This window comes from Phascolarctos cinereus, unplaced genomic scaffold (genome assembly GCF_003287225.1).
Source record: "Phascolarctos cinereus isolate Bilbo 61053 unplaced genomic scaffold, phaCin_HiC Scaffold_5;HRSCAF=322, whole genome shotgun sequence".
In the NCBI taxonomy this organism is placed as follows: Eukaryota; Metazoa; Chordata; class Mammalia; order Diprotodontia; family Phascolarctidae; genus Phascolarctos; species Phascolarctos cinereus.
This window is the reverse complement of record NW_027555958.1, coordinates 67,503,715-67,575,803: the sequence shown is the minus strand read 5'-3', so window position 1 is coordinate 67,575,803 and position 72,089 is coordinate 67,503,715. Positions and strand designations below refer to the sequence as shown.

Below are 72,089 nucleotides of genomic sequence, written 5' to 3'. Positions count from 1 at the left end.
TATCTTGATATCGATTCATCCAAAACTCTTTGCTTATCCATAGATCTGACAAGTGAGTTATTCTCTACTTTCCTAATTTGCTTATGGTATCACCCTTTATGTGCAAATCATGTACCCATTTTGACCTTATCTTGCTATACAGTGTGAGACGTGGTTCTATACCTAGTTTCTGACATACTGTTTTCTGTTAACTGCTGACTTATAAAATGCAATGTTGCTACTTGCAATATACTCAATTAAGATAATCTTTCAGGATCTCAAAACATTTCTGATTAAAATTGTACCATTTCTGAAGTTTAAAGGTACTTATAAATTCATTCTTATTTAAAATAATAATATCTATATATCTAAAGGGTTACAGATCTCTTTATATACTTGTGTCACAGAAATTGTTTCTTTCCTCATTATGAAAATAAGGAAATTAAGATTGAGAGAAGTGAAGTGACATATGATAGTAGTGTAATTGCCCCCAACTTCTTTTACTTTCACTCAAATTGTTTCTCCCCAGAGAGTCAATTAAAAGTCTCCTCAGAGTTTTAGAAGACAACCCTGAGATGTTGGAGTTTCATGATTCCCCACACAAATGTGCTTACCATTGATTATTACATAACCTGAATTATGTTTTAGAAAACACATTTACTAACCAGGTGTAGCAAGGGTAGATATTACCAAAATAATGTTCCCTCCTCAAACTAGGGGCTCATTCTCCACTCACACATTCAAAGCTTTTGGGCAGAGTGGTATGAAACTTAAAGCACAAAGTTAGTGAGGCACACATGTACAGAACACATGTAGCAAGAGTATAATTCATACTTCTTTGATATTGGGTATTTTTTTCTCCTTTTGTTTAGTCTTCATGAAATTTCTGGTAATGTAGCCCTCTGATGAGGCCCAAGAATATGATCCATATCCAGCGCTTTTCTTTACTACAAGAAGTAATGGTCCTTGGAGATACTGTCATGATTATCTAATTCCACATGTATTTGCAAGATCTTCCAGTCATTGACTAGAACATTCTGGCCTCAAGCAAGTACTGTTATTGTCTCTGGTAACTGAAGGAGGTGGGGAGAGAAAGGAAGAGAGAATGTTTCTCCTCCCTCTGGCAATTAATTCCCTTCAATTAATTCCTTCACACCTAGCTTAGACCACTGAGTGACTGGTTGCAAGTAAATCTGTTATTTGTATATGTAGCCCAAAGGTGTGTCTGATTGTTTCAGCCAATCACAAGATATTCCCTGTGTGGCACCATCATTGTTTATCCAATGATTAAAACTCTTTATTTCTCTCAGATCAATTAAGGACTTCTTCTACATAGTTTATACATTGATTCAGTTGAGCTGCAGGCATTCTCTGATTATTTGTGGTGGGAATGGAATCCCACACTTGCAACAGGATTATAGATTTAGAGGTATAAAGAATATTGTACAGTTATGTATTCTAATCCCCTCTTCTTGATGCTGAAACTGAGGCGTATAGAAAGTATGTGAGTTTCCTAAGGTCACAGATATAGCTGTGCTTGGATTTGGACTCATGTCTTCACCTTTTTCCCCACTATGGCATGCTGCTCTTTTCCTTAGTCATGCAGTGAATGAATAAGTGAATTCATGTCAGTCAGGATTAAAACTCAGATTCTAATGTAATTGTGTCACTCTATGAGGCATGCCATGGTGTCTATCAATTTCAAACTGGGTAATTCTGAATGAAAGAAAAAAAGCTAACAATTATAAATAATAAGTTAATACATTTTAAACTGTACTTCTCTACAAAGTCACAGGTTGCGATAGTTGAGAATTTTCCTCCTATTTCTTTCTATGATAAGGGAGTAAGTCAATACAAGGCTAGAGTTCTCTTAGAGGGCAATGGGAACTGTATGGCTCAATGAGTTTCACAAGGAAAGACAGACTATACAACCTCCAGGGACCCATTTTTCAAGAAATGAGATTGCTTCCTTCTCACCCACCTGCCAAACCAATAAATTGAAGGTGGTGACTTTGAGCTCAGTTCTTCTCTGTATCAAGATGATTTCTCATTAAGGTGTCATTTTTTATTAAAGGGTAACAACTGTGTGTAGAAGTATGTAACAAAGAACATTTCACTGCAATTCTGATGAAATGACTTGGCTCTACACTAGGTTTTAGTTGAGATCTCCTGAGTCATCGATGAAGGTAGCAATGATGTATTTAAAAGAATAGAGAAGTCAGAGTTCTAATCTTAGCTTTGATGCCAGGGATATTGGCTCTAATGCTTGACCATAGGCAAGTCACTAAATCTTTGTGGGCCTCATTTTCCTTATCTATGTAATGAAGATAATAATATTTGCTCTGCTGACACCATACAGGGCAACTTTGAGACAAGTGATTTGTAATGCCCCAGCCTTAGATAAATCTAAGTTGTTAACACACAGGTAAAGATTATGACTGTGTAGCAATTCAGAGCTATAAGCATATAAATATTTGCTTTTGCTGCTAACTTGTTTCCTATTTAGTAGTTCATTGCCTCAGTTTCTTTAACTCTCAAAAGAGAAACATTCTTTATGTCCTCAGTTGCCTATCTCCCAAACTACTTTTTGATTACCTACTTTGAATATATTTGTACTCATTAACATTATGCTGTACCTCCTGTATTCTCAATCAGAACGTAAGCTAATTACAAGTAGGAATCCTTTCATTGTTTTTTTTTTTAGCTGCTCAGCAATTTTTTGTTTTGCAGGAAAAAATGAGAATCTCCTAGCTGGAGACAATGTCACCACCACAGGGCTGCCTTGGGGTCAGGCTTGGCAGCCCCCCCTGCCTGAATGGTCTCTCATATCTTGGGGATATGACTGATCTGGATGCTTGCCCCCATCCAAGGATCATTCTGCAAACTGGGGGTCCCTGACTTGGAAGTCAATGGGGTGGCAAGGCTGTTTTTGTTGCCAGATCACCCATTCAAGCACTACAGAGTTGATGCTGGTGTTCTGATTTGCCGTGGTCTCAGAGAAGCTGCTGGCTAAATTCACCTTGCTAGAGGCTCTGCTCTGACCCACTTCCTTTAAGGCTGGTTTGGTTGGAGGGAGTTTGGAGTTGCTGGCTGGACCTCTGTAAGTGTCTCTATTCAGCAAGCAGTCCAGGTAATCTATGCCTTCAATGAGACAGTCCAAGAAGGTGGGATTTGTAGGGTGGTCCATGCAGAGCATGCAGTGAGGGCAGCCCCTGCAGGCTGGTTTGGTGGGCAAGCTGGGGTTGTCAGTGGAAAGGTCATCATTCTTGGGGCTGCAGCATCCATTCATGTGGAGTTTCCTGGAGTTCATCTTGTTGGGTGAGCCACCATGTTCCTTCCGGGTTGGGCAGACAGAGCAATATGGATGACCAGGACAGCTGAAGGCTTTGGGTGGGCTGTACTTGGAGCTATTAGGAAGACTTGAGGTAGGATTGTAGTAGGAACCACCCAGGAAGGGGATGTTGAATGAATTACTTCAGCGATTGGAGCTGTATCCAGACATGATATCAGTGCACAGTCAACAAACTGTGAGAATTTTCTTTCCAGAGGAAGGCTGTCCCCAGGCCACTCAAGTGGCCACTGGTTCTGGATGAACCTCAGTGGTTATCTTTTTATGTCTTTCTTGAATCTTCGACTTGAAGATCAAATTTTTTGTTGAGCTCTAGTCTTTTTATGAGGAAGGTTTGGAAGTCCCCTGTTTCATTGAATATCCATCTTCTCCCTTGAAAAATCATGCTCATTTTTGCTGGGTAGTTGATCTTTGGCTGCAATCCAAGCTCCTTCATCTTACATAATATCATGTTCCACCCCCTGCGGTCTTCTAATGTAGAAGCTGCAAGGTCCTGTGTAATCCTGACTGTGGTTCCACGATATTTAAATTCTTTCTTTCTGGCTGCTTACAGCACCTTCTCTTTCATCTGGTAATTTTGGAACTTTGCTACTATCTTCCTTGGCATTGTAAAATTGGGGTCTCTTTCAGATGGTGAGCAGTGTATTCTTTCTATGGTTATTTTCCCTTCTGGTTCTAGGACTTCTGGGCAGTTTTCCTTTATGATTTCCTGAAAGATACTGTCAAGGCTCTTTTTTTTCATCATGATTTTCAGATATTCCAATGATTTGTAAATTGTCTCTCCTGAATCAATTTTCCAGGTCGGTTGTTTTACCAATGAGGTATTTTATGTTTTCATCCATTTTTTTTTCATTTTTTTTGCTTCTGTTTGACTGATTCTTGCTCTCTCATAGAGTTACTAGTTTCCATTTGTCCAATTCCAGTTTTTAACAGATTGTTTTCTTCTGTTACTTTTTGTACTTCCTTCCTCAACTGGCCAATTGTATTTTTAAGGGATATGTTTTCTTCAGTGTACTTTTTTTTCCCAGTTTCCCAATTGTGTTTTTTAGGGACTTATTTTCTTCAGTGTACTTTTTTTTCCAAATTGGCCATTGTATTTTTAAGGACTCTTCTACCTCTCTCATTAGACTTTTAAAATCCTTCTTCAGCTCTTCTAAGAAGGCTTTTTGGAAATGAGGGAGACAACACTTCAGGAGGCCCCAGGCAGATAAACACCCTGCAGCACCCATCTAAAAGGAGCAGAAGAAAGCTAAAGGAAAAGAAAAGCAGGCAACCTAGAATTGCCTGAAAGTTCCAGCCTTGCTGATTCCAGCCCAACACAAGGTAAGCTGCCAGAAACCTACAGCCTCCAATTGCCAGCATAAGACGCCCCAGCACACAAAGCCAGTGACCAAGACCTAGGCTCCCAACACAAGAAGCTTGGGTCAGTACCCTCTTTCCCAGCAGGAGAGCTCAATCTCTTTAAAGGCCAGGGAATAAAGAAACACCATGAGTAAAAAGAAACGTACCATAGGTTCATATTATGAGAAGAGTGAAGACCAAGACAGAAATTCTGTAGAGGACATTGTCAACAAACCCACATGTGCAACAACAAAAGGGAATATGAACTGGTCTGAAGCCCAAAACGCCTTCTTAGAAGAGCTCAAGAAGGATTTTAATAGTCAAATGAGAGAGGTAGAAGAGTCCTTCAAAAATACAATTGGCCAATTGGAAAAAAAATACACTGAAGAAAACAAGTCCCTAAAAAACACAATTGGCCAATTGAAGAAGGAAGTACAAAAACTAACAGAAGAAAACAATCTGTTAAAAACTAGAACTGGACAAATGGAAACTAATGTCTCTATGAGAGAGCAAGAATCAGTCAAACAGAAACAAAAAAATGAAAAAAAGATGAAAATAAAATACCTCATCAGTAAAACAACCGACCTGGAAAATCACTCAGGAGAGACAATTTAAAAATTATTGGACTACCTGAAAATCATGATGAAAAAAAGAGCCTGGACAGTATCTTTCAGGAAATCATAAAGGAAAACTGCCTGAAGTCCTAGAACCAGAAGGGAAAATAACCATAGAAAGAATACACTGATCACCACCTGAAAGAGATCCCAAATTGACAACACCAAGGAATATAATAGCAAAATTCCAAAATTACCAGATGAAAGAGAAGGTGCTGCAAGCAGCCAGAAAGAAAGAATTTAAATATCATGGAACCACAGTCAGGATTACACAGGACCTTGCAGCTTCTACATTAAAAGACCGCAGGGTGGAACATGATAATCCATAAGGCAAAGGAGCTTGGAATGCAGCCAAGGATCAATTACCCAGCAAAAATGAGCATCATTTTTCAAGGGAGGAGATGGATATTCAACGAAATAGGAGACTTCCAAACTTTCCTGATAAAAAGACCAGAGCTCAACAAAAAATTTGATCTTCAAGTACAGGACTCAAGAAGGACTTAAAAAGGTAAATGGGACAGAAAGATACAATATGTTGTTAATAAGGCTGTTTAAACCTCTCCAAGGGAATATGACACTTGCAACCCTTGAGAACTGTATTGTTATTACACCTTGTTAAAGGAGTATACATAAAGAGGGTGGATATTAGTTGACTTTGATGTAATGATAAAAAAAAATCTAATCAAGTGGGTTAAATGGATCCAAATAAGTGGATCAATCTGATCTTAGAAAATGTACTGAGAAGGAGGAGGCAGACAAGGGTAAATTACATTACAGGAAAAGACACAAAATCCTATTACAGCAGAGGGAAAGAAGGGAGGGGAGCATTGTTTGAACCTTACTCTCATCAGATTTGGCTCAAGAAGGGCATAATAATCAGTTAGGTATAGAAATCTAACTTGCCCTATAGGCAGTAGGAGGGAAAAGGGGAAAGAAAAGGGAGGGGGAAGAAAAGGGGGGGAAGAAGGAGGGAGAACAGTAAGAATAAAGGGGAAGAAAAGGGAAAGGGATAATAAAAGTGGTAAAAAACAAAACACTAATGAAGGGGGGAAAGGAAAAAGGAGAAAGAAAAGCATAAATGGGGGGAAAGGATGGAGAAAAAGACACAGATAGTAATCATAACTGTGAATGTGAATGGGATGAACTCTCCCATAAAATGGAAACGGATTGCAGAATGGATTAAAAACCATAATCCTACAATATGTTGTTTACAGGAAACACATTTGAAAAAGAGTGACACATACAGGGTAAAGGTAAAAGGCTGGAGCAGAATATATTATGCTCAGCTGAAGTAAAAAAAGCAGGGTAGCAATCCTGATCTCAGACAAAGCAAAAGCAAAAATAGATCTAATCAAAAGAGATAAGGAAGGAAACTACATCCTGCTAAAAGGCACCATAGACAATGAAGTAATATCATTACTAAACATATATGCACCAAATGGTATAGCATCCAAATTCTTACAGGAGAAGTTCAGGGAGTTACAGGAAGAAATAGACAGCAAAACTATACTAGTGGGGACCTGAACCTCCCTCTCTGCACTAGATAAGTCTAACCACAAAATAAACAAGAAAGAAGTTAAGGAGGTGAATAGAACATTAGAAAAGTTAGGTATGATAGACCTCTGGAGAAAACTGAATGGGGATAGAAAGGAATATACTTTTTTTCAGCAGTACATGGCACATACACAAAAATTGACCATGTACTAGGGCATAAAAACCTCACAATCCAATGCAGAAAGGCAGAAATATTAAATGCATCCTTTTCAGATCATGATGCAATAAAAATTATATGTAATAAAGGGCCATGGAAAGATAGACTAAAAAATAATTGGAAACTAAATAATCTAATCCGAATAAATGATTGGGTCAAACAACAAATCATAGAAACAATCAATAATTTCATTCAAGAGAATGACAATAATGAGACAACATACCAAAACCTATGGGATGCAGCAAAGCAGTTCTTAGGGGAAGTTTTATATCTCTAAATGCTTACATAAATAAAATAGAAAAAGAGGAGATTAATGAATTGGGCATACAACTAAAAAAACTAGAAAAAGAACAAATTAAAAATCCTCAACTAAACACCAAATTAGAAATATTGAAAACCAAAGGAAAAATTAATAAAATTGAAATTAAGAAAACTATTGAACTAATAAATAAAACTAAGAGCTGGTTTTATGAAAAAACAATAAAATAGATAAGCGTTTGGTTAATTTAATTAAAAAAAAGAAAGAAGAAAACCAAATTACTAGTATCAAGAATGAAAAGGGTGAAGCTACCACCAAGGAAGAGGAAATTAAAACAATAATTAGGAATTATTTTGCCCAACTATATGCCAACAAATTTGACAATCTTAGTGAAATGGATACATATTTACAAAAATATAAATTGCCCAGATTAACCGAAGAGGAAGTAAAATACTTAAATAACCCCATCTCAGAAAAAGAAATTGAACAAGCCATTGATGAACTCCCTAGGAAAAAATCTCCAGGGCCAGATGGATTTACATGCGAATTCTATCAAACATTTAAAGAACAATTAATTCCAATACTATATAGACTATTTGGGAAAATAGGTGAAGAAGGAGTCTTACCAAATTCTTTTTATGATACAAATATGGTGTTGATACCTAAACCAGGAAGAGTCAAAATAGAGAAAGAAAATTATAGACCAATTTCTCTAATGAATATAGATGCAAAAATTTTAAACAAAATACTAGCAAATAGATTGCAGCAACTTATCACAAGAATAATACACTATGACCAGGTAGGATTTATACCAGGAATGCAGGGTTGGTTCAATATTAGGAAAACTATCAGCATCATTGAGCATATCAACACAAAACCAACAGAAACCACATGATCATCTCAATAGATGCAGAAAAAGCTTTTGATAAAATACAACACCCATTCCTATTAAAAACACTAGAAAGCATAGGTATAAATGGAGTCTTCCTTAAAATAATAAATAGCATATATCTAAAACCTTCAGCAAGCATTATATGTAATGGGGACAGGCTAGAAGCATTTCCAATAAGATCGGGGTGAAACAAGGATGTCCATTATCACCACTGTTATTCAATATTGTACTGGAAACCTTAGCTTTAGCAATAAGAGAAGAAAAAGAAATTGAAGGCATTAGAATAGGCAAAGAAGAAACAAAGCTATCACTCTTTGCAGATGACATGATGATATACTTAGAGAATCCTAGAGAATCAAGTAAAAAACTACTTGAAATAATAAACAACTTTAGCAAAGTTGCAGGCTATAAAATAAACCCACATAAATCATCAGCATTTCTATATATTACCAACAAAGCCCAACAGCAAGAGATAGAAAGAGAAATCCCATTTAAACTTACTGTAGACATTATAAAATATTTAGGAGTCTACCTCCAAACAAACCCAGGAACTCTATGAACACAATTACAAAACACTTTTCACACAAATAAAATCAGATCTAAATAATTGGAAAAACATCAGTTGCTCATGGGTAGGCCGAGCTAATATAATAAAAATGACAATCCTACCTAAGCTAATTTACTTATTCAGTGCCATACCAATCAAACTACCAAAAAATTATTTTATAGAGTTAGAAAAAATAATAACAAGATTCATTTGGAAAAACAAAAGGTCCAGAATATCAAAGGAACTAATGAAAAGAAATGCAGGGGAAGGTGGCCTAGCAATTCCAGATCTTAAATTGTATTATAAAGCAGCAATCATCAAAACTGCTTGGTACTGGCTAAGAAATAGGGAGGTGGATCAGTGGAATAGGTTAAATATGCAAGACACAGTAGTCAATGACTATAGTAATCTATTATTTGATAAACCCAAAGACCCCAGCTTCTGGGATAAGAACCCACTCTTTGAAAAAAACTGCTGGGAAAACTGGAAAAGAGTATGGCAGAAACTAGGCATAGACCCAAATCTCACACCATATACCAAAATAAAGTCAAAATGGGTTCATGACTTAGATATAAAGGCTGATACCATAAGTAAACTGGGAGAACAAGGAATAGTTTACCTATCAGATCTATGGAGAACAGAAGAATTCATGACCAAACAGGAGATAGAGAACATTATGAAAAGCAAAATGGATAATTTTGATTACATTAAATTGAAAAGTTTTTGCACAAACAAAGCCAATGCAACTAAGATTAGAAGGAAGGTAGAAAATTGGGAAAGAATTTTTACAACCAGTCTCTCTGATAAAGGCCTCATTTCTAAAATATATAGAGAATTAAGACAAATTTATAAGAACACAAGCCATTCCCCAATTGATAAATGGTCAAAGGATATGAACAGACAGTTCTCAGATGAAGAAATTAAAGCCATCTATAGTCATATGAAAAAATGCTCTAAATCATTATTGATTAGAGAAATGCAAATCAAAACAACTCTGAGGTACCACATCACACCTATCAGATTGGCCAACATGACAAAATAGGAAAATGATAAATGTTGGAGAAGATGGAACACTAATACATTGTTGGTGGAGTTGTGAAATGATCCAACCATTTTGGAGAACAATTTGGAACTATGCCCAAAGGGCTACAAAAATGTGCATACCCTTTGATCCAGCAATAGCACTTCTAGGGCTATATCCCAAAGAGATCAAACAAATGGGAAAAGGACCCACATGTACAAAAATATTCATAGCAGCTCTTTCTGTGGTGGCAAAGCATTGGAAATTGAGAGGATGCCCATCAACTGGGGAATGGCTGAGCAAGTTGTGGTATATGAATATAATGGAATACTATTGTGCTATAAGAAATGATGAACAGGCTGACTTCAGAAAAACCTGGAAAGACTTATATGGTCTGATTCTGAGTGAAGTGAGCAGATTCAAGAGGACTGTGTACACAATAAGAGCCACATTATGCGATGACTAAAATTGTTAAACTGAACCCTTCTCAGCATTACAAGGATCTAAGACATCTCCAGAGACCTCGGGATGGAAAATGCTGTTCACATCCAAAGAAAGAACTATGGAAGTTGAATCGCTCTCATTTATTTTTACCTTCTGTTGAGTTTTGTTTCATATGTTTTTTTGTGTTAGGCAATGGGATTAAGTGACCTGCCCAGGGTCACACATCTAGTAAGTGTTATGTGTTTGAGGCTAGATTTGAACTCAGGTCCTCCTGACTCTAGGGCCAGTGCTCTATCCACTGTACCACCTAGCTGCCTCTTGTTTCATCTTTCTGATGGTTCCTCCTATTGGTTTTAATTTTTACTTACAACTTCACTAATGTGAAAATATGTTTAATGGGTATGTAAATGTAAAACCTATATCAGATGGTGCGCCATCTTGGGGAGGGTGCGGGGAGGAAGGGGAAGAAAAATTTTCAACTGAAAAGCATATGGAAGTGATTGTTGATAAATCAAAACAAATTAATAAAATTTTAAAAAAGAAGGCTTTTTGGGCTTCAGACTAGTTCATATTCCCTTTTGATATTGCAGTTGTGGGTTTGTTGACAATGTTGTCCTCTTCAGAATTTCTGTCTTGATCTCCACTCTTCTCATAATATGAATCTATGGTACATTTATTTTTACTCATGGTTTCTTTATTCCCTGGCCTTTAAATAGATTGAGCTCTCCTGCTGGGGAACAGAAGACACTGACCCAAGCTTGTTGTGTTGGGGGCCTAGGTCTTGGTCACTGGCTTTGTGTGCTGGGGCCTCTTATGTTGGCAATTGGAGGCTGTAGGGTTTTGGTAGCTTAACTTGTGTTGGGCTGGAATCAGCAAGGCTGGAACTTTCAGGCAATTTAGGTTGCCTGCTTTTCCTTTCTTTTAGCTTTCTTCAGTTCCTTTTAGATGTGTGCTGCAGGGTGTTTATCTGCCTTGGGTCCTTTGCAATGCTGCCTCCTTCGTTTCTGCTAATGCACTGGGAGATTCCTTTTGCAGTAGAGTGCCGAGGCATCTGGTGTTTTTCTGAGCTAGTTTCCACTGATTCCCTGCCCTCACTGAGGCACTTGGAGGTCCAGGTGTTGCTGTTTGCCTGCTCTACCACCTAGGATTGAAGATCTCCTCCTGGTTGACAGTTGGAGGTGTTGGGTTGGAATCATCAAGGCTGGGACTTTAGGAAGACTCTAGGTTGTTAAGCTCCTTTCAGATGAATGCTGCAGGGTGCTTATCTGCCTGGGTTCCTTTGTAGTACTGCTTCCCTTATTTTTGCTGAGGCGCTGTGAGACCAGTTTGCTGGATTGCTGCACTGCTGTTCCCCATCTTTCTTCTAGTTCAGCTGTTCCAGGGTTTTGTTTTCTTTTTTCTGTAATGATATTTTCTGGGTTTTCAGAGGTTGATAGGGGAGGGTGAGAGTTACTACCTTTTCACTCTGCCATCTTGGCTCCCAGAAGTGTAGGTCCTTTCACTGTTTTTATTTGTATCCCCAGCACCTAACAGAGTGCCTGACACATAGTAGGAGCTTAATAAATACTTGTAGCTCAATTGATTGGGAGGAATCGATAATTGCATAAAACCAGGATAATCTCAATCTCTCTCTCTCTCTCTCTCTCTCTCTCTCTCTCTCTCTCTCTCTCTCTCTCTCTCATACACACATACACAAGCACACTTAATTTGCAGTTATCCCTGGTTCATTTTTTTTAATGTTGTGGATTATCCATAGTAATTTTTTTTTTATATTCAGTTCTTTCACACTACTTTTTATGTCCTATGGTAGCAGTTCAATGTAAAACAATTCTGAGAGTAACCAAAGCAATTCTTAATTAGAAGATATCTTCTCCAACTTTTGCATCTTCTATATCACTATTCTTCAGCAATATTAACTGCCATTGGGATGACAATGTATACATGCACATAGACAAATACACATCTAAATACGTAAACATGTAAATGTGTATTCTTAATTTTTATATAGTTTTTTTTAACTAAGTATCAGATTACTAAGTCTTCCCTGATATCACCTGTCAACCTAGATGAATTTACACAAGTCATTCTCAGTGTCTGGAAGGAAATCCTTGCGTATTATGTTTTGAAATTTATCTTCCTTTTAGGTCTAGAAAATGTTACCTTCTCAGTGAAGCCTTTTTTGATCATTTCATCTTAAAGTGATCTTTTCTTTATCAGCTACTTCTATATGCCTTTGCATGATTCTCTTTCTCTGGCTCTATTAGATTCTAGCTCAAACCATACTTATGAGTATGTAGCTCTTCTCTCTTAACACCACCAAATTGCACATTATGGTCAGGGACTATTTCATTATGTTTAAATGTTGTATTTTCAGTGCAGAATACACATACATTATGTCTGATAAATGTTTGTGGAAATGATTTGTACTAAGGATACTTAAGGATATATGGCCTAGTGAATAGAGGTCAAGCCTTGAAGTTAAGAAGCCCCAGGTTCCATTCATGCCCTTGAGAAGAGTGGCATAAAACTGAGAAAGTCACTTAAATTCTTGGTAACCCAGGAAGATCTCTAAGCCTTTAAGTTAAAAATGAGTTACTGATATTAATTCCACTTCAAACTCTGGGATATCCATATGCTGATGAAATAATTTGTCTAAAATGTTCTCCATAAACTTCCTGTCTCCCTCCCCAAGTGATGTATAAACCAGGAAAGTACATAATTGATTAATCCCCATAATCTTTCTAGAAAATAGGTGGGTGGCATTATCATGGATGCTCAAACAAATATGATTATTTTAGTCTATTGATTAAAGCAGTATTGGCAACATGGAGTCATGATAGAATGTAGGAATTCTCAGCTCAGTTCTTCTCTGTATCAAGATCATACAGATAGAATGAATAACTAAGCAATTTTCCACTATAGCTTCTAGATCATTTATATAAGAAACATCAACAGAAACTAATTTCAGTATAAGTCCCTTCTAGCTTAACAGAATCATTCTAGTGAATAACAAAGTTTCTGATTCCATGGGAGTCGTAAATGGGAAAGGCAGTATTATATTTTCATATCGATTATCATCTAAAAAATTTGAGCTTTTACGTTGCATCTATCATCTTACCCAACAAAAATTAAAAATTGAAGGCGTAGCAATAGCTAATATTCCTTTACTGTATAAACTTCTTATGGCAAGTATTAAGGAACTGTTTCATAGAATCCCAGATTCAAAACTGATCTTAGAGGCCATCTAGTTCCCTCATTTTACAGTAAAATGAAATGGGGCCCAAAGATTACACTATTTCCCCATTGTCAATAGAGTAAGTGACTAACTCCATAGATGATGCTAAGAAGGGTACTGTTAGGTAAAAGTATGGTGATGTGGGGTTAGGGGGACCTCATCTTGGGAGCTGACATTAGGAATAAGTCACCTTTTACTTTCCAATTTAAAATTAAAATATTTTTTTCTACATGGATGAAAATTGTCATTTCAGATGTTTCTTTGTCCTGAAGGAATATACATGCTGTCAGGGCCCTATAAATCAGCACCCTGGCAGAAAGCCCCATTGTCCCTTCTTAGTCTCAGCTTTTCTTACCGATAATTTCATCATCGGTATCTTGATTTGTAAAATGGAGATACTATTTTTGTATACTTCCCATCTCATAGTGTTACTGTGATGAAGGGCTTCATAAACTTTAAGGAACCATAGATGTCCATGATTTTTATTGAGCCAATGCTAACAGTAAAAACCTAGAAATCTTGTAATTGATAGCAGTGCAATATGAAAGTAAGAAATCCAATATTTTGTCAGTAATATTATCATTTATAGAATGTGGAAATTATATACTACATATTCATATATGTAGCAAAGAGAATTTATAGTAATAAAAACTTGAACTCTGAAAAAAATACAAATTTAGCTTTGCTTTTTCCTCCTTATTATACAGGAATACTCTCCACAATGTTGCCCTAATTTTATTTTGTCTTTAATAACATTTATTTTTCAACTGCTTAAAAGATTACTGATTCCATTGGAGTTTTGGAATAAACTACATCAATGCATGAGGTGAAACAGTTTCATGAACTGCTATAACAAAAGCAATCATAATGTTGTTTCCAGCTCAGGGACGGGGCTGAGACCACCGTCCTTCTCTATCTCACCACAGACAGACACAACCTTTTCTCACTGACCTTCTAGGTTGTCTTTGGCCTTTGTGGGTTGAGAAGTCTGGAAACTGCCAAAGCTTCCTGTGATTAAGTCCTCTGAGGCCTGCTCCAGGTTCCCTGAGGCCTGTGTTCCCACAGCAAACTGCTTCTCTCCTCCTCTGTTGCACTAGATTTTTCTGATCAACTATCCAGGCTATCTTGGGCTGGAAATCTGTTTCACTCTGACTTTTTGTGGGTTCTGCTGCTTTAGAATTTGTTTAGAGCCATTTTACAGGTATTTCAGGGGTTTGGGGGAGAGCTCAAGCAAGTCATTGCTTTTATTCCGTTATCTTGGCTCCACCTCCTGAATTTTAGTGTTGAAAGCACCTGAGTGATGACTTTGCCAACCCACACCTAAACAAAAATCTTCTCCATAATATTTATAATGCACATACTCACATGTGAATGTGTATACACCAGTAGAATATAATGTCTTTGAGGGCAAGATCATTTCATTTTTTTTTAATCTTTGTATCTCCAGTGCTCTAGCACAGTGTATGCAATTCAATTGATGGACATTAAATCACTTCAATGAGAGTTTTGTTCTATGTATAATATCCACTACGTGCAAAGCAGTGTTTTAGATGCTGGGCATACAAAGAAAAAGTATTACACCATCCCTCCTCTGAATTTCTTGAAAGTAATGTGATATCTGAAGAGGATGTCATAGCTGCATATCACCATAACAATATCTCATGATTCTGATGTAATGTGCATGGCCTTCCCATGTATGATGAGGTGGCGATGATTCCTGTTAGTATAAGCAGCTTAGTGCTGTTAAGTCCTTTGGTTTCCTATAATAGTGCTTTTATCTCCTATCATGTTCTTGTAGAAACAATTAAAGATGCCAGGTACAGCATACCTTTATCTTATACTCCTTTCCTTTGGGGCATCCACTTCTCCGGTGCAGCTATAAAAAAGCACAGAAAATTCAAGGCCTCAGTGGCTCTGGAAGCATAGCCTTTGTAACATACTTCAGTTCTCCATTATTCTGCCCACTAGATCACCATTCTTTCTGTCATTCCTACCATGTCTCATGAGACTGAGCTAAACTATTCTGATACCATTTGTGAAAGGTCAGCAATTCAAACATTAAAAAGAAAAAAAATAGATAGATTCTTATTCTTTCATTTCAATGCAAACTCCCTCATGTCCCTTAGTTGTAACTTAGACGTGCAGTACAAATACATGGCATTTTAATATGAGAGATATTGAGAATGGAGGAAAAATTAAATAGTTTTGTTTTGAGATCTCAGATAAAAAATGTTTGTAGAGATACTTCTTCCAAATAGCAATCCGCTCTGTCTTTGCACCCTTCAGAGAGGTGTCTAGTGGTGCTTGATGACAGTTTGAAACCTGGTTTCCACACCAGGTTCTCTGATGATTGCAATTCTTATAAATAGCCTTTTCTGCACGTCTTCTAAATAGTAACAGGTATAGAGAAGAAAACCATTTTTGTGCTGTCACCATCCCTGCAATCAAATGTCAATCCCTTCTTTAGGGCTCTTGTCTGATCAACAAAAGCCTAAATGAATTATAGTTTTAAACACCCATCAAGGTGGGCATTTTCTTCATCAGAATTTCAGGTCTGACTTGCTTGGATTGAAATATGTCAATACAACTAAAAATCATGTCATAAACCTATGGAAAAATACCATAGAATTATTCAAGTATTTTCTATCTTTAGTGATCTTGGAAAAAAAAAAAAACAACTCCATGAAAGAAGCTGCACAATTGGAACAATGATTGAAAGGGAAGCATATTTTGAGTCAGGAGATCTTGAATCTCCTAGCTTTGCCAATTAACAACTTCATGGTTCACTTAACCTCTCTGTTATCAGTTTTCTCACAAGAAAAATGGGGGTAGTAATGCACTACCTCACAGGGTATGTCGCAGGGGTATTCTGAGGAATGTGCTTTGCAAAATTTAAGGAAAAAAAATCATGAGTTCTTATACTTATTATTTGGCAAATATATGATCTAATTGTGATTTTATAAGAAAAGGAACTCTTTTTATGAAAACTCTCTTTACCAATACCAACTGAACTAAACACAGGTCTTTCTGACTGCAAGTCCAGTAATATTTCCGTATGTCAAATGGCCCATATTATTTATTAATTCCTCATTCATCAAACACATTCAACGCCTTCCTTGTGCCAGACTGTGTTCTATATGATGGGGATATAAGGACAACAATGAAACAGTTCTTTTCCCTGAAGGCAATCACATTGTATTTTATATAAAAAGCATATATTAAATACAATAAATGTGCATACCCATAACATACCAGATAAATAATATATTAAAGTATGATAAATCTAAAATATAATAGATATACAATATTTTTTGGGAAGAAAATATATTAGCAACTGGGGAGAATCAGGCCAGATCTCAAGTAGGAGCTTACATTGAGCTTCCTTGAAAGAAGCTAGGTATTGCAATGTGTAGAAAGTAGGAAATGTATTCTAGACAAAGGGGAAAATTGTGCAAAGGCTTGGAGAAGGAAAACAAAGTGCCATATGCAGGGAAGAACAAGTATATGTATTTGGCTAGCATGCCAGGTTTGTGCAGGGTAGCAATACATACTAAGCCTGGAAAGTGAGACCACATAGGGATTTAAATGCTGAACAGAGCAATTTACATTTTATTGTAGACTCAGTAGGGAATCATTAGGGCTTCTTGAACAGGGCAGTGATATGGTCAAACCTAGGTTTTAAGAGTGCTAATTTGTCATTTTTATGGGGTATGGAGGGAGTAAAAGCCATTATTGTTTTTGTTATTATTACTGCTGCTGTGATCTTTATCAAATCAACAAAATGGCAAATTTTGCATTTTAATTCAATTAATATGCCATTCAAATATTTACTTCATATAACTCAGGGCATTTGGCAAGAATATTTAACACGATGACAAGATGTCCAGATTCTTTTGCTAACAATCATCAATGCAAATTTGCATTTCTTCTATGAACAAGCTAATATCAGTTCCTTTGAACTTGCTCCCTACCTAGCAATGTTAAGGGAAAAAATAGAAGTGGTTTCGAACTCTTTGAAAGGAACAGTAGATAGAGAGTTAAGACCAGAGTCAGCAAGACCCGAGTTCTAATGCAGCCTTAGACACTTGCTAGCTTTAGGACTTGGGCAAGTCACTTAACCACATTTGCCTTAATCTCCTCATCTCTTAAATGATCTAGAGAAGGAAATGACAAACTGCTCCAGTATCTTTGCCAAGAAAACCCCAAATGAAGTCACAAAGAAGTGAATATGATTGAAATGACTGAATAACAAAAACAACAAATAGAAATAGAAATTGCCATCAGGATTTTTTTTTTTCAGTGCACAAAATGACGCAAAATACCTTAGTATTTACTACAACAACATTAACAATAAAAGAAATTTTACTCAAGGACCTTGGCTTAAAATTTTTAATTTTATATTCTATTCCTAAAATATATATGGATAAAGAATTTTTATTCCAAGTAGGGAAGTCATAGATCATGGGCTATTTGAATTGAAAGTTCAACCTCTCAGCTAATTCAAAGATCTTTCCTTCTCACACATACATACAAAAATATTGGCAGTTCTAATTGTTAGGAAGTTTCTTATTTATATCAATTTTGATGGAGTTTTCTGCAATTTTTGTCAGTTCCTCCTTGTTTTTCTCCTTGGGGCCAAATAGAACAAGGCTCATCCATCTTCCATATTAAAGATCTCAAAAAACTAATAACATTCATATTTTCTCTTTGTCTTATTAGCAGTCCCACACTTGTGAGAGTAGGAGATCAAGTTGAATGGCCACTAACATTCTCTTTCTCACACTTAAAAGGAACATGAAGAATATCCTATCATTTGATAAATGCATGAATACAACTTCTCTAGTAGATAGAATTCACTACTGTGAGTTTTAGCAACTATGTCTCTCCTAGAGAATTCCCTAGAAAACTGCATATGTCACATGGCTCATTCTAGACTAAGGTACAACTAATCTTGACATACAGTAGCCATAGATTTGGTGCTGAAAGATATTTTTCCTACTCTAGAAATGATTTGTTCAAGCCAGAGCTTCCACCCTGTAATGCCATTGAAGAACTAGTTGTACGTATAACATAAATCAAATGAAAATTTCTTGCCCAAATACTCATTTATGCCCAACCCATCAACCTCCTAGAGTGGGAGAATAGAATAGCAGTGGGCATCAAATATAGAACATACTTCCATGTTAATTTCTAAAAATCATAATATTGACAAGAGGACCATACTCCTCATAACTTTATGATTACATAATGAAATCAACAATATCATCTATGTATACACTATTTACTAATATATCAATGTACACAAAAAAGAATCAGAGATCCTGTTATTGTCTCTCCTGTAAGCTGGAGAAAACTGGTATAGCTCCAGTTCTGCAAGATGTACATATGATGAAGCTTATTAAATCCAGAGATTGGGCATTATCTCCCTTCTCCTTAGCCTCTTGCTAGATTGGCATAGAATCAGTTCTCTATGGCCTTGATTTTCATTCTTTATTAGGCAATTTAGAAAATGCCTTTATTTCATTGGTCTCAACTATACCCTCATATGAATTACAGTACAGTCTTCTATTGACCCAGTCAGTTCTTTATTTAAAATGCTATGTATGTTTAAGCCTTGAGGGGTACTGGACCATTGACCAAAGTGTTAAAGTTATTGCACAGCTCCATACTCACACTGTTGTGTTCTGTCCTTAACTGGGTGTCAGTGTTAATGGGGGCTACCCACTGAGACTGTTCTCTGTTGGGACCTGTTCTTCTCTTCCCCATGCGATAGCAATCAAATTTTGTTAACTGCTATCCCTGTGAGGCTTTGCTTCTCTTCTTCTGAATTCTACTGTACTAAACTTGCATTGCTGTGTAGCTATATAATTATATGTTTCTGTGTGTGTGTGTGTGTGTGTGTGTGTGTGTGTGTGTGTGTACATATAAACTCCCTACTGGATAAATAGTTAAAGGATATAAACAAACAGTTTTTGAAAGTAGAATTTTAAACTACTAATAACCACATTATGGTTGCTTCAAACCAATAATAAAAAGAGAAGTGTAAATCAATTCAATGCTACCAATATATTGGCAAAAATGACAAAAGATATGGGAGTAATATTCAATGCTGATGGGTTTGCAGAAAGATAGCCACAATTATACATTATTGGTAGAAATATGAATTATACTAAGTATCCTAGGAAGCAATTTGGAATTATGCCAAGAAAATAACTAAAATGATCATTATTATTACCATAGATAACAGCACCTTAAGGTTTATTGAGCCCCTTATATGTATTAGCTCATATAATCCTGTGAAATAGGTACTAGTATATGCATTTAATAGATAAAGAAACCAAAGCTGAGAAAGAATAAATGATTTGATCAGGATCACATAAATAGTGCCTGAAGCAGGAGCTGAACTCAGGTATTCCTGCCTCTAAGTCATTGATCTACTGAACATATATCCCAAGTATTATAAAAGATAAAGAAAGGTCCCCATAACACCAAAATACTTATACTAGTAACATTTGTGGTTGCAAACAACTGGAAATAAAGTAGATCCCCATCACATCATGGATGTGAAAGAATTTGTGGCATATAAATGCAATTTAATATTTATTGTACTATAAGAAAGGATAAATCTGAAAAAAAGTCTAAAGAATTCTAGAGATTTAATATGAACTGATGCAGAATAAAGTAAAGAGAACTAGGAAAATAGTACATCTAATGACCATAAAATGTAAATTAAAAAATCAACCAAAATGAAGCTAAATGATCTGTAATTTTAATGGCCAAATGACACCAAAGAGTTGAGAAAATGCAGTATTTATTTGTGTGTGTGTGTGTGTGAGTATAAATATGTGTGTGTGAGTGTGTGTGTGTGTATATGTGTGTATGTATGTGAGGCAGCTAGGTAGTTCAGTGCATAGAGCACTGGCTCTGGAGTCAGAAAGATCTGAATTAAAACCTGGTCTCAGACACTTAGTAGTTGTGTGACTCTAGGCAAGTCACTTAACCCAGTTTGCCTGATTTTCTCAGCCATAAACTGAGCTGGAGAAAGAAATGGAAACCACTTTATTATCTTTGCCAAGAAAACCCCAAATCAGATTACAGAGAGTTGGACAGGACTGAAATGACTCAACAACAATAACAACAATGTATGTATGTATGTGTATGTGTGTGTGTATATATATATATATATATATATATATACACACACACACACACACATATACACATACACACATATGTGTGTAAATACATGTGTAGCTATAGACACGTTTTGTATTCTTCTTTAGACTGGTTGTATGTTTTGTTACTAGAAAATCCATAAAGAACTCTTCCTTGAATCTTTACCTCTTTTATCATAGTACTGTAGCCGAAGACTGAAAATCATCAGGGAAATGTGTGATTAAAAAAGAAGATAGTCTAGACACTTGATAAAAGTACATAATAGCAGACAGAAATCTGAGTGCACTAATCGTACCCTTAAAATGTCAGGAGAATTCAAGGAAGGACTATGACCCATTAGGAGGACAGCATCTGATGAACTTGGAGGAGCATATGGATAACAATCATATGGGATGAACAGAAGTGGATAAGTTGGGTTGTATATTGTTAATGGGCAAACAAGATTAATGAAATCACACATCTTTTTCGAGAATTTGAGTATGAGGTAGAATTAGGTTGGTTTTTTTTATTGTCACATTGAACTATTAGCTCATATTTATTGTATTAAATCTGCTTTTTCATTGACTTCTTTTGATTCTCATCTTCCCAACCCAATAGTTGCATTATTTTTGTTTCTTCTGTGAAGGTTGAGTATGGATACATTTATTATTAATACCTTGGATCTTATTCAATTCTATCAGAGTATTGTGAAAATTTTATCAAAAATTCTATAATCCAACTGTATCAATATTTGCTAAGCAAATATTTGCAATATTTACTGCATTCCTTCTAGAATATTCTCTCAACTGCCATTTTTGGTCTGCTAGTTGGGTCTTTTGGAGTCAACTACTTTTAGGTCCTAGGGGCACATCTATAGATGGCTAATCCTAGTACTTAATAGATTTCATCAGCACGCTTCCCTCAAATAATCAGTCAGTAGCCCCCCCACCTTAGCTCTTAGCAAAGGCATTTATAAAGATAACATTAGAATAATAGTTATAAAATATTCCTGCCCCACCTCCAGCAGAGTGGGGTGTTCTCTCACAAGTATATGTAACATCCAAGAAAAGAGTATGTTTGGACTTAAAACATAATGTCAATGAAGTACACACAGGCTACACATGAGACTAAAGAAACTCACAATGCTTGATATTACAAAACCTGGAAGTCTTTTCTTTCTGTAGAGCTCACAAGTAGCTCCTTATGGGTGTGGTGTTTCTGCCAGCTAGATGGCCCACTATCCATTCCTCTCCATCATCAGCTCTCTCTCTCTCTCTCTCTCTCTCTCTCTCTCTCTCTCTCTCTCTCTCTCTTTTTTTGGTAGGGATACTATTCCTTAAAGCTACTTTGTCCTTTAAATGACTTTCTCTCTGTAATCATATCTGTCTGGAGTATGTCTTTTCTGACTGCAGTGATTCCTATTGGTTGAGAAGCTCCTTTTCAAAGCTACATGACCGATGGGGGAGGATGCAGAGAACAGAGACTCCTTTACTCCCTGAAGGCATCTAACTTGCTGATTACTACTTCCAAGCTTAAAATGCCTCCAAATTTAAAACTAGAAATCATTTTCCAACTACAGGAAAATGAATTTTTTTTATATAGGCCCAAAAGGTATGATTAATTATCTTAGCCCCATTACCTTCAGGATCATACAAAATGTTCTGTTTAGCATTCAAAGTCCTTCATAGCGTAGTCTTCTCCTACCTTTCCAGTCTTTTTACAGCTTACTCCCTGACAGGTACTCTTCCATCCAGTGACACTGGCTTCCTGGCTGTTCTATAACAAAACTCTATCACTCAGCTTAAGGCATTTTCTCTGGCTGTCTCATGCCTGGAACCTCTTTCTGCTCTGCTCAACCTAATGACCTCTCTGGCTTTCTTTCAAACCCAAATAAAACCTATCATTTATAGGAGGTCTTCCTTACCCCGTCTTAATTCTAGTGTTTTCCCTCTTCTGATTGTTTCCTATTTATACTGTATAGAGCTTACTTTGTATATATCTCCTTGCATGCTGTTTCTCTCATTAGATTGTAAGCTCTTTGAGGACAAGGACTTTTTTCCCCCTTTCTTGTATCCCAAGAACTGAGCACATTTTGTGTCACATAGTAGGTGCTTGCTATGATTTTAGTGATTGATTAGCCAATTAATATATGGTTTTTTTCTGCTGTGGTGTCAATTGCTTTAACCCAATGACCAGAGTTGTGTAATTCTCTCAAGTTGATTAAATAAGTTCTTTCAAACCATTGTTAAGAAGGACTGTAGGGAAAAGAAAGTCCTCTTTATTCACTTACACAACATCACACCTTGTGATTATATTTTGGGCCTTTTATGACTACATCAACTGAGTTAGGAAAAGAATGACCACTTTCCTCCCCATCACAAATGCATTCCAAAGATTTTTTAGGGTTAGAAGCAAACATTGGCATTTAGTAGACTTATTGTAAGTAGAAGAGACAGACAGGATGTGAGAGTAGAAAAGGCAATATGTGGTGAAGAGTGCTAGACTGCTCATACACTTATCCTTTCCAAGCTGAATATTCATATTTAACAAAAGTGGAGGCCTAAGGCAAAATGACTATTAGAAGAATTAATGTCAATAGATTAGAGAACTGTGCTGAGTGGGAACAGTTCATTGCTAATGAGGAGGGAAAGTTGAGCCAACATACAGTTGGCATCAGTGGAGCAGAAAAGGAGTGGGGAGTTTTCAAAGATCTGCTGTACAACACTGCATTTGCTAATCTGGTTCAGAACATTAACAAATATCAAGACTAGTTTAATGAAAATGATGGGGAAATTCAGAAGCTGCTAAATGAAAAGTGAGGACTCCACAGGGTTTACCAGCAGGATATTTCACCTGTCTCTAAGAAGATAGCATTTAATTTTATCAAAAGTAAAGTACAAGTGAAGCTTAGAGAGATGCAGGATTCTTGGCTCAGTAAAAAAGCAGAAAAAATTCACTTTTATGCTGATAGTAACAATCCAAAACACTTTTATGATGCCCTGGAGGTTATTTATGGACCAAAAGCCTGTGGTGTATCTCAAATATTCAGTGCTGATGGAGCCACATTGATAGCGTTCTTAACAGACTGTTATCAATCAATGTTGAAGCTTTGACTGTTTACTTCAGGTTGAATTCAATCCCTCACTAGCTGAAGTTGCAAATAAAGAAGAAGTTTTGAATGGCATTAGGCTTTTTATGTGGCAAAGCACCTGGCACTGATTCTATTTGAGTTGAGATTTACAAGGTGGGATGTCCATTGCTCATACAAAAGGTGACTGAAATTTTCTGGGTTCTATAACAAGGTTATCTCCTAGGACTTCAAGGATGTCTCCATTATCCATCTCTATAAAGACAAAGGAAACAGACTGTCCCGTGACAGTTATGGAGAGGGGCAGAGGGTCTCTCTCTTAGTCATTGCTAGTAAGATTCTTGCCATAGTCCTTCTTAACAGGCTGATCCCTTACCTGGAAGATGGTCATCTACCTGGGAGACAGCATGACTTCAGAAAGGTCTGAGGAACAGTTGATATGGCATTTGCTGCCTCCCAACTCTGGGAGAAATGTCAGGAGCAGAACAGAGGTTTGGATATAATTTTTGTAGATTTGATCAAGGCAGTTGTGAGGGCTTATGGAAAATTATGTCAAAATTTGGTTGCCTTGAAAAGCTCATCATTATTGTACATCAATTTCATGATGGCATGCTTGACCATATTCTGGATAACAGATGATGCTCTCCCACCTTCCCAGTCACCAATGAAGTGAAACAAGGCTGTGTGATTACTCCCATACTTTTTAGCATGATGTTTTCAGCCATGTTGTCAAAAACTTTCAATGAGGACAAACATGGCATCAGTGTCAGCTACCACACTGACTTGAAAAAGCTTAAGTCAAGATCAAAGTAGAGGGAGTGTTGATGCACGTATATACATACATACATACATGCATGCATGCATACATACATACATGTATGTGTATGTATATATGTGTATATATACATATATTTGTTTGCAGATGATTTTTCACTCAATGCAGCCTCTGAAGCTGAGATTCAATAAAATATTAATTATTTCTCTGCTGCTTGTGCTAATTTTGTCCTAACAAATAACACTGAGAAAATGCAGGTCCTCCATCATCAGCACCACACCACCCATACATGGAAGTGTTTGTTACAGCAAATGGAGAAGTTTTGAATGTGGATGTTTTTTTACCTTGGCAGTATAGTTTCTGTGATGAATACATCGATAATGAGGTTGATACACACATTGCCAGTGCCAGCTCAGTGTTTGAGATGTTCTGAAGGTGTGTGGGTAATAAGAGTATTAAACTGATCACCAAACTTAAGGTCTACAGAGCCATTGCACTGACCTCATTGTTATATGCCTTTGTAACCTGGACAGTATACCAACACCATGCCAGGAAACTGAATCCCTTGTATTTGAATTGTCTTAGGAAGATTCTGAAGATCACTTGGCAGGGTAAGATACCAGATACTGAGGTCCTTAGAATTCAAACTCTACTGAAGAGAGTACAACTCAATGGGCTGGCCATGTTGTTAGAATACCAAATGTAAGCTTGCCTAAAAAACTGTTTTACTGAGAACTCACACAGGGCAAGTGCTCACAACATGGTCAGAAGAAGTAATACAGAGACACTCGCAAGGTCTCTCTTAAAAACTTTGGAAATTAATGTGTTACATGGGAGACATTGGCATAGAACCACCCAACATGGCATACCCTCATTAGAGAAGGTGCTGTGTCTATGAGTAATGTAGAATTGAAGTAGATCAAAAGAAACATGAGATGCTCAAATTTAGAGAATTCTCTCCAAATGTTCACATGGACTATTTGTGCCCATCTGTGGTAGAGCTTTCTGAGCTCTTTTTGGTCTGATCAGCCACAGTTGGATGCATTCTAACTTGACTCTCACAGTGATGTCATTTTGGTTCACTTCAAGAAGAAGAGGAAGAAGAATACCAACCTCACACCTTGTGATTATATTCTGGGCTTTTTCTGACTACATCAACTGAGTTTGGGAGAGAATGATCACTTACTTTTCTATCACAAATGTATTCCAAAGATTTTTTAGCAATGCTTTATATGTCTTTATTCAACTAACTAATTTAAAAAACAGAACATTTCTAAGGACAGTATGGCACAAGAGATTGATTCATTGCTTTTAATCAAGCTGCTTTGGGCATGACTGTACCCTATAAGAAACTAAGGGAATCTGAAGCTTGAAGGATTCTGATTTATGTCAGCAGTTTTCAGGTTTTATTTCAAGTAATAGAGTGCCCTGAAATCACAGGTAACTAACTCATTTTGTCCTACATAGTAAGTCTTTGAAGATAAATCATATGAAGATAAATCAAATAATCTGAGTTATTTTGGGAACATTAATAAAAAGAGAAACATAATTTAAATGCAACTTCACTTAATTGGAATATGAACCAGAGAAAAATGTTAATATCGTTCTCTATTTTTTTTGTCAGTAATTCCTGAGAAAATCCAAAGAAAAAGAGTCACCCATGTTTGCATGTGAATGAATATAAAAAGGCAAGGAAATCATAAGCAAGGTCATGTTGTGTAGGTGTCAAACAATGTCAGATATCTGAATTAATACCTGCTTGCTCTGTTTGGAGGTAATCTCTGTGCCACAATATGTAATGATATATATCTCTGGCTTTATATTTCACAGTTGATGTGAAATGTGCTGCAAACCATAATAATTCTGAATAGTAGGTGTTATGCTCTTAAATCATATGAAATTGTCATTGCCTGTCCTGGCTAATATTTCTTTCACTCTCTAAACATTAGCTTGAAAACAAGAAAAGGATCTTTCGGCACATTTCTGCTGCTCTTTCAAACTGAACATGGTTTAAGCTAAGACTTAGAATATTCTCTATTCTGGAATAATTCTTTAGGTAACCTCTTTTATTGAAACCAGCCCAATATGAAAAAAAAATCATTAAATGAAGCTTCTTTTAGAACTGTAATTAAATGAATTCTCAGTGTGGAATAAATTAAGTGCAAAGAAAATTAAAATCAGTGCAATATGGTGGAGACAGGACAAAAGGCAAATTGTTCTCTCAGAAAGATAAATATCTCTGTCCTTTTTGTTAGAAGTAATATACATCTATTATATATATATATATATATATATATATATATATATATATACGTTATACATATATATAATACATACATATGTATATATATGTATATATATATATATATATATATATTTCTAGCAATATTCTTGAAGCATTGCAAAATACCTTTGATGATATAGTTAACTGTAGTCAACTCGTGCATAGTAAGAAGGCAGCAAACTAGGGAAGGCACTTTAGCTGATTGGTAAACTGCTAAGTAGCTTGAGTAGATTGAACTGTCCATTTATGTTCCCTAAAGTGATGTTTTATGTAGCAAAGTCTAGAATCACAGAATTTTAAAATCATGAAGTTCCTGAGAGGCCATCTTATTTAACTAATTCTTACTCAATTGATGAATCATATCTTCATTTAAACATAATATATCAGGCATGAATTAAGCACCACCTAAGTTCAAAGCATTTTTGCTAGGTGTAGGGGATACAAACACAAATATTATTTATTCTCCATTTAAATGGCTTAATAATTTACTCATTAACTGAACCCTGAGCCAGCCAATTCCATATTTGGTGATCTGTAATTGTACCTAACTTTATCCTTGTGGTTATCTAAAAGCTGACATATTTGCTAGCACTGGTTGTGCCTTTACTCATACAGTCCAACTCCATGCTCTTGGTGGGGGATTTTGAATGTTTTTTGCTCTCCATTGTTACTTTAATCTCTCTTGACTACCATTACAAAGTTAGTTCCCAAAATCTACCACCTTCATTTCTACTTACATAATGTTGAATGAAGTTAGAGAAAATCATGGAAACAATGATGATTGGGTCTACAAAACATTTATTTTTTTTTCTAATTTTAATTGGGTCCTAACAGCTGCAAGGCAATCCATTTACATTTCCCTAATTGAATGATTATCTCATTCAACAGAAAAGCTATTCTAAACATTTTGATCCTTTCCTTCCATCCTGGAAGCTAAGGACCTTGCTTCATGGGCAGGTAAATGATTGAGCAGTGGACCTAGAGTCAGGAAGACTAAGGTTCAAACCCAGTCTTGGATGCTTACTAACTGTGTGATCCTGGGTATGTCACTTAACTTCTATTTGCCTCAGTTTCCTCATCTTTAAAATGGAGAAAATAAGAGCCAAGATGGTGGAGTAAAAGCAGTGACTTGCTTGAGCTCTCCCCCAAACCCCTCCAAATACCTGTAAAAAATGGCTCTACACAAATTCTAAAGCAGCAGAATGCACAAAAATCCAGAATGAAACACATTTCCAGCCCAAGACAACCCGGATGGTTGATTGGAAAATCCATTGTGCCAGGTGGGGAAAGGAACACAGTTGGCATTGGTGTGTAGGCAAAACAGGCCTCAGTGGATGTGGAGCAGCCTCAGAGGACTGAATCATGGGCAGCTGTGGCTTAGAAACTCAGTAGGAAAAGCTTGTGACTGTGGTAAGACAGAAGCTCAATCCCGGCCCCAGTCTCACGCACAGCCCTGGGGCAGCAGGTGCTTCAGGAGGTTCAGGCCCACAGACTGAGAGGGAATCAAGTGGCAGAGCAGCAGAGGATTACAGGGATCTGTGCTGGTGCAGAATTTTCTTGCTTTGCCTGTGCTTCGATCTGGGTCACAGTTGGGGGTGATAGTTATGGGGAAAGGGGGAGTGCTGGCATGGTAGAGCTTGTACTGGTGGTGAAGAGAAAAGTCTCCTCACAGTTCCAAGGCAGAAAAGAGTGCTTGTGGCCACTCATAGACCAGAGCACAGGCCATGAAAGGAGTAAACATCTTGCCCTTGATCATAGCATCTAGGAAGAGCAGAAAATTTACAGGTCCCCAAAAGTATCTCTGAAAACAGCTACACAAAACCCCTGAAACTTGAGACAGTACATTTTCCACACTGCAAGCACACCCTTATCATAACAAAGAGTTTATAACTCAAGTAATTGGCTGGGATCATGAGCAAACCTCGCAAAAAAGTTAGACCATAAAATCTTTCTTTGGTAACAAAGAAGATCAAAACATACAACCAGAAGAGGTCAACAAAGTCAAAGCTTCTACATCCAAAGCCTCCAAGAAAAACATGAATCAGTCCCAGGCCACAGAAGAGCTTAAAAAGGATTTTGAAAAGCAAGTAAGAGAAATAGAGGAAAAACTGAGAGTGATGTGAGCAAATCATGAAAAACAAGTCAACAGCTTGCTAAAGGAGACCCAAAAAATACTGAAGAAAATAACACCTTAAAAAATAGCCTAACCCAAATGGCAAAAGAGGTCCAAAAACCCAATGAGAGGAAGATGCCCTAAAAAACAAAATTGGCCAGATGGAAAAAGAAGTCCTAAAGCTTACTGAAGAAAATACTTCCTTAAAAATTAGAATAGGGCAAGTGGAAGCTAGTGACTTTATGAGAAATCAAGACACTGTAAAACAAATTCAAAAGAATGGAAAAATAGAAAACAATGTGAAATATCTCATTGGAAAAACAACTGACCTGGAAAATAGATCCAGGAGAGATAATGTAAAAATTATTGGACTATCTGAAAGCCATGATCAAAAACAGAGCCTAGACATCATCTTCCAAGAAATTATCAAGGAAAACTGCCCTGATATTTTAGAAACAGAGGACAAAATAGAAATTGAAAGAATCCACGATCTCCTCCTGAAAGAGATCCCCAAAGGAAAACTCCTAGGAATATTGTAGCCAAATTCCAGAGTTCCCAGATCAAGGAGAAAATATTGCAACCAGCCAGAAAGAAACAATTCAAGTATTGTGGAAACACAATCAGGATAAGATTCAACAGCTTCTACATTAAGGGACTGCAGGGCTGGAATATGATATTCTGGATGGCAAAGGAGATAGGATTACAACCAAGAATCACCTACCCAGCAAAACTGAGTATAACCCTTCAGGGGAAAAATGGTATTCATTGAAACAGAGGACTTTCAAGCATTCTTGATGAAAAGACCAGAGCTAAATAGAAAATTTGACTTTCAAATACAAGATTGAAGAGAAACATGAAGAGGTAAACAGGAAAGGGAAATGATAAGGGACTTATTAAGATTGAACTGTTCACATTCCTGCATGGAAAGATGCTATTTGTAACTCATGAGACCTTTGTCAGTATTAAGGTAGTTGGAGGGAAAAATGTATATAGATATACATGTATATATGTAGATAGATAGATAGATAGATAGATAGATAGATAGATAGATAGAGGGCACAGGGTGAGTTGAAGATGAAGGGGGTGATATCTGGAAAATAAAATTAAGGGGTGAGAGAGGATTATATGGAGAGGAGAAAGGAACAGGTAGAATGGGGTACATTATCTCACAAAGAACAGAAAATAAAAGGCTCTTACAGTGGAGGGCAAACAGGGGAAGGTAAGAGGGAATGAGTGAATCTTATTCTCATAGGATTTGGCTTAAGGAGGGAATAGCATACACACTCAATGGAGTATGGAAAGCTATCTTACCCTACAGGAAAATATTGCGGCAAGGGGCAAGAGAGCAGGGAGATGATAGAGGGGAGGACAGATTGGGGGAGGAGGCAATCAGAAGCAAACACTTCTAAGGAGGGACAGGGTAGAACCCAAAGTTTTGAAAACAAATGATAAAAAAAAAATTGTTTTCACATGCAACTGGGAAATAAGATGTACAGGAAATGGTTATAGAAATCTATCCTGCCCTACAAGAAAATTGAAGGGGAAGGGGATAAAGAGAAGAGGGGGAAAGATAGAAGGGAGGGCAGCTTAGAGAAAGGGTATTCAGAATGCATGCCATCTTGGGCTGGGGGCAGGGATGAGATGGGGAGAAAATTTGGAACTCAAAATCTTGTGGAAGTGAATGTTGAAAATAAAAAATAAATAAATAAATTTAAAGAAAAAAATTAAATGGAGAAAACAAATGAACAAACAAATAACAGATAAAGTTACCTTTGCACAGCTATTATGAGGACCAGATGAGATAATATTGTAAAAAACTTAGCATGGTGCCTGAACATAGTAGATACCATATAAATGCTAGTTATCATCATTATCATCATTATTGTTATTACTATTTTTATTATCCTACTTCATTGAGAAAAAATGAGGCAATTTGCTGCCAGTTCCTTCTTTTCTCATCATATTATTCAAATATTTTCCTCCACTATCTCCTTCTTCCCCCTGTCTCAACTGAAGAGATGCCCTGGAAAAACTTTCAGTATGGACATTTGATTGCATTCTGATTCTGTCTAATCCAGCATATTTTCTCCACTATCATCCCTGTTTCTCACTAATCTTCCATCTCTCTGTATCTATCAGTTTTTCCTCTGCTGCCTACAAACATACCCATGCCTCTCTATTCCATGGAAAAACAAAACAAAACAAAACAATTCTTACTTGATCCAACCATCTCCACTGGCTCTTATTTTATATCCCCTCCCCCATGTTCATGAGTAAATGGCATTAGAATACTATCTATACTCAGTCCCTTTACTTCCTCTCTTCTCATTACTTTTATCATCCTTGGTTGTTGTATTTATTTACATGTCTTGTATTTTTTTTTTCTGTAGGTTGTCTGTAAAGCAAATAATTTGTTCAGGTCTGGTTCATTAGTAGGAATATCTCAAATGACTCTATTAAATATCCATCTTTTTGTTAATGATTAGGTTTGATTTTCCAGGAGATGGAACTTTGGATTGCATTTTGAGCTCTTTTATTTTTCAGAATACATTTTTCTACTCCCTTCTATAGTTTCTGGTACATACAAAATAGTTTGTGTTAAACAAATTTTCCTTCTTGTAATTTAAATGTCTCTCTTCTGGTTGCTCACAAAATGTATTTTTTGCAATTGGAATAGCTGAATTTAAACACTTTGTGTTTTGGAGTTTTCAGTGTAACATTTTTTGAAGGGGAAAACAATATGTGGTGTCATTTGACTGTTATTTTCAAACTTTTATTTTAAAATTTATTTTTAGTTTTCAAAATTCACTTCCACAAGATTTTGAGTTCCAAATTTTCTCCCTATCTCACCCCTCCCCCACACCAAGATAGCATGCATTCTGAATACCCCTTCCACTAATCTGCCCTCTCTTCTATCACTTCCCCCCCCATCCCCTTCTTCTTCTATTTTCCTGTAGGGCAGGATAGATTTCTATGCCACATTGCCTGTATATCTTATTTCCCAGTTGCATGTGAAACATTTGTTTTAACTTTTGTTTTTAAAACTTTGGGTTCCAAATTTTCTCCCTTCCTCCCTCCCCACCCACCTTCATTGAGAAAGCAAGCAAATTGATACAGGCTATTCATGTGTAATCATGCAAAACACTTCCATGATAGACATGTTGTAAAATACTAACTATATTTCTCTTCATCCTATCCTGACTCTTGTTTGCTGTATTCTCTCTTTTGACCTTGTCCCTCCTCAGAAGTGTTTGTTTCTGATTATCCCATCCTCCAATCTACCCTCCCTTCTATCATCTCCCCTCTCTTATCTCCTTCCTTCCTATTTTCTTATAGGGTAAGATAGCTTTCCATACCCAATTGAGTGTGTATGTTATTCCCTCCTTGAGCCAAATCCTACGAGAATAAGATTCACTCATTCCCTTTCACCTTTCCCCACTTCCCCTCCACTATAAAAGTATTTTCTCGTCAGTTTTATGTAAGATAATTTACCCCATTCTACCTCTCCCTTTCTCCTCCTCCCAATATAATCTCTCTCACCCCTTAATTTTATTTTTTTAGATATCACGCCTTCATCTTCAACTCACCCTGTGCTACTCTCTCTCTCCAAACACATAAGATTCTATTGTCTGACATTTTTTGTGTGTTTGCTCATGTTCCCAGCCAATTACTTGAGTTTCAAATTCTTTGTTAAGGTAGGCATCTGCTTCCAGTGTGGAGAATGTACTGTCCTAAGCTTTGAGGGTTTTGTACAGCTATTTTCACAGATAATTCTAGGGACCTGTAAATTTTCAGTTCTTCCTAGGTGCTATGATCAAGGGAAAGGTGTTTACTCCTTTCCTTGCTTGTGCTCCGGTCTATGAGTGGCCACAAGCACTCTTTTCTGCCTTGGCACTATGAGGAGGATTTTCTCTGAATCACCCCACAAACTCCACCATGCCAGAGCTCTTCCTTACCCCACAACTGCCACCAAGAACTGTGACCCATATCCAAGCATGGGCAAAGCAAAAGAATCCTGCCTCAGCACCAGCAAAGAGATCCATGCAATCCCCCTCTGATCAGCCATTCAATTCCTCCTCAGTCTCTGGGCCCAGAAGCAGATGCCACCCCAGGGCTATGCCAGGACTGGGTCAGATGCAGTTCTTCTCTTACCGCAGTCAGACATTCTTTTCCTAATGACCTCCTAAGTTAGCTTTGGTGTTTATAAGTTGATAAGTCTGGAAACTGCCACAGCTCCCTTGATTCAATCCCCTGAGGACTGCTCCAGGTTCACTGAGGCCCCATCTTTGCCTACACAGCCTGTACAGCACATGCTGAACTGCCCTTCTCTCCCAGCCAGGTGCAATAGACCTTTCCCATCAATCATCCAGGTTGTCTTGGGCTGGAAATTTGTTTCACTCTGTCTTTCTGTGGGTTCTGCTGCTCTAGAATTTGTTTAGAGACATTTTTTACAGGTATTTGGAGGGCTTTGGAGGAGAGCTCAACCACTGCTTTTACTCCACCATCTTGGCCCCACCTGGTATTTTTCTTTTATGTTAAGAAATTCTGAATATTTTTCTCATACTATTATTAATATCATTATTATTATTTTTTAATTCTAGTGTTCAGATTCTTTGTCTTGTGGTCTTCTAGAAGACATAATCCTTACGTCCTCCATGTGTATCCCGTCTTTCAGATCAATTTGTCTTTGTTTTGTAAAGATCATTTTTTTGAAAGTTGAATTTTGCCTCGTTTTTTTTCCCAGATCTTTCTTTACTTCTGCATATTTTCATTTTCAATCTATTGCTCTCTCTTTTGCTTCTTTGGTGATGTTTTCCCCTGTAGATTCAATTTTTTTAAAGTTATTCTACCAATTACTTCTGCTGAAAAGGCCATACACATTTTGCTTTCACAATTCTTATTTCTCTTTTAAAACATTCAGGAATATCCTGCTGTGGCTCTGTGCTCCACTGAGAATCCAGTTTTCTGATTCATGATGCGTTGATTCATTTTCTTTTGTCTTGTAATATTTATTTAAATATGCTGGACTCATGCAGTGTTTTGGAGGCCATCCTTCCCTCTGTTAATAATATCTTACCTTTTGGTTTATCTCTTGAACAAAGTCTTTAACTGAGTTTTCTTTTGCCTAACTTCTTGGGTAATTTCACTTTTTTCTGTTTCCCTCTATTGCTCATTTTCAGGATCTCTCCCTTTTTAAAGGTAGTTTCCTCAGAGGCTGAGCTTCAAAATTGGCTCAGACTCTTCCCACATTGGGACAATTCACATTTCACTGAAATTGATTTTTGCCTACTTACCTACCAATCTTAGCCACACAGAAAGATGGTTGTACCCTTGAACTTGCCACCACACACAAATGTACCACGTTTTTTCAGAAACTCTGAAATTCTCTTATCTCCTTCTGCCTCCCTCCCCCATATCTCCCTCTTCCTTCTCCCACAAAACCCTACTTTTAGTCCATACTGTGACCTCTAATTCCTTGACCTCTGAATTATCTCCCAGAACATCTCTTCTGCACTTGTCACTATCTCCTCTTCTCCCAATTTTTATCCCTTGGTACATCAATTCAATTCTACACTTTCCCCTCTCTTGAATCCCTACCCTCAGTATCATATCATCCCTCATGCATGGCCAAAATTTGGCCTTGGATCATTTCCACTATTTGTGAATTTTGGTCCTACACTTGTGCTACCAAAAAAAGGTGAAGAAAATCATACAACTGTTCTGTTTGGGACCATTAAAAATTCATGTGATATAACCTCAACTGGACCCTAAGTACTGCTAGGCAATCATACTGTACCTCCTTTGTCACCTCACTATCCCACGTTCTACAGAGGCTTTTCTAAAACTTTCCATCCCTCCTCAAAATTCTCATTGTTGTTCCTCTCCCATTTTCTCAGCTGAGAACCTTGTCTCATATTTTACAGAAAAAAATGAAGTTATTCATGTGAACTTCCTCTTCTTCTCTCTTCCCTGTCTCATGTCGCATAAGTACCTTCTGCCTCTTTCTCCTCTTTCATTCCTATCTCGTATGATGATGTAGCCTTGCTCTTTACCAAAGCTAACCCATCTACTTATTCAAGTGATCCCATTCCATTTCATCTCCTTAAAAAGATTGCTCCCACTGCTATTCCTATCTTTTTGTTACATCTACTGCACACAAACAGGCCCATATCCCTCTTATCCTGAAAATAAAAATACCTCACTTGATCCTTTTACTCCAGTTAAATATTGTGTTATGTCTCTTCTGCTTTTTGTATCTAAACTTCTCGAAAAGGCCATCTACAATATAAACCTCCACCTTTTCTCCTCTCACTCTTTTTAACTTCTTCCAATCTGGTCTTTGACCTTATCATTCTACCAAAACTGCTCTTTCCAAAGTTATGAATGGTCTCAGTTGCCAAATAAAATTGTCTTTCTTAATCATCATTCTTCTTGACCAATCTGCAGCTTGGACAGTGTTGACCACACTCTCTTCTTTGATACTATCTTCTCTCTAGGTTTTCAGGACACTACTCCCTCCGAGTTCTATCCTAGGCCCTCTTCTTTTCTCCTTATATACTGCTTCACTTGCTTATCACATTAGTTCCCAGGGATTTAATTGCCAACTCTATGCTAATGATTCTCAAATCTACCTGTGCTACTCCAATCTCTTTGGTGACATCCAGACTCACATCTCCAGCTGCATTTCAGATGTCTTGAACAGAATGTCCAGTATACATCTGTCCAAAACAGAACTCATTCTTTTTCTCTAAACCATATTCTCATTCTGCCATTCCTGTTATTATAGAGAGCATAACCCTTCTCCCAGTCCCTCAGCTCACAACCAGGAATTATCCTGGATTCCTCATTATTTTTCACCCTACTCAGCTACCCAAATTCAATCTGTTGCCAAGGCTTGTATATTTGCAAGATCTCACTACTATGTCCCATTCTCTTTTCTAACACCACCACCACTCTTGTACAGGCCCTCAGAGTCTTATACTTGGATTATCACAATAGCCTGTTGGTTGGTCTGCCTGCCTGAAGTTGCTAATCACTCCAGTCCAACTTCTGTTCAGCCACTAAAATGATTTTTATAAATCAAGGTCTGATCATGTCATCCCACTACTCAATAAACTCCAGTGGCTTCCTACTGCCTCCTGAAGTAAATATAAACTGCTCTATTTGATATTTAAAGCCCTTCACAACCCTTCTACTTTTCTAGTATTCTTATACCTTACTGCTGGATGTGTACTCTTCAGTCCAATAACACTGGTCCCCTGCTGTTCCATGAACCAGACAGTCTCTCAGGTCTGGCCATTTTCTCTAGCTATCCCCCATTCCCAGAATGCCCTCAATCTTTTCTGACTATGGACCTCCTTTGCTTCCTTTAACTCTCAATCAAAATCACACCTTCTACAGGAAGTCTTCTTAAACCCATCTTAATTCTAGGACCTTCTTTCTGTTATTCCCCCCCCCCCACATTCATTCTGTATATAGCTTTCTTTGTATATATTTTTTTCAGGTCTTCCCCACTCAATGGTAAGATTGTTGAGGGAAAAGACTATTTTAGCACAGTGCCTGGCACATGGCAGGCATTTAATAAATGTTTATTGATTGATTGAGTACTGGGGAGAGGAACATAACTGGCCCCAGCTGTATGTGAGTATCCTTTACTTCCTGCTGTATCCACAACATATGCTAACACCTTCCCTGAATTCCCTCTGTTCTCCCTTCAGTTCTATAGCTTAGTACTGCTATACTACAGAATACTGCCATACTGCATTTCCAACCAGAGTTATTTGGTTTCCTGTAACTTGGTGGGAGAAGCGTGTGAGGGGAGAACTGACTTCTATTGCAAACCTTTGTATCAGCTTGTTGAAGGCCTGCCAGAATACCTTGGCTATTGGTGAAAAGAGTGCTAAGTGAGTGTCTTAGGAATTAAGGATTATCCCCTTTGGGGTTAGTTCATCGGATTATTACCACATTAGAGTTTTTAGTACTTTAGACCATGGAAACAGCTAAAATTGTATTGTCTCATGTACATAATTCTTATTTTGGAGAGGTTGGAAATGCCGTGAAATTTGGAGAAAATGTCTGATCCTCCATGTTCTTTATCATTTTACCATCGAAATGATTATATAGGCTTGCCATCAGATGGGGTTCAATATTTTAATTTGGTTTCATTTACAAATCCTTAAATCCCAGGATCATCACTTAGATAAATAATGGATTAGGTAAGGTAAGTTCGAAAATTCTAGAAGGAGACTATATTCATTCCAAAACACCAGGCATCTAAATTGTATTTATCAGGGAATATTTATTTATTCATGCCATTACATGAGTGATTGCTTCTTTATTATCTTGCTAGGGACATAAAAATCCTAGCTTCTAAACAAAAGCCCCATTGATGTTTTAATAATTATACACATTGGTGAAGGGCTGTAATATGTCTTAAAATGTCTTCTTAAAAGTTGTTTATCTTAAGCATCTAAAGTTTCTAAAGTTAAGCTAAAAGAATTTTCAGTGTATATTATCAATTTTTTGTTTATATTTTCCTGAAGTTTTAACATTTTTGTCTGAGTAAAATAGATACCAGTTACCTTTGAAATTGTACCAAATATTTGAGTATAATTCAGAGCCACTGTCATTGTGAATTTAATGGGGGAGACTAATTCAGAGAGATTTCCAAATTTCCATGGTTCTTTATCTGGATGAGGGCTTTGTAGCAGACCTAATAAATACATGTATGTGTCTATAATCATGAATATAATTCCATGATAATCATTGTATATATTTTAAATTAAATTATTTCGCATTTAAAACAGAATATCCATTAATGTTATGCTGGTCAGAAAATATCCCCTTTAAAGCATCTTGTTGTATTGTAGTTTTGAATCACACTCTTCAATAAATTAAACTAATTTTTTACTATCATAATTGAATAAAGCTTTAGCAGAACTGAGCACCCATGGTCAGCAAGAAATGTATGCACTTTGTGCCTTAGAGGCCTTAGTTCACATAAAATTTCATTTATAAGTGAAATGAATTAGAGCATTTTAATCTAGATCCTTATAACCTAGTGGATATTAATGCATGTTTATTCAGGTATTAAATAGGTCAGGATTGAAATGAACAACTAGTTAGGAGCCTGTGTGAAAATAATGACTACTTCCAATGTGTTTGTAACTCATCAATAACATAATACTTCATTTTCTTGGCTACTTTTGATAAAGGCTTACCCTTCAATTTTTGCATTGAACTTTTGTGCAGCTCTTGTTCTAAAATGTAAAAGCACATGATTTCCTATAGACATTGACATTCTAAAAAAAAGAAAGAAGAAAGAAAGAGAGAAAGAAAGAAAAAAGAAGTGTAGTATAGTAAGAAAATTCCTAAACCTGGAATCAAGAGGCCTGCCTTTTATACTTGGCTTTATCATTTACTATCTTTAAAATTCCATGAGAAACTAGATGGTACAAAAGATAGACAACTGGGCTTGGCGTCAGGAAGACCCGAGTTCAAATGTGACCTCAGGCAATTACAAGCTATATGACCCTAGATAAGTCACTTAACTATGTTTGCCTCAGTTTCCTCATCTATAAAACAAGCTAAAGAAGGAAATGGCAAACCAGTGCAGCATCTTTGCCGAGAAAATTCTCAAAGGGCTCACAAAGTATTCGTCACTCAATGACTCAACGAAAACCCAGAGTAAATTAATGAGTCACTCTGAGCTTCATTTTCCTCATTTATAAAATAAGAACAAGACAACCAGCATCACAGGAGTTTTGTAGGCCAATGCTTAGAGAAATAACATGATATAATGAGTAGAATTCTGAACTTAGAAGGAGGAAGATGTGTTCAAATCCTACTGTGGATAATAAGAAATTGTGTGAGCATGCACAAGTCGCAATCTTTCTGACTCTCAGCTTATTCACCTTACTTAACTTTAATAGGGATAAAATTTCTTCACTGTTGTAAACATCAGATTAGATTAGTTAAGAATTTTGCAAAACTTTGAAATATTACATAAGTATCAAATAAGAAAATAACATATTTATTCTGACAATAACATAATTATAATATAAAGAAAGTTCCATATAAATATATTTATATCCCAATAATGGGCAGTTAGGTGGATAGAGCACTGAGCTTGGAATAGGAAGACTCATCTTCCTGAGTTCAAATCTGGCTTCAGACACACACTCATTTAGTGACCCTGAGCAAGTCACTTAACTGTATTTCCCTCAGTTTCTTCACCTGTAAAAAGAACTAGAGAATGCAATGGTAAACCAGTCCAACATCATTGCTGGGAAAACCCTGAATGAAGTCACAAAGAATTACACATGACTGAAACAACTGGAAAACAACAATAATAATAGTAACATCTGGCAATTATATTGAACTTTAAGGTTTACAAAGTGCTTTATAAATGTTATCTTGGGTGATCCTCATAGCTAGTGAGTGTGTGAAGCCAGATTTTAACTCAGAAAGCTGAATTTTCCCAACTTAAAGACTAGCCACCGTACCACCTAGCTGTTTATCTTTTAAAGCCCTTCAAAGCTTGTTTCCTTCTTGACTTTCCAGTCTTTTAGCACCTTACTCCCCTCTACCTTCTTCATAATCCAGTGAAACTTTCCTCTTGGCAATTCCTCACATGAGATACTCCATATCCTGATTCTATGCATTGTCACTGGCTGTCCCTATCCCTATAATTTGGTCTCATCCCATCTCATCTTTTTCTCTGTGTGTGTGTGTGTGTGTTTGTGTGTGTCTTACTGTCTTACTGTCTTTCTCTCTCTCTCTGTGTCTCTCTGTCTGTATCTGTCTCCCTCTCTGTCTCTCTCTCTCTTTATGTTTCCTTTGCATTCCAGCTAAAGTCTCATCTTCTACAAGAAGCCTTTCCCAGTGCCTCACCTCCAAGATAATCTCTGTAGATTCCTTGTTTTACATAGTTGTTTGCATGTTACCACCTCCTCCAGACTGTGAGCTTCTTGAGAGCATGATTTATTTTAATATTTCTTTGTATCTTTAGTGCTTAGCACAGTACCTGGCACATAGTAGGTTCTTAAAATATATGTTGAATTAACAGAATAAATAATTGAAAATCTCCAAATGGATTATAGTGTTATGACCATTATGTGAACTGAAAGATACCTTAGAGATAATGACAGCTCAGTACTAAGAAAAACTTTAGAAGTAATTTTTTCTTATATATTAGAAGAGTATGTTCTGTATTCTCAGTAGGTTACCTATTAGTGGAATGACAAAATCAATCTGATCACTAGAATACTTCTTAAAAGACTTCTCTAATGTCTCAGCAGAATGAGAAAGAACATTTTAAGGTGATTACCTTTCAAAGCCACATTCTAAGTGGTAAAAAACAAAGTGCCTAAAGCAGTATTACTTATATTAAAATTGTGTCACTTCAAAATGTATATCTATAGTGGTTGGGGGATTTATTGTTGGTTGCACTTTACAGTTGGCTAACCACAGAGTAAATGTATTGGAGTCTACAAACATTGTAACCTCCTGAACCTCCTGAAAGGGATCCCAAGATGAAAACTCCCAGGGATATTATAGCCAAATTTCAGACATAGAAAAAAAAACAAATTAAAAATCCTTGATTCAATGTCAAAATAAAAATTTAAAAATGAAATTTAAAAAAAGCTGAGCTGGTTTTATTTTAAAAAAACAATAAAACAGATAAAATGTTGGTTAATTTGATTTTAAAAATGAAGAAGTACTATTGTGCTATAAGAAACGATGAGCAAGCAGAATTCAAAAAAATAGGAAAGACTTACATGAACTGATACAGAGTGAAATGAGCAGAACCAGGAGAATATTGTACACAGTAACAACCACATTATGGGATGACTGACTTTGGCAGACTTGGCTCTTCACGGCAATGCAAGAATCTAAGACACCTCCAAAAAACTCAAGATGGAAAAAGCTATCCACATCCAGAGAAAGAACTATGGAATCTGAATGCAGATAGAAGCATACTATTTGCTTTCCTTTTCCTTTGTTGTTTTGTTTTATTGCTTCATTCATATGTCAGATTGTACACTGATTTGGGCGGGGGGTAAATGGGAGGGAAAGAAAATTTCAAACTCAAAATCTTATGGAAGTGAATGTTGCAAACTAACAATAAATAAATTAATTATCCAAAATCAAAATAAAGAAAACTAAATTACCAGTATCAAAAATGAAAAAAAGTGACTGCACCACCAAGGAAGATGAAAGTAAAGCAATTATTAGGTGATATTTTACCTAACATGTGCTAATAAATCTGACAATCTAAGTGAAATGGATAAATATTTTAAAACTAGAAATGGCTCAGATTAACAGAAGAAATAGAATACTTAAATAATTCTCTAATTTTAAAAATTATTATTTTTTATTTTTAATACTATTATTTTTTTTTTAGTTTTCAACATTCACTTCCATAAGATTTTGAGTTTTAAATTTTTTCCCCTCTCTCTCCTCCCCCTCCTCCAAGATGGCGTACAATCTGATATAGGTTCTACTTATACATTCATATTAAGCATATTTTCCCATTAGTCATGAAGTAAAGAACAATTAGAACTAATAAGCCCTTTCCCAGCACAGGAGAGAGGCAGGGAAAGGAGGAGGAGGTGGAGATGGCCTGAGCACCAGCGTAGCAGATCCGTCAGATTAGTGCCCACACTATGCTTCGGGGCTTTCTGCAGGTTCTCCTCAAGCAGCTGATCAGAGAGTGGCAGCCCCTCTGCTACTGCTGCTGAGCCTTTCCACTGGCATTGTACCCAATTGGTCTGGGGAGCTCCTTTATCCCCACCAATAGGGAGATGGTACTGGGATCATGAGAACAACACTCTTAAATTACAAAGTCCAATGCATGTATCAGAAGCCAAAGAGAAACTCAAAAAGGGAAAAGCAATTCACTTTGGTGAAAATGATGGCACCACCTCAGAAAGGTTTTCTGAGAAGAGATTTTTCTGAAAATGATGAGAAATCAACCAAAGGAACTGATAAACATCCAATGAATGACTAGGTTACTCTGGATGATGCTAAATATGTCACCTTGTTTTTATTACAAGACACTGAAACACAGTGTTATCTATTCCTTTACAAACATTTATGAGGAATAAAAATCTTGACAAATTCCTCATGGCATTGTTATATTACTTATCTTATTATGTAGAAAAACTTTCATTGGAAAAAAAGGCCAAAAGCAACATGGCAAGCCACATACAGAAAAAAAGAGATGAAGTTAGTTATTGAGAGGTTACAAAAGTCACAGAAATAACTTGCCCAGAAATATCATATGCTTGTTTTAGGTTTGAGAATGCTTGACAAGCATCACATCACAGGCCTGTGGAAAAAAAAAATTCAGATACACAAAAAGACTAGAATTTCTTTGAGGCCTTCTTTAACTTCTGTACATATGCAGCTTAGATAGTATTCTGATGTGAGTCCCTAACAGATATTGATGAAGAAATATGTAGACTGTTTCATACTAGTATGTTAAACAGTGCAAGAAGGAAGTGAGAGAATGAAGAAGCTCATGAGGAAAACAGAAGAACGACTTTTTTGCAGTTCAGGAGGAGCCAGCTCCATTGGCTCTCCAAAGCCTATTGTTAAATTTTCAGGGTAAGCATTTTCAACCTCAGAAATTGGCAAACCCGACAAATTAGAGATTGATTTATTGTTTTATTGTTTGTCTAGACTTGAGAAAGTGGTGGAGAAAATGTTAATAAAGCAGATTAAGCTTTAAAAAAAGAACTAATGTGAGGAGCCATGAGAATGAAGCAATAAAACAAAACAACAAAGGAATACTAGAGCAAATATGCTTCCATCTGCATTCAGTCTCTATTGTTCTTTCTCTGGATGTGGATAGCTTTTTCCATTGTGGTTCTTTTGGATTTATCTTAGATCCTTGCATTGCTGAGGAGTGCCAAGTCTATCAAAGACAGTCATCACACAGTGTGGCTGTTACTGTGTACAATGTTCTCCTGGTCCTGCTCATTTCACTCAGCATCAGTTCATATAAGTCTTCTTAAGTTTGTTTGGGCACATAGACTCCTAAATATTTTATAATGTCTACAGTAACTTTAAATGGAGTTTCCCTTTTCATCTCTTGCTGTTGGGCTGTGTTAGTAAGATATAGAAATGCTGATGACTTGTCTGGGTTTGTTTTATATCCTGCAACTTTGCTAAAGTTTTTTTTTTATTTCGAGTAGTTTTTTACTCAATTCTCTAGGATTCTCCAAGTATATCATCACACCATTTGCAAAAAGTGACACTTTTATTTCTTCTTTGACAATTCCTTTTCACCACTTCATTAGATTTTTAACCATCACATTATAGTCAACTTAAACCCACCTGCTCTATGTATATCTCTTCTAAAGATCATAAGAAAGATACAGTTCTCAAGAATTATAAACATCATCTTCCCGAGTAGGGATGTAAACGGTTTGCCTTTATTGAATAAAAGGGTTTTCTCCTTTCCTGTTTACCTTTTTATGCTTCTCTTGAGTCTTGTATCTGAAGATCAAATTTTTCATGGAATTCTGATCTTTTTATCATGAAACTCTGGAAGTCCCCTATTTCATTAAATGCCCATCTCCTCCTCTGAAAGCTTATGCTAAATTGTGCTGGTAGCTGATGCTTGGTTGTAATCTAAGCTCTTCTGCCTTACAGAATATCATATTCCAAGCCTTCCAATCTCTTAATGTAGAGGTTTCATGGTCCTGCATAATCCTGACTGTTCCATGAGATTTGAATTGTTTCTTTCTGGCTGCTTGCAAGATTTCGTCCTTTACCTGATAGTTCTGGAATTCATGTATAATATTCCTTGCATTTTCAATTTGGGATCTCTTTCAGGAGGTGTTTGGTGAATTCTTTTGATGACTATTTTACCCTCTGGTTCTAGGTCTTCAGGGCAGTTTTCCTTGACAATCTCTTGAAAGAGATTGTCCAGGCTCTTTTTTTATTATGATTTTCAGGTAGACCAATAATTCTCAAATTATCTTTCCTGGATCTATTTTCCAGGTTAGTTGTTTTTCCAAAGAGGTATTTTACATTTTCTTCTATTTTCTCATGCTTTTGATCTTTTTTTCACTGATTCTTGATGTCTCATAGAGTCACTAGCTTCCAATTGCCCAATTCTATTTTTTTTTTGCATTCACTCCTTCCAATGATTATTTTTACTTAAGTTTCTCACTTGTTTGGTATCAGATGTTAGTAAAAGTGAAATCTTAAAAAAAACCCACTCTTTTTGTTTTCTATTAGTAACCCATCAAGTAGTAAATAACCGTAATGCAAGATTTTCGGGCAAATGAGCATTTCAAATTATGATGAATTCAGTTGAAGAAGGCTGTTTAATCAGTTTGATCTGAAGGCCTAACTCTGTATTTCAGTACATGTTCTTCATGAGGATGAGATTAGACAAACTTTCTGAGTGCTGTGACCAGTTAGGTGTGTTTTTTTTTTATCCAGAGAGTAGGGATTGTTGCAATACTTCTGCTGCATAGTCACATGGACCCATTGTATCATGCCCAAAATTTTCAGATTCTTCTATGACCCTTAACTTATCAAAGGATTCACTCTCACTGGAAGGTACTGGCAAGAGAAATGAAATGCTGTAGGAAGGAACTACATTATCAGGAGTTTGGGCACAGACAGGCTCACTCCATTGTCCACTTCTTTTCTTATCAATTATAAACCCTTGAACTTGAAGACAATAAACTGTCCAAGGATCCAGATTAGTAAAGATTCAGATTCATATATTTTTTACAACTTATTGTTGGTGCTATTTTTCCAGTATTGCACATTGTAAGTCCATGAGTAATAATAATCTCTTAAAACCAACCTGTTAGGTTCATTTTCAGTGTTTGGATATGAGAAGTGTAAGTGTAAAGAGCCAGCCAATAATTCTACTTGTATTCTAAGAGGTCCAATGATGGTGTCTTCTAAGGGATAAAAGATGATGTTTATCCAATCTGATTGGTCATCTTCAGATTCAGCCCTGACTCTGAAGATGTAGTTACCATACTTGGAGATTTCTGAGAAATCACAACTGTTGAGGGTAATATTCTTGTACTTATCTTTGAATGACCTATAATTTTTACACTGTGCTGTGTATATCACATTTCCCTTATAAAATTAGGTGGCTCCCGCTGCAGAATGTTCTTCAAATTAACTGAATTCATTCCTACATTTTTTTGGCTTTGGTAGTATTCCCAGCACTGTGATTAAGAGGCAGCTGTACATTCAGGGCTGGAAACTCCTTTCCATGTCCAGGGGTTGTGATCTTGCCAATCTAGACTCCTGTCACCTTCATCTATGTAACTGTTTCTTTGGAGATGCTTTTTTTGGTGGAGAAAGGAGAACCAAAACCCTTCAAGAAGGAGGGGAAGGGGATGCCCAGTGATGCCTTTACTCATCTTGCTGCATAACCTCCCAATTCTAATTTTTAATGAATTGTTTTCTTCAGTTAGCTTTTGTGCTTCCTTTTCCACTTGGTCCATTTTACTTTTTAGGGAGTTTTTTTCTTCAGTGTGCTGTCCATTTTGTCAATTGTGTTTTTAAAGGAATTGTTCAATTTTTCTTCTGCCCCTCTTATTTGAATTTTAAAATCCTTCTTGAGCTCTTCCAAGAAGGCTTTTTGGCTTGAGACCAGTTCTCATTCCTCTTTGAGGTTTCAAATGTGAGTATATTGACAATGTTGTCCTCTCCTGAATTTGTGTTTTAAATTTGTGTTCCCAGTCACCTAGCTACTTCTGTATCGTCATTGTTTTCCTATGTTGCTTTTTGCTTGTGATGTTTGCCTTTTTTTTTGACTTTTAAAGTTGATCTCTTCATCTGGGTCACAGGCAGCACTGCCCCAAACTTCTTGTGCTGGGGGCTAAGGGCCTGTGTACTGGTTTGCTGAGGTCGGGCTTACCACTGGCTTGCTGGGACACCTCTCTTCCTGTACTGGTCCTCTTCAGCCACCGCAAGGGAGACCTTTCCTGTTAATTGCTCTAGCCTCACAAGCTAAAAGGCTGCTGTATCTAGTTTTTCTGCTGACTCTACTATTTCAGGATTTTTCCCTGGAGCAATATTCTCTGGGTTTTTTAAGGTAAATAAGGGAGGGTTAGAACAACTTATTGTTTACTCTGTCATCATGACTCCTGGTAGTCAAAATAGGTGACTTTCAAACATTCAGTCTGTAGGCTGATAACTCTAGGAGCAACCACTGCCACTGCTGCTGCCACTACTGCTGCTGATTCAGTCCCTCCCAAGGCTTGTTCCTGGCTTGCTGGTGCAGGGGCTGTATTGGCACACTCTGCAGCCCTGTGATGGACTGGGCTTCTCTCTCACCCAGTTCTGACAGACCCCTTCTGCTGACCTTCTAAGTTGTCTCTGCTGTCTCTGGGCTTAGAAGATGAAACTACCACCGCTGCTGGTGATTCAGTCCCCTGAGGCCTGCTCTGGATTTTCTTAGGCCAGGTTTATGCTACACCTTGCATGCTGGACACTCCTCTCTCAGGCCAGTGTAACGCACTTTTCTGTCGACCTTACAGGTTGTCTTGGGCTGGATATCTGCCTCATTCTGTCTCTTTTTGGGTTATGATGCTCTAGAATTTGTTCAGAGTCACTTTTTAGAGGTATTTGAAGGGATTTGCGGGAGAGCTCAGGGGACTCTAGAATATATATATATATATAAGCTCTTTTTATGGTGGCAAAGAATTGAAAATCAAGGGGATGCCCATCAATTGGGGACTTCAGGTGAACAAGTTATGGTATATGACTGTGATGGAATACTATTGTGCTGTAAGAAATGACAATCAGGATCATTTCAGAAAAAACTTGAATTGATGCAAAGTGAAGTGAGTAGAACCAGAGGAACATTATACACAGTAACAGAAGTATTGTAAGGATAATCAACTGTGAAAGACTTAGCTATTCTGATCAATACAATGATCCAATCAGGAATTGTCCTAATGAAAAATACTATCAACCTCCAGAGAGAGAGATAATGCAGTCTTAGTACAGACTGAAGCACAATTGTTTTTACTTTATTTTTCTTGCCTTTTTAATTTTTGCAACATGTCTAATATGGAAATGCCATGAGCACCTGCATCCGCAGCTGTGGTCTGATGCTGGCAGAGTGTGAAGAGAGAAAGAATCATGGGCCAGGTGGAAGATGTGAAGAACAAACTTTGTTTATTGATCTGAGGGCTCAGGCTTATATAGTACTGAATCAAGCAATAGTAACATTATTTTCCATGAAAAGCACAAACCTAATTAAGTGATTTCCTTACTTCCTTGTACCTTGTCTGTTACTTTCTTTCCTGCATCCTGTCTGTACCCTTTCAATTTCCTCCCTTCATGCATCCTGTTCTCAAGAGATGGAACAGGGGGGTGGTGAGACAACATCCTGAGTTTCACAGGTGTCGGGCTTAGTACAAACTACAGGTAAGACCTGGGTTGGCCTAAGCCCTCCAACTCCCCAAAGCTGGCCCTCTACATGGAAATATGTTTTGTGTGATTTCACACATATAATTGATATCTCATTTCTTTCCCACTCAATGAGTAAGGGAATGGCAGGCAAGAGAGAGATAATTCAGAACTCCATTCAAAAATGTTAAAATAATTTGATAATAATTTTATTTTTAAAATAAATATATCCTGTGAAATATGTATACATGGTATTTTTATGTATGACCTGGACTGCGTAACTGTCATAAGTGTCTAAGTCCAGAAATAACACTTTTTAAATGTGTAAAACCCCTATACTCATTAATTCAACTTCCTCTAATAAAAAGGTTCCCACTACAACTACAGTCACTGGCCTTTTAAATTTGTAAGCTATTTTGTGCAAGTATTGTCTTAAAAGATAAATCTCTTTGATTAATTGCCAGGTAGCTCTTTTCAGTTTCTTTTCAACACCTTGCAAATCCAGGACATTAAATTCTTTTAATTTACTGTTTTATCATGAAATTATTTTGTGGGTGATAAATTAGACAAACAAACAAAACAAAACAAAATAATAAATAAAAGCCAAGTTCATAGATTTCAAAATACCTCTAAAATTATATTAGTGTGACTGGGATAGAAGCATGATATATTTCAAGCAGAGCCATAATTAGGGCAGAATGACGAGGTTTGCCCAAGACATAAAACATCTAGAGAGCATTTTTTTTAACTCTGTGGTGCTCTTATTCTTTGAAATCCTCTGAGTTCTTTAGGTAAAGTTCTTTGTATTTTTTTTTTACAAACTTTTCATTATTTCCCAACCACAGCCACTGCTCACCATGGTCCCATCACTAGTTTACCCCTCTCCCAGACATATTGGTCAACTCATTGCAGCTCAGTGAACCATAGGTATAATTTTCAATCTTGGGGTCAACAGAAATGAATAACCATTCCTGGTCCCACCAGTATACTTTCTCCCTAGCTATCTGAGATATAGGGAAATTATGTGGTAAATATGCCTTCCCTTTCCCAGTGTGGATCTATTCAAGACAAGAGGGATGAACTCTTTATCTTGACTAAAATGAAGGGAAAGCATGGCTCTACTCAAGGCCAATGCTTGAGGCCAAGGCTTTCCTATATATCTGGTAAACTTTTTCACAAGATCAGTTCTGATCTGATCTATTTCCCCTCCAGTCAAATTCTTCCAAGTATCAGCCTTATGGACTCTTGGATCTCCCCATCACAGGATGGTGAGTTTTCTCTTGTCTCTCTGTCCCTTGACCTTATATTTGCCCTGGGTAAAAGAATTACTGGTTGTGGCTCTGATTGCAGAAATTACTTCAAACTATCAACTTAAGAGTAATAAAATAGGGTATACACATTAATTAATTCTAGATAGGTTTGTACTGTGACTTTTAAGTCTAGAGGCTTAATCTTCCCCTTCTGCTGGGGAAAAAAGATTTAAAGAGCATGGTGGATTAAGGTTAGTGAAAGATTTATAAAGGTCTCTGACAGGACCATATGCTCAGTAAATTTTAAAGAGCCCATTTACATATTTGGACAGCTGAGTTGTACAATGGATAGAGTACTAGTCCTGGAGTCAGGAAGATCCCTTCTTCTGAGTTCAAATCTTGCCTCAGACCCTTACTAGCTATGGGACCCTGGGCAATTTTCCTCATCTATAAAATGAGCTGGAGAAGGAAATGTCAAACCACTCCAGTATCTTTGCCAAGAAAACCCTAAAAGGGGACATGAAGAGGTTGGACATAACTGAAAATGACTGGACAACAAAAATTACACGTTGAGGTTTAAGCATAGGCAAGCTCAATAGAGTAATATAACTTCAATTATGTTTAATTTTTTAAAATAATTTATTTTTAGATTTCAGTAGTCACTTCCATAAGATTTTGAATTTTAAATTCTCTTCCTATCTTTCTCTTCTCCCCTCCCCAAAAATGTGTGTAATCTGACACAGGCTCTCCTTATACCTTCATATTAAGCATATTTTCACCTTAGTAATGAGGTATAGAAGAATTAGAACTAATGGGAGGAACTGCAAGAAAGAAGAAATAAAACCAAACAACTAAAGAAAAGGAGAGGAAATAGTATGCTTCCATCTGTATTCAGATTTCATGATTCTTTTTCTGGATGTGGATAGCATTTTCCATCATGAGTCTTTTACAATTGTCTTAGATCTTTGCATTACTCAGAAGAGCTAAATCTGTCAAAGTAAGTCATCACACAATGTGGCTTTTACTGTTTACAATGTTCTCCTGGCTCTGCACATTTCACTCAGCATCAGTTCATATAAGTCTTTCCAGCTTTTTCTGAAGTCTGCGAGCTCTTCATTTCTTATAGCACAATAGTATTCCATTACATTCATATACCACAACTTGTTCAGCCATTCCCCAATTGATGAGCATCCCCTCAATTTCCAATTCTTTGCCACCACACAAATAGCTGCTATAAATATTTTTGTACCTGTGGGTCCTTTTCCTGTTTTTACGATCTCTTTGGATAGAAACCTAGAAGTGGTATTTCTGGATCAAAGGGTATGGAATGATTTTATAGCCCTTTGGGCATATATAACTTCAAATTTTGGGGGCAGCTAGGTGGTGCAGGGGGTAGAGCACTGGCCCTAAAGTCAGGAGTACCTGAGTTCAAATCTGGCCTCAGACCAAACACTTTACACTTACTAGCTGTGTGACCTAGGTAAGTCACTTAACCCCAATTGTCTTTAAAAAAAAAGAATAACTTCAAATTTTTAATCCAATAAATATTTCTGCCTATCAAAAATGGAGCCTGAGTATCTAGCTAACTCAAAATTTACTATGATAAAAAGTTTACTATGGTAAAAAAAAAATCCCTACAAAATTATTTTCAATATGGAAGTAGCTTTGGGGAACCCAGGCTTCTAAAAGGGGCATGAGGAGATGGAGGCCTTATGTTCAACTGTTATACATGAAATTGAGTTAAACTTGCATGATAACTGTGAAACTTGTTGAAGGAATAGGAAGTCTTTGAGAATGCTTGGCATGAGAAGTGTGGAAGAAGGGAAAATATCTGAGGTGGCTCTTGACTTGCCATCATAAACTATATGATGATGGCTATCCTGAATTAATATTGCAGCTGTCTTAACTCCTAAAATGGTCATGACTAATACAGGCACTCATACTAAAGAGGAAATCTTACTTAATATCAGGAATTTTAAAAGACTGCAATGGGAGAGTGGAACTTAGGGTAACAAGAAAAATTGAAAAGAATTTGTTCTTAGCCGACAACATTTTGAACCAAAATATTGATATTTGCCAAAAGTCATCAGAGACACTAAGATAAAGTGCTGGGCCTAGAGTCAGGAAACAGGAGTTGGAATCTTGTCTTTGACTCAAACTAGCCAGCTATACGAACTACACTTTAACTGATTAGAAAAACTCACAATTAAATGTGACTATATTATGTGCCATGGTTTCCTATCTCCATGAATTTGTAATGTTCATCCTGTTCCCTCTTCCTGAAATGTTCCTTCTCCGTAGTCTAGCCTGACTTGGTTAAACTTTGCGCATAATATGTTCTCTGGTTCTATGCCTTATATTTATGTTCTTTTATTTTTATAGTACATTACATGTTGTAGTATATTTAGGTTTTATTTTCATCTATTTTGCTTCCCATTATAGACTAAACTACATGAAAACAGTGACCATGTCTTATTTTTGTTTATATTCTCCACAGTACCTATTAGACATCAGGTACTTAATTTAATATTTAATTAATTTAGTTAAGTAGAGTGGAATTTTGTCTCCCCCATTACACTGTGAGTTCCAGGAATATAAGAACTATGTTTTTGTCTTTTTCATATCCACAGTTACTTTGCACAGTTCCTGACACACAGTGAGTATTTAACAAATGCTTGATAATTATAATGAAATCAATTTGAAATGACAGCTTAATGGCAAAGTAAACAATAGGAATGGACTGCTTTTTTTCTAAAGTTAAAAAAAAAGCTAAGAAGTGCTGGGCTTGAGATTGTGCCACAAAAAAACCTCAGCTTGACAGTTTTACTGTGTTTCTTCATTTTATTGTGCACCCAGGACTTACCACTGTGCCTGGCTTTTAATAAATACTTGATGATGGATTTCTTATGATGCAATACTGCACTATAAGTAGCTGACATCTGAAAAAAAAGATGGAGGATCTATATTTGGTAATCTTCCTCTGGCACACCAATTGATTCCTTGGCCAACATTTCCTGGTGTCACTTTTCACCAAATTCAAAGGGAAAGTAGTAAAAACTATAAATGGTTCTTTTTACTTTTTTTCAGTTAATATTGACAGTCAAAACCATGATACCACAAATTGTCTGATCTAATTAGGGATGAACATGGAAGAAAGGAAGGCTAACTATTACCACTATGCTAAAACCTCAATAAATAGACTGGTAGTTTGAAAGTGTATTATTGTATATGTGGGGGGGAGAGTTTCTTTTTTTATTTTTCTTCACATAGAAACACTCTGAGGTTACATTCTGCCACATAAAAATAATGGATTATTTTTTTTCAGAACCACAAAAATCTAAAAATTAGAAGGAACATCAGGGGAAAATGGGTACTACTCAAATTTGACAAAGAAGATCCTGCTTATCTGTTGCTCTTTTCTTTGCTCAAGTGGACACCAGTCTTTCTGCAATATCTATAATTAGCTTCTAATTCTGCCCTTTAGGGCCAAGGATAAATATATTTTCCCTTCCTCATGATAGCTCTTAAAATGTTTTAAGACATAAAGCTTGCTCTCTACTCCTAATTCAAAATCCTCATGTTCTACCAAGGTTCAACTCAAATATCAAGTCAATAAGCATTTATCAATCACTTCTTATATGCCTGACACTGTATCAAGTGAAGGAGATACAAATATAACCAAGAAGAAAGACAGACCCTGTTCTCAAGGAGCTTGCATTCTAATAGACAAAGACAAGATATACAAAAAGAGTTGCAGATGGCTGGTCTGGGTCCATCCTTAAAAATGGAAGGTTTTGGAGAAACTCACCAATGGGAAAAGGAAGAGTAAGGGGCAGAGGGAGAATTCAGCTAAAACAAAGTGTCAAAGTCCAGAGTGTATAAAACCTTTCATGGAGTCTTCTCTAATTCCTTCAGTTTCTAATGCTTTCTTTTTAAATAATTTGATGGTATATCTGTGCACATGTTAAAGCCTTTCATAACCTCGTCCCTTCTTACCTTTCTAGTCTTCTTATAACATACCCCTATTTCTTCCCTCACCCTCTCTGTAAATAATTAAATTTTATATTCATGCTATTCTTTATATAAGAATCCTTTCCCCAGCTCTAAGGATTTTCACTGGGTATTCTCCATATCTGAAATTTTTCCTTCTTTATCTCTGTCTCCTTGTTTCCTTGGCTTCCTTCAAGTCTCAGCTAAAATCCCACCTTCTCCAAGAAGATTTTCTCCTTCCTCCTACTTTTCAGTGCCATTTCTCAATAATAATCTCCAATTTGTTCTGTATATAACTTGATCATACATAGTTGTATGCACATTGTTTCTCCCATTGGATCATGAGCTCCTTGACAGCAGGGACTGATTTTTTACTTTCTTTGTATACCCAGTGCTTAACACAATGTCTGTCTCATACTAATTTTTCAATAAATGATTATTAAATTTGCAAACATGTTGGAACCTGTCAAATCTACCTCCACCAATACAGTATGAGCTTCTAGAGACCAATATCTATTTTGTTTTCTCTTTGTATCCCAGAAACTAGTTTCATGATGCATTAACAGTATGTCACAGATGATTTCATTTTAAATCAAAATGTGTCTCTTTTTGGTTATAGGAGGCAAACAAAAACATATAAAATAATAACAAGTGAATTTCTTAAATTGATGGAATAATCCTTTGGTCCTCTGACCATTCTGATCTCTCTTCACTGGACACATTTCACTCTCCCATTTCTAGAGGACCCTAAACTCAAAATTATAATGTGATGTTTTGGGGGGTAAGAAAAGATGTGAATTTACCTGAGCTATTAGCTTCAGTTAGTTTGCAGCTATTTTTTTTTTTTATTCAGAGTCTTCTATCATACAACCAGGGACTAGCTATAATTCCTACAGCTGAACATGATAAATGATGGGAACATCTCTTTTCTATAACAATTTCAGAGACTTTATTTTCAGGATTAGATGTCTAGCAATCCAATTGAATCTTGTCTTTGCAGACTTCAGGTCCATAACATCAGAGTAATATCACCGTATAGTAAATCATCCATAGGGAAAATGGATGAGGAAGCCTTAGAAAAAAAATATTTGAGTAAAGCCTATATTTCTGATGAACTAAATTCAAGGAATATCAATAAATAGCCCATATATGATAGAAATAAAGAGGATATGACAGATTTAACTTGTGGAATTGCTATGTTGCTCTACTAACTTCATAGTCTCCTTATTCCAAAATAGAATTTTCTAATCTTTTATGAAAATGTAGAGTACAAGATGAAAATCTTATTCTTGATGATATGCACAGAAGTAGATTTCATAACTTCTTTGAATATTAGTTTTATTAGATAACTCAGAAGGTCATTCTTGTTAATGAATTTGTGAAAGCACAAATTCCTGATATCTTGATATTTTAAATTAAACTCTCTATTACCTACAAAGAATATACACATGCATATATACACATATACATACATACATACAGATGCATAGATGTGTGTGATCAATTTTACTTATCTGAAGTTTCTTACAAGACCAGTCTTTCTGCCTTATAATCTTAAATATATCTTTCTAAAACTAAGATTCCTATAGACATTATAAGACATATACAAATATAAATTTCATGCAAACTAGCCTGAAAAAAAGAATAAGAGATATATTGTATCAGAAAGGTTAAAGGCAAAGAGTAATCATTTCTGGTTGAACAAATTAGGCACACTACATGGAGGAAGTAGTATTCGAACTGGGCATTGAAATAAAAATAATATTTCAGTTGCTGGGGATGAGACAATTTAGTATCAGCTGTCAAAAATAGTATAAGCAAAGGCAGAAGAAAGAAAGGTAGGTTGTAGGTAAGATGTAGAAAGCCTTCCACAAATGTAGTCATGTTCATTTCTTATCTTGGATCATCTAATCACCAGACTGCAACTTCTTTTAGTCCTAGTGTGCATGTGTATACACACACACATATATACACACACATATACATACATACATACATACACACATATACATGCACATATACACACACACACACATATATATATACATACATATATATATGTGTGTGTTTGTGTGTGTGTGTGTGTGTGTGTGTTCATCTTTGTTTTCCTTCAGTGCCATGAAAATAGTAGACTTTCAATAAATCTGTGCCATATCAAATTGAATTAATTTGATTTAATACATTTTTGAGTACTGAGCTTACAAAATGTACTTATAATGCAATGATAAAACACATATCCAAAGTAACCATCTATCTATCTATCTATCTATCTATCTATCTATCTATCTATCTATCTATCTATCTATCTATCTCTATATAATGTGATATATATACACACATATATTATACCATACATATATATATATGAAATTTCTTTAAGTCTTTAATATTTTTGAACCCTTGCCAGGATCTTTATTTCTTTAAAGTTCAGAACCCAAAATGTGGATAAAATATTCTAACAATTTTTTAACCATGTCAGGTGCTATAAGGGAATTATTTTTTTGTTTAAAAATCTCAATTATGAAGCCTGTACTCTGAAATATGATACACCTAGAAATCAACAAAAATATTCAAGTGACATTATAATTAAATAGAACCAGAAAAACATGCATCATAATACAGATATGATGAGAAGAAAAAAAATTTGTCAATTTTATACTAATGGGTATAAAATTCAAGCATCATTGATGTCAAAGTTTAGAAGAAAGGAGACTTTGATGGAAAAGGAAAGGGAAGAGAAAAAAACATTAAGATGGGAAGCAAAAGTGGTAAATGGAAGGCAAAAAGTAGAAGTAGTAAGAGAGGGGAGTAGAGCAGAAGTGAAAGAAGATATGCCTATAAGGAAGATATAAGAAGAAGAAGTTACCAGGGCAGAAAGAATACACCCTCCAGTATTATGTGTTATCATAAAGATTATCATACTATTTTTCTTTGTGTTTATGATACAGAAATGTTCTTGTTATTTCTCTTTATTCAGCAAACAATGAGGAAGATAGAATGAGTAGCAATTTGCTTAGATTTTGAAACAGTAAACGGATTGTGATGTGAAAATAGTGGAGGATAGGTAGGTGATACCAAAACATAAGGGGAAAAAAAGGAAAAAAAATCAATATATTTGAGTGAAGAATTAAAAAAAAAACCTAGCACAATGAAACTGCAAATATATAACCAATATTAGTCCTTAAATAAGAAATGGTAAGGCAAGGGAAAAGAAGGCAGGAGGGCACACAGATAAATATAGATAAATAATTCAATGTAGAGACACAGGGAGTTCTCTGATGAATTCAAATTAAAAAAATGAGCAAGTAGGTCATACCATCAAATATAAATGTGATGAATGGTTTCTGTACACAATACATAAAATACAAGAACCCCAACAATTTAACTAGAAATCTTAATTCAAGGAGGCAAGTTTGACCATTTGAGATAATATTGAGACTTAATGGAATGAGACTCATGACTAGACTCTATTTCTGCAAAGACTATAGATAATAGAGGGTTTAGGGTATGGCCACATTGTTAATAAGATATATTCACCTGAGGAAATCCAGGAGTGAGGGCTGGAGTTTGGGAGGTGTTGGAGGACATTTCTGTGAAGAGTAGCAGAAGCAGAAACAAAAGCAAAGTTGTCATTGAGGTATAATGCAGACTGCCTATGCACAAACAGTACATAGATGCTTTGGAAAAAGAGATTGCAAACCTTGAATTAAAGAAGTTTGGTTGACTGGTTGTTGTCCTTCATTCTCAAAACGGACCAAAATGACATCATTGGAGTCACGGTACTATGCATGACTGTGGCTGATCAAGCCAATATGAGATTGGGATGCTCTACCTCAGGTTGGGCACAAATAACCCATATGAACATTTGGAGTAGAGATGTCTCTAAATTTACTCATCTCATATCCCTTTTGAGATACAAAAGTTCTACTTTGCTCATAGAATACAGTGTGTCATGGTGGGTGGTCCTGTGGCAATGCCTACCATGTCTTACAATTAATTCCAAAGTTCCTTAGAGAGACCTTGAGAGTGTACTTGTGTTGCTTCTTCTGATCTCCATGTCAGCATTTGTCTGTGTGAGTTCTCCATAAAAAAAAAAAAAACAAGAAAAACAAACTTTTAGGCAAATGAACAATGTAGCCAACCATTAGAATTGTGCTCTCTCTGCAGTAGAGTTTGAACATTTGACAGTTCAGTTCCAAAAAGGACTCCATTGTCTGGTATTTTATACTGCCAGGGTCCTTATCCTTGTCTTCAGAATCTTCAGAATCTTCCTAAGATAATTCAAATGGAAGCAATTCAGTTTCTTGGCATGGCACTGGTAGACTGAGTTTTCACAGGCATACAGCAATGAGGTCAGCCTGACAGTTCTGTAGACCTCGAGTTTGGTAGCCATCTAATAATTCTTTCCCACATTTTCCTTTGCAGCCTCCCAAACTCTAAATTAGCTCTGGCAAGACATGCATCAACCTATTCACCCAAGTGTACCTCTGTGGAGGTAAGTGAATTTATCCACAAAATTCAAAATGTCTCTGTTTGCTGTATTCAATGGTTCCACATACAGATAGTGTCATCCTGGCTGGTGGAGAAACTCTGTTTTCTTGGTTTTAATTGTGAGGCCCAAATTAGCACAAGAAGCAAATAATTGACTCATCATTTGTTGCATTTCAGCTTTAGAGGCTGCATGGAGTACACAAATATGTAAGTACATGGGAGATTTTAGTCATGCGGACATCTCCTGAAACTGTCAAAATCAGAGCAACAAATAATTTCTTCATTTGTTTTATAATTTCTTTCATCAAACTGGAAAAGAGTATGGCAGAAACTAGGGGTAGACAAAAATATCACATCATATACCAAAATAAATTCAAAATAAGTTCATGATTTAGATATAAAGGCTGATAATATAAGCAAAGTGGGAGAGCAATGAATAGTTTACTTGTCAGATTTATGGAGAACATAAGAATTCATGATCAAACAGGAGATAGAAAACATTCTGAAATGCAAAATGGATAATTTTGATTCCATTAAATTGAAAAGTTTTTGCACAAAGCCAAATTTTTGCACACAACCAAGATTAGAAGGGAAACAGAAAACTGGGAAAGAATTTTTACAACCAGTGTCTTTTTGATAAGGGCCTCATTTCTAAAATATATAGAAAATTAAGTCGAATTTATAGGAATACAAGTCACTGTCCAATTGATAAATGATCAAAGGATATGAACAAGTAGTTCTCAGGTGAATAAATTAAAGCCATCTATAGTCATATGAAAAAATGCTCTAAGTCACTATTGATTAGAGAAATGCAAATCAAAACAACTCTGAGGTACCATATCATACCTATCAGATAGGCCAACATGACAAAACAGGAAAATGATAAATGTTGGAGAAGATGTGGGAAAATTGGAACACTTATACATTGTTAGTGAGGTTGTGAAATGATCCAACCATTTTGGAGAGTAATTTGGAACTGTGCCCAAAGGGCTATAAAAATGTGTATATCCTTTGACCCAGCAATAGCACTTCTAAGGCTGTATGCCAAAAACATCATACAAGTGGGAAAAGGACCCACATGTACAAAAATATTTATAGCAGCTCTTTTTGTGTTGACAAACAATTGGAAATTGAGGAGATTCCCATCAATTGGGGAATGGCTGAACAAGCTATGGTATATGAATATAATGGAATACTATTGTGCTGTGAGAAATAATGAGCTGGCAGACTTCAGAAAAACCTGGAAAGACTTATATGAACTGATGCTGAGTGAAATGTGCAGAACCAGGAGAACATTGTACACAGTAATACCTACACTGTGCAATGACTGACTTTGATAGACTTAGCACTTTTCAGCAATGCAAGTATCTAAGACATCTCCAAAAGTCTCATGATGGAAAATGATATCCACATCCAAAGAAAGAACTATGTAGTTTGAATGCAGGTTGAAATGTACTATTCTTTTTTTTTCTTCTGTTTTTTTTTTGTTTCCTCTTTCTTGTGGTTCCCTTCATTGGTTCTAATTCTTCCTTACAATGTAACTAATGTGAAAACATGTTTAATAGGAATGCATATGTATAGCCTGTATCAGATTGTGAGCCATCTTGGGGAGGGAGGTGGGAAGGGAGAGGGAGAAAAATTTTAAACTCAGCCTATGGAAGTGATTGTTGATAAATCAAAATAATAAAAAAGGAAAAAAATCATTTCTTTCTTCAATAATACTGGTGATTTTATTCTGTTTAACACAAATAAGAAAGAACTTGTTACTGGTAGGGAAATAATAGGAATCTTCACGGGAAATGATGACTCCAAATTTGAATATATGAGAGAAAGAAAGGAAATATGTTTAATGTGTACCCTCTATTTTAGGTGAGCAGATTCTAAATGGTTAAGTAGAAGTATAAATAGGAACCTATGATATAAACTTGTACAGTTTATAGTGTTATACTGAGACTTAATGGAATGAGATTCATGACTAAACTCTATTTCTGCAAAGAAGGGTGCAAGAGACAAAGAAAATTCTCATGAGGAAGAAAAAGTGAAATGTTTAAAGAAATCAATGTGGGTATATAGAGAATTCATCAGACAATTTAGATTTTTTTTAGAAAGGCTCACAGTAAGTTGAAACAAAAGTAGATAATAGGAGATGAATTTTATTAAGAGCAAGGCCTAGCTCTAAAAAATATCGAGTAATAAAATAGCTCTAAATAATGCTCTGGTTTTTTGTTTGTTTTTGGTGTAGGGAAAATGAGATAAATGATCTACCACTGCAAAAGGCAGTAGAATGATGACAGGAGAAAAGCTAGGCCTGCTTAAATCTTATTTTGCATATAGTTTTTCTGTGAGTGGTAATGATCTTTGGATTAGAATAAAAAGAACAAAATTGGTTAACAGAGATTAGATGTCCAATATAAGTGGGAAAAAAAAAAAAGGAAGAGCTGCTTTTGATGGTTGCAAATCACCAGGCCCAGATGCATTCTTTCCTGGCAACTGAATGAACTGGTAGATGTAGGATCTGAACCATTTTCTCCAGACTTTTTAAAATGATGGAGAAGGGGAAAGGAAAGAAATCACTGGAAAAGGACACCATTCCTCATATTTCTGTAAAAGGAACAGAATGGAACCTGCAAATTATAGATAAGTAATCCTGACGAGGGGAAATTTTAGAATATATCATTAAAAGGATAGTTAGTAAATAGCTAAAGAGGGCCCTGATAATTACAAAGGGGCAGAAATTCTTAATCATAAATAGATAATGCCAGATGGATTCTATTTCTTTGTTCTTTTTTTCTTTGTTCAAGTTTTCTTTTTAAACAGCGTAATTAGACTGAGGGAATGTGAAACACTGGAGTACTTGACATAGATGTAGGGAATCTTTGGTCCAACTCCCACTTCTGTCACCTACTAAATGCATAAAGCTAGGCAAGTCATTTAGTTTCTATGTGCCCCAGAGAATTCCACAGTACTTATTTCAAAGTCATGGATGGTTGTTATATGCCTTGATGAAGATTATTCAAAATTATTGAATCAAAATCTCTTTGTTCATTCATGTACCAAGCTATTAGGTGAAGTTGATTTTTAATGGATGGCAATATTCATATGATAATTGATTTTATCACCTAAAAAGTCATTACAATCTTATGATTATTTTAAGAGAAAAATAGTATCCATGTTATAGACTTGTTGCACTCTAGCTTGGTCTATATGAAGCCCTTCCTGATTTGTGCAGAGGTTAACGATCCATATCTCATCCTCTGTATTACTTTGTATTTAACAAATTATCAAAGTCTTTTCCAATGTGTGAGAAACAGAACACAACATAATACTTGAGAGGTGGATAGACCAAGCTGGAGTGCACACATATGTATGACCACAGATGTAAATACAGGCAGATGTATGCATATACACAGATCTACACAATTTCTATATAAATGTATTCCTATATACATATGTATACGTATAACTATAATCTCATTGGATGCTTAAAACAAAGCTCTGAAGTAGCACAGCAATTATGAGTATTCTTACCTTACATATCAGAAAACTGAACATCCAAGGGGGGCGGAGCCAAGATGGCAGAGTGAAAGCAGTGAATTGCTTGAGCTCTCCTTCAAACCCCTCCAAATACTCATAAAAAATGGCTCTAAACAAATTCTAAAGCAGCAAAACCCACAAAAAGACAGAGTGAAACAAATTTCCAGCCCAAGACAACCTGGATTATCGATCAGAATGGTGTATCCCGCCAGGCTGGGAGCACAGCACAGCGTGTCGTGGGCGCGCAGGCTGCAGGGAACCTGGAGCAGGCCTGAGAGGACTCAATCACTGGCAGCTGTGGTGGTTTCCAGACTCCTCAATCCACGAATGCCAAAGACAACTTAGAAGGTCAGTGGGAAAAGTCTGTTTCTGTCAGTGTTGAGACAGGAAGGTGGGGTTTCAGTTCCATTCCCCAAGAGTGTGGCCCTGGGGGGCAGCTGCTTCCTGAGCTTCCAGCCCACAGACAGAGGGAAAATCCAGTAGCTGATGAGAGAGGGATGGCAGGGATCTCTTTGCCAGTGCTGAGGCAGGAATCTCTTGCTTTGCCCATGTTTGGATCTGGGTCACAGTTCTGGGCGGCGGTGCTGGGATGAGGAGGAACACTGGCATGGTGGAGCTTGGAGTGGCTGTGGAGAGGAACCCTTCCTCACGGTTACAGGACAGAAAGGAATACTTGTGGTCACAGGCCAGGAAAGGAGTGAACACCTCACCCCTTACCATACCACCTTGGAAGAACTGAAAACTTACAGGTCCCTACAAGTATCTCTGAAAACAGCTGTACCAACCCCCAAAGCTTGGGACAGTACATTCTCCACATTGGAAGCAGACTCTTACCTTAACAAAGAGTTTAAAACTCAAGTAATTGGCTGGGATCATGAGCAAGCAGCACAAAAAGAGTCAGATCATAGAATCTTACTTTGGTGAAAAAGAAGATCAAAATATACAACCAAAAGACAACAAAGTCAAAGCTCCTACATCCAAAGCCTCCAAGAAAAATATGAATCAGTCCCAGGCCTTGGAAGAGCTCAAAAGGGATTTTGAGAAGCAAGTAAGGGAAGGAGAGGAAAAACTTGGAAGAGAAATGAGAGTGATGCAAGAAAATCATGAAAAACAAGTCAACAGCTTGCTAAAGGAGACCCAAAAAAATACTGAAGAAAATAACACCTTAAAAAACAGCCTAACCCACATGGCAAAAGAGGTCCAAAAAGCCAATGAGGAGAAGAATGCCCTAAAAAGCAAAATTGGCCAAATGGAAAAGGAAGTCCAAAAGCTTACTGAAGAAAATACTTCCTTAAAAATTAGAATAGAGCAATTGGAAGACAGTGACTTTATGAGAAATCAAGACACTGTAAAACAAATCCAAAAGAAGGAAAAATTAGAAAACAATGTGAAATATCTCATTGGAAAAACAACTAACCTGGAAAAATAGACTCAGGAGAGAGAATTTAAACATTATTGGACTATCTGAAAGCCATGATCAAAAAAAGAGCCTAGACATCATCTTTCAAGAAATTATCAAGGCAAACTGCCCTGATATATTAGAACAAGAGGGCAAAATAGAAATTGAAAGAATCCACAGATCTCCTCCTGAAAGAGATCCCCAAAGGAAAACTCCTAGGAATACTGAAGCCAAATTCCAGAGTTCCCAGGTCAAGGAGAAAATATTACAAGCTGCCAGAAGGAAACAGTTCAAGTACTGTGGAAACACAATCAGGATAACACAAGATTTAGCAACTTCTACATTAAAGGACCACAGGGCATGGAATATAATATTCCGGAGGGCAAAGGAGATAGGATTACAACCAAGAATCACCTATCCAACAAAACTGAGTATAATCCTTCAGGGGTAAAAATGGTTATTCAGTGAAATAGAGGACTTTCAAGCATTTTTTTCCTTTTTTTTCTTTTTGGTTAGGCAATGGGGTTAAGTGACTTGCCCAGGGTCACACAGCTAGTAAGTGTTATGTGTCTGAGACTGGATTTGAACTCAGGTCCTCCTGAATCCAGGGCCAGTGCTCTATCCACTGAGCCACCTAGCTGCCCCCCTTCAAGCATTTTTGATGAAAAGACCAGAGCTGAATAGAAAATTTGACTTTCAAATACAGGACTTTAGTGGAACATGAAGAGGTAAACAGGAAAGAGAAATCATAAGAGACTTATTAAGATTGAACTGTTTACATTCCTGCATGGAAAGATGATATTTATAACTCATGAAACCTTTGTCAGTATTAGGGTAGTTGGAGGAAAAAATGATATGTAGATAGATAGATAGAAGGCACAGGGTGAGTTGAAGATTAAGGGGTCATATCTGGAGAATAAAATTAAGGGATGAGAGAGGATTATACTAGGAGAAGAAGAAAGGGAGAGGTAGAATGGGGTAAATTATCTTACAAAAAAACCCAGAAAAGTCTCTTACAGTGGAGGGGAGATGGGGGAAGGTGAGAGGGAATGAGTGAATCTTATTCTCATAGGATTTGGCTTAAGGAGGGAATAACATACACATTCAATTGGGTATGGAAATCTGTCTTACACTACAGGAAAATCAGGGGAGAAGGGGACAAGAGAGCAGGGGAATGATAGAGAGGAGGGCAGATTATGAAAGGGAGTAATCAGAAGTAAATACTTCTGAGGAGGGACAGGGTCAAAATAAAGCATAGAATAAATGGGAGGACAGGGTAAGATTAAGGGAAATAGTTTTTCACAACATGTCTACTATGTACATGTTTTGCATAACTGCATGTGTACAACCTATATTGAGTTTCTTGCCTTTTCAGTGAGGGTGGGTGGGGAGGGAGGAAGAGAAAATTTGAAACCTAAAGTTTTAAAAATATATGTTTAAAAAATATTTCCACATGCTACTGGGAAATAAGAAATACAGGAAATGGGGTACAGAAGTCTATCCTGCCCTACAGGAAAATAGAAGGGGAAGGGGATAAGAGAAGGGGAGAGAGATAGAAGAGAGGACAGACTAGGGGAAGGGATATTCAGAATGCATGCCATCTTGGGGTGGGGGGAGGGGGGAGATGGGGTGAAAATTTGGAATTCAAAAACTTGTGGGAGTGAATGTTGAAAATTAAAAATAAATAAATTTATATAAATTTATATTCAAAATTGAACTTCCAAGAGTGCTAATGATATTCTTAAGTTTATACAGATATTTAGTTAATGGTAAAATATTTAATTCTAATGTTATGCACTTCTATTATTTTATAACCTCAGATGTCCAGAAGCCCTGAAACATCATAAAATATGCTGTTTCATTATTACGAACTGAAATGTTCTGTGTAGTTTCAGTCTTACTAATATCTATTATGCACTAATGTTTTAGAAATGAAATTCATAAGCATTTATTAAATTCCTATTATGTATCAGCTATTGTGCTATGCACTAGGGATAGAAATTCTCCCCCCAAAAAAAACCAGTCCATGCCTTCAGAGAGCTTATATTCTAGCTGAGGTGAAACAACAGGTACACTGAAGAGTCAATGTATTAAAAATGGAAAAACAAAAGGTAAATACAAAGGAATTCAGAGTATGCAATATAGATCATTAATCTTTGCAAAAACCAAGAAGGGCTTTGTATAAGAGCTAACTCTTGAGCTGAATTTTGAAGTTAGGGCTTCCAAAGACAGAAGTGAAGAAGATAACTTTATATTGTCCAAACTATTTGAATAAGCAGAATAACCTATTCTCCATCAAGCCATACACAGAATAAAGGTAAAAAGGTACATAATATAACTATGAATTCTCTAAGTTCTAATTATCCCCTGAGCCACAGGGTATAAATGCCAAATTTGTAATTAGTCATTACCTGATTCAACCTCCTCCTCCCCTCCTCCACCATGTCATTTCCATGGGAATTTACTTCATGTGTGATTTAAACCATTAGGAAAAGAGGCACTGATAATGTTCAAATACATCTTTGGATCTTTTCCATTTGATTTATTGGGCAAACTTAGTTCCTATTCTGTGGGTACCATGATGAATATAATGAGGTAAGATATTTAAACAATGCAGAAAACCATGTCCTTTGTGTTTCATTTCTGCCACTTTTGTGCAATTTTTATATTTAAAATGAATAATTCAAATTCTTTATGCATGTAGATTTTTCTCATTCCATTAAGAGCAGCACCCTGTACAACTCCTTCTAAACATTGCCTTTTAATAATTACATAGCTTCGCTTTTTAAAAGTTTCAGATGACTACTTCCAAGTCTTTGTTAATATTGATCATGGTCATGCTTAACAATCCACCAGAAAATAAGCTGGAGATGAGCAAAAGTTCCTGCTAAGCAACATGCTGAGCTGAGTCCTAAAACTACTTTTTTTTTTTTTAACACATTCCACTTGTGGATTTGCAGAAATATCCAAACTCTCTCTTTATATGATGAAAAAGCTTTGCACTGAAAAATGGCTCAAATTTGTAGATTTTGGTCATTGTGATAAACAGATTGGAAGCATGGCTTATCCAATCAATTTTGCTAAAATTTTTTCAATATGGAAAAAAAAATGTCACTTGACCAAAAAAAAAAATGATTGCTTCAACAGCAGCCTATTTCCTTTTCCTAAAAGTGCCCTTCTGGCTTCCACTCAGTGTTGGTAGTCATTCCTGACTTTACAATTCAAGCATATGATTGAGTGGTGACTTATAAAATTGATGAACAATGAGCCCTACTCAAAGACAGTTGATGAGTGAAGCCATAGCAAGGAAGCCTCTTTGTAACATGCTATAGGGCTTGAAAACATGGCATAACCTTATCTGGTAATTTTTTAAAATGGCATAATCAATAAAGGCATAGATATCAGGATTGTCAATTTTAATGATTGTACATTGCTGGGTGTTAGAATTAGTATACTGGATAATAATAATAGCTAATATTTACATAGCACTTTAAAGTTTACAAAGCATTTTACATATATGCAGGGCTCTTTGTAGTCCCTTTCCTCATCCTGTCTGATCTGTCCTTGGTTCCTCATTCAGATTGTCTGCTATCAGCTGTTTCAGTGATGCTGTTAGGATGGCAGTATAAATAGAGAAATTCCAAATCCTCTAGACCCTTCAAAATGCACAAGGCCTTTCTCAGAACAAGGCAGTGGGAATGGAGAAGAGAAAAAAGTTAAGGCCAGTTTTGAGATGATGTCCCTAACAAACAATTTCTTCTCGTTGGTGGCTTTCTCCTTTCAGATGTCTCATGGTTTTAAGTAACTCAATGGTTTTATACAGGCCCAAGAAAGTTTGATCAAACCTCTCCACTACTCTGAGCAGCTATCCTATTAAACAATGGAAGCTGCATAGGCCTTGTTCAAACATCATGAAAAATTTAGATTTTTTTGTCTCCTGATAAATGTGTAAGAGGTAAATGAGGTGGGGAAGATTTTTACATTACCTTTACACTTAATTATAGTTCTATATTATATCCTATCTTTCTGCCCCACATACCCTAGAATAGCCTAGAAGAGAATGAAATTGATGAGACCCCACTTCTCTCACCTCCATTCTTATAGAATCTTGTCCTATGGAGTCGTAATAACACTGAGACATAGTAAGTTCATCACAATAAATTTTCAAGCCCCATATTCCTTTTTTCCCCTGTTGTGTTTTTCTATTCTTTTCTCTATTCCTTTTATTTTTTAATCAGACATGCCCTAAATCAGAGATGTCTAATGCATGGCCCACATATTCCTGAGTCCTTCCCAAACCAGATTAAAATGCAGTTGGGAAATATTTAATAAAATAAATGAAATCCAATAGAACATAGATAATAATCATATATGGTTTTCTGAATCAATATGCCACCCATGGGGATCTTTATGCATCGTTTAGTAGCCCTTGTTTCTATACGAATTTGACACCACTGGCCAAAATCATTTGATCACCAAGATGTAAAAATATTTTCTTCTCTGCCATTCTTTTGCAGCCGCAAATCAAATCTTAAAAAAAGGAACTCTGGGGGGCAGCTAGGTGGGGCAGTGGATAGAGTACTGGCCCTGAAGTCAGGAGGACCTGAGTTCAAATCCGGCCTCAGACCAAACACTTGACACTTACTAGCTGTGTGACTCTGGGCAAGTCACTTAACCCTAATTGACTAAAAAAAAAACACAACAAAAAGGAATTCTCCAGTTGTGTACCAAATACGTAGTAACAAACCCTTCACCCCCAAGATAAAAAGCCTGAAACCCTACCCAAGTTAAAAACATCATGAAGTAATACTGGAAAACTGAAATATTCTGCTTGTTGAAATACATTGCATTTGTGGCCAGAATTGCAAGGTGATTTTTTCCCCCTTTTTAGTTTCTGTGTGGTGAGAATCAAGAGAAAAAAACAGAATGAATGAAAAAACTATTTTAATGAAAAGCCACTGGGGCTTAGATTGATTAATGATCAATAAAGTCTAAGAGAATCTCATTATTAAAATCAATCTCCTTTCAATGTTGATAAACAAGGGAAACAATGACACACTCATACTTCTCAGTTCAAAATGGCATCTGTAGTCAGATAATGGTTGTTATTATTTAAATTGATTTACTTGTCATTATTATATTTGTTAATTTGTGATTTAGTTGATAAAAAGTCTTGAAACCAAGAGTTTTGGTTCATGTCCCATCTGCAATACATGCTGGCTATGTGACCCTGGACAAATCAATTACATATTTACATTCTTTACATGACGCTTTTGAAGCTCATATCACTAAAAAAAATAGGAAAATATAAACTAAACCCAGAGAAAAAAAAATGTGAGCACCAACCTCAAAAATTCTTTCAGCCAAGGAGCAAAAAAAAAAAAAATGCCTGCAAAAAAAATCCCAAAGGTACAAAAAAAATCCCTCATAAATTTTAGAATTAGAAAACATTATTTTTACAAAACAAACCTTTAGATTTTTATGTATATAAAATGGTGTGTGTTTTTGTGTATATATACATATATACATGTATATATGTATGTATGCATATATGAATATATTTTAAAAACTGCATTTGTTGGTTATTTCCAAACTTATGATACAGTTCCACATGCGTCAATTATCATGTACTGCCAATACGTACAACCAAATGAAGAACAAGATAGTATATAAAGTCCATATGGAAAATCATTTTCTAAAATATACCACCTGGTAGCTAGGTGGTGCAGTAGATAGAGCTCTGGCCTTGGAGTCAAGAGGACCTCAGTTCAAATCCAGCCTCAGACACTTGACACTTACTAGCTGTGTGACCTTGGGCAAGTCACTTTACCCCATTGCCTAACCAAAAAAATAAAATAAAATATACCACCAACTCAATAACCTCAACAACTGAAATAAATTGTGTTCTTTCTTCTGGAGACAATTTAAGCTCATTTTGGTGCTTTCTAGCTTTAAACCCATTATCAACTCTTTACATAAAGTTAAATGTCATGTCCAAATTAAGATAGATACAATTCAACAATTCTTAGCAATCATTTCATATACATGGAATGAACTCATATTATATTGCTTCATCAAACTAGGAGTGTTGTGAAGCTCAAATGAGATAAAGTGTGTAAAGCACTTTGCAAACCTTAAAGTTCGCTATCAATGTCTGTTATTGTTGTTGCTGTCCTCATTTTTGTCATAATCATTGTTGTTATTCTATGGTCATCAGGGTTCCAGTCTGGTGAAGACTTCATTCCCTTAGACCCCTACACAGTTGCTGAACTTAAGCAAGGTTTACAGAGCAACACAAGGGTTAGCTGTTAAAAGTTTAACAACCATGGGCAGCTAGGCAGTGCAGTGGATAGAGCACCAACCCTGAAGTCAGGAGGATCTGAATTCAAATCCAGCCTCAGACCAAACACCTGACCTTACTAGCAGTGTCATTTTGTGCAAGTCACTTAACCCCAATTGCCTAAAAAAAATAATAATAAATTTAAGAAAAAAAAAGTTTAACAAACATGATCTCCGGTTGGGGGGAGGGGGGGAATGTGCATACATATACATCTGTGTGTGTGTGTAATTTTAAGCTTAATCTGAATTAGCATTTTTAAAATTCTAGATAATTGACCAAAAAAATCCTGATTTGCAGGGATTATCAATTTCTGAAATGCTCACATTGCAAATTTAACAATTGGCTCACAAAATTTAGTCAGAAGCATACTTCTGACTAAAAACCACATTAAATAGAATAATAATCTATAGATTATTCATAGACTGTAGATTTCAAAACATAATTTATATCTAATAAATAAAGAATTCTTAACTTACACCAGGGAAGGATAGAAACTGAAGGATTTGATAATCCTCCTGGGACAATTAAAGAAAGCAATACCCATGGATTTTTTTTTAGGGTCCAACAAACAAGCATATTTGGACAGTTAAGTGTCATATGAATAAAGTGTCAGGTCTAGAGTCAGGAAGATTCATCTTCCTGAGTTCAAATCTGGCCTCAGGCACTAGCTGTGTGTCTCTGAACAAGTCATTTAACTCTGTTTGCTTCAATTAATATATGAATATATATTACAAAATTTATACAATGACCTGGAAAAGGAAATGTCAAAGGACTCCAACATCTTTGGCAAGAAAACTCCAAATGGGTTTACAAAGAATCAGACATTATTAACAACAAACAGGGATGCAGGCACAAAGATATGGCCCTGAATAGATTTATTGTTGCTGCTTGTCCTTGGTTCTTGAAGAGGACCAATGGCATTACAAGGGTGATTGCTTGACTTGCACATGGATTGGATTTAAATGAAGCTTATAGTATTATAGCACAATAGTATTCCATTCCATTCATATACCACAACTTGTTCAGCCATTCCCCAATTGATGGGCATCCCCTCAATTTCCAATACTTTGCCACCACAAAGAGAGCTATAAACATTTTTGTATATGTGGGTCCTTTTCCCATTTTTATGATCTCTTTGGGATACAGATGTAGTAGTGTTATTGCTGAATCAAAGAGTATGCACAGTTTTGTAGCCCTTTGTGCGTAGTTCCAAGTTGCTCTCCAAAATGGTTGGATCATGAACAGAATTATTTTTAATGTTATAGCTTCCAAGGAATCTTGAATGATTTTGATGTGCAGATTAGAAATATTTGTTGTGAAAGAGAATATAAAGTGATAGTTTGTTCTATGAAATATTTTTTCATAATCATTGTATAAAAGGATCATATTCTCTACAACTTTCAGCTAATTGTCAAATGATAAACATACAATTCATTTATTGAAAACTGATTGTGAAAGCCTACTTACTCCTTACTGATTTCCTCATTGAGAATGTCTCCAATTCTTATTTACATTACTCTGAAAGATTTTGAATAGTTAGGACAAGAGAGATTTAGTTTAAAAAATGATCAGTTTTTGTATAAATAGTATTATAGACTTTTTCCATGCCTTTGGCATACTTCCTTGTTTAGTATGTGTGTGTATGTGTGTGTGTGTGTGTGTGTGTGTGTGTGTATGTATGTAATTTCACCTCAATGTCCTCACAGTTGAATAATTTCTTATTATTGATTACTTCTTGGTCCAAACTATATACTCTTCCTATCTTTCCTCACTTTTATGCCACCTCCCCTGAAATCACATCTAAAACAGTGAAATTAGCATCCAAGTATGGTGTTTCCACTCTCCTTGATGGAGAAAAAAATCATCTATAATTTTTTTTTAAATCCTTTTCATTTTTCTTCCATTTATAGTCCTCCTTTCATTTTCTTTCTTGAATGTCATTGAGACAACTTTGCTTACTTGGATATCTTGAAAAGTGTCTTATTCTCCAATGCTTTTCTCTGATTTATGAGAAGATACTGCTAATAGTCATTTGGTCCTTTTTTGAAAGATTGTACAAATGGGTATATATTCTAACCTGGTGCTGCCTTTGTCATTTATCACTCCTTTTGGCAAATGTCAAATGCTTCCTATTAAGGTGCTGTCTCCACTATTTTATTCTCCTTGTAACAATTAATTTCTACTGGTTAAAATCATGCACAACATTTTTTTAGGTCATGTTGATTGTCATCATTTTTGTCCATTTATCATTTTTTTTAAATGTTCAGTTAATTTTGTAAAATACACAAATGGAAGCTGAATTGGATGGCTAAATCCACTTTCCCATATTATAAAAGCTTTTACTTGCTGAGAACATCAGTATTTATAATCTGTTTTCTTATCAGTTTTCTTATTTGATCTTCCTAAAAGTTCTACAACATAAGAAAAACAAGAATTATTATTACAGTTGTGTAGAGATAAAAAAAGATGGAACCCATAGAGTTCAATGATCTAGGGATATTTAGTGGAAGGGCTGAATTCAAACAGTTTTTCTGACTTAAAATATTAATGATTTTTCTACCGTGTCCAACTTAATAATTCAATGAGTTATCACTTAAGTGCAGTGTATGTGCAAAGGAGTTTGATAGGTAGATGTAAAAACAAAACAAAACAAAACAAAAAAGAAAAAGCTACTCCTACGACGGAGCTTACTTCAACTCTCTCTTGGGCCAATTCCTCTATCCCTGCCATTAGAGTGTTGAATCCCCAGAAGGGGACAAATTATTTTTCCCCTCAGGGTTCCAGGGGAAACTGAGGAATTGGGGTGCCTTCCATAGGTACTATAGCTCATGAACCCTCTCAGGCTGGCCCCCATGATTTTCTAGTCGATATCAATTACTCAGCCAAAGTTCATTAGCTTTTGGTTAAATTTACTAACATTTACTAAAATGTTGTGGTAAGAATAGTTGGTACAAAATATTTCTCTCTCAACATGAGGGATACACTCTCTCACAAGTACAGACAGAGTACAGAGATAAGTGGTCTCAAGCCTAGAGATCACCTGTTTTGAAGATGTCACTCATAGCTCCTGATTTGATGAAATACCTGTTCTTTCTTCCTGGAATCCTCATGAAACTCCCCTGAAGTAAGATTATTTCTGTGCTGGGCACAGTGTACACGTTCCCTTGTAGGGTTCTAAAGCTGCATTTTTTTTCTACCTGGAAGGGGTAAGGTTCTCTGCAACTGACATTTCCACATCATATCTAATTTGTCCTATTTCTGCTTCTATCTGGATGAATTGTTATTGATCCAATATGTCTGATGACAGGATGAATGGATTCACTATCATAGTGCCCCCCGTTCTCCACTCTGCTCCCTTCTAATTACAGGTACAAGGTTCTCACTTCTTAAAGCCTTCTGCAAACTTAAACTCTCTTCCTGGCCAAATCCTTTCTCCTGATATACATAAGCCCAAATGTGTTTCTAATTCTTTCAAACAAACCCAATATATTTCATCAAATGTCTTGTAGCACCTTCCTACTTTATATCTTTGATTTATTCAGTACAGATATCTAGGAATTATTAATACATGGTTTCCACATTTGATTAATTCTGTACTCAATCAAAACAGAACTCCACATGATAAAAATATTGGGCTTAGAATCAGATAAATTGGGCTTGCATTTATATTAATTGGATTTGGAGTTAAATTCATGTTAGTTATATTAATTGGGATGTATATATGTGAACATGTAAACACATAAACATGAACACAGACTATATATGTATGTGTAAATATGTTATATATACACATAACACATATAAATTACATATAAGTACTCTTTTTAAAATCCAATATATTTATAAATATCATAAAGAAGCAAGATTGTATGT

General features: G+C 36.2%; 2 pseudogenes; one reads left to right on the top strand and one right to left on the bottom strand.

Annotated features, from left to right (window-relative positions):
- Positions 1-41,659: 41,659 nt before the first annotated feature.
- On the top strand, positions 41,660-42,409 carry LOC110216376 (protein phosphatase 1 regulatory subunit 36 pseudogene; annotated as a pseudogene).
- Positions 42,410-44,183: 1,774 nt separating this feature from the next.
- Positions 44,184-45,064, bottom strand: LOC110216378 (interleukin-10 receptor subunit beta pseudogene; annotated as a pseudogene).
- Between the last annotated feature and the right edge of the window lie 27,025 nt (positions 45,065-72,089).